The sequence below is a fragment of the Saccostrea echinata genome, unplaced genomic scaffold (assembly GCF_033153115.1).
Source record: "Saccostrea echinata isolate AGI-Se365-2 ecotype Australia unplaced genomic scaffold, CSIRO_AGI_Sech_v1 ptg000009l, whole genome shotgun sequence".
NCBI lineage: Eukaryota > Metazoa > Mollusca > Bivalvia > Ostreida > Ostreidae > Saccostrea > Saccostrea echinata.
The window spans coordinates 20,522,442-20,594,530 of record NW_026889758.1 but is presented as its reverse complement, the minus strand read 5'-3'; the positions used below and the strand labels follow the sequence as shown (position 1 = coordinate 20,594,530).

General features: G+C 34.6%; 1 protein-coding gene across 1 annotated transcript; it reads left to right on the top strand.

The window, feature by feature from the left end:
- The first annotated feature begins 26,122 nt into the window (after positions 1 to 26,122).
- LOC133183430 (QRFP-like peptide receptor) lies at positions 26,123 to 50,938 on the top strand. The gene is made up of 3 exons (XM_061318390.1): positions 26,123 to 26,788; positions 41,770 to 42,166; positions 49,689 to 50,938. The coding sequence occupies exons 1-3, from the start codon at positions 26,292 to 26,294 to the stop codon at positions 50,388 to 50,390; spliced, it is 1,596 nt and encodes a 531-aa protein (XP_061174374.1). The 5' UTR covers positions 26,123 to 26,291; the 3' UTR covers positions 50,391 to 50,938.
- Positions 50,939 to 72,089: the final 21,151 nt, after the last annotated feature.

Sequence of the window (72,089 nt, the reverse complement as noted above, 5' to 3'; positions counted from 1 at the left end):
ATATGAGTGAAAAATTCTCGAATGGGACGTAAAACAATATACAATCAATCAATCAATCTTCGGATCATTTTGCAAAGCAGCATACATTGAACAATGATCTTCTTCTTTGAACTGAAAAAAAATCGGTAAGTGTATTATTTTCTAGGTTCTCCACCATTATCGTAATCACCGTTAGCACGTCCAGTGCTGAAATACTCTCCATCTTTCTGTTTTTATATTTTTTTCTTCAGATATTGTAACCACAAATGTTTGCAGTTCACAAAAATCTTTTTCATTCGTTTCACAATCAAGGATTTCATAGATTGGCAAAGTATAATCTACCAATAGTTCCCCGGTTTCTTCGACTGTATTTGAGTCATATAAAATGTTGTCATTTTCAATTTTTTCATTTGGAGAAGTGCAGAGACCATCAGTCCTATTGCTTTGAGGATCAACATTTTTAAGACCTTGCAGTATCCTGGACAAGTGCAATGAAGGCACAATTGGTCGATCGACTTCCAACAATAATTGGTCCTTTAATTATCCCCACGTTGTCCTGCATAAGGTCTATATTCATCATCACTGAAAGCTCTGATAAATTGCTACAGGGATTGAATGTATTCAGACAGAAAATTCGATTCAAAATGTCAGATTTTGATTCATTCTATGATTTTTTGAAAACATCTTTTTAAAGTTGAAGAACTGGTTTTTCCTCCTTTGATCTCATACATATGTTGTACCATTGTCCATCAAAATAGATGACTGGAACATAAAGTCCTTTGTTGTTGCATTCGAGCAATACTGAGTCCAGCATTTTCCTCATTACATCTGTTTTCATGCTGTATCCCTTTAACGCAGACGCTACCGGTATCGAGTGCTGTATTTCCTTTTTAGCAGCAATCCTATCCAAGTCACTCAGCAAGAAAACTAACACTTCACTCGCTTTCTGTCTCTGAAGCTGATATACTCTTTCCATAACTGTTTTACTTTTCTTTAAGGTGTCCAATATATCATCAAGTGTAAGACATTTGAAAAAGCCATCAGATCTTTGATGAAACATGTAGCCATCTGCAATTTCATAATTTTTCTCATGTGTGCATTTCACAGCTTCAGCAACAAAACGTACACCATTTTGTATGTAATCTTTCATTCTCTGACGCAGGTTGTTTAACCGAGGGTGCAATTTTGTGGGTATTTTACGATTTTCACCGAAAGTATCTCGTAGATCATCTCCCATAATAATAAGATGTGCTTTCATTGGAAAAGGTAAGAAAAATTAATTTATCTGTTTTCAGGGAAGCCATTTCACACATGATTTGGGGAACACAAGGGAAAGGAATGCTGTAATTTTTCAGGGGTGGTGAAAACCATTCCAGGTAATGGGCATTTGTATAGGACGATTGGATTCATCTCCTAAACTTCCATCTGGCGAAACTACTACCGATGATGTACCAACATTCATCTGGTAACATCCTTCCTCTACGTAGAGCAAGTTTTCCTAAAAAAAAATAGGAAGAACCTTACCAACAAGAGTTTCGATACAGTTTATTTCATTTTTTGTGCCATATTCTATTTTGTCTTGAACATCTTTAGATAGAACTGCTGTTTCAGTATCCTTTTCTATAATTCTTCAGAAGTGAGCTTGTTGCTGTTTTAAATTATCTAGTCCTATGGCTGAAAATCAAGTACTACCAGTGACATGAGCCTTGTCTCGAATTGATGTCCATGCATGTGTCATTTGTTTAACCTTTGATGTATCTACTATTCATTTCTTTACATATGGAATAATTTTGCACGCAAATTAACGTAGTTCTCTTGATGGTCAAGGTAAGCAAAGGATCCATCTAAGTATAAATGTGACACATCGTTTATATCTGCAACTACTCTTCCAAGATTGTCTACACATGCAAGTGCGTCGTGAATGCAGGAAGCTATTTCAAACATGCTTGTTTTCACTGAACTTATGGCATATGCAAACTTCGAAATTCTCCAATCACCACTCACTTGTTTCAGAAATTTTTCATGCGCAAGTTGTTTTCGTACTTTCAATATTCTTAACTCCTTTATTCTATTACTAATTAATTGAGTAATGTTCAAACAGTTGACCTTAATTTCTTCGCTGAATTCGATAGGGATACATAGTTTATTTTGATTTTGGTCTATCTTGTTAACAAAGTCACTCGCTTTCTGTATTTGTGAAATCTCATCATTAAAACGACATTGCTTTGCGGCAAGTGTTGGATAATCTTCGTTTCCCCAAAGATCTATATCACCACAATTAGAAGATGAAGAGTTGATTCTTTTCCCATTCACACATAACTTGAATGAATGAATTTTTTCTGGATCTTTATCAGCTATCGTGTCTATCATTGTAGGTGATATTCCTGATTTCAAAACCTCTTCAGATGTATGATGTTCCACTGAGTCCAAAATAGCACATGATTGTACGACAAAATTAATTTCTGATTGTTGTGGATTACATTGTCCCTTTTCAGAATGTCCATTGTGTATATTACCATTATTTTTTAATCCTGACATGAAACGAAGAAATTTGCCTTTGAATAATTTCAAACCTGTTCTCCAAAAACGTTTAACTACAAAGGAAGAATTTTCTATGGAATACCACTGGACCACATCTCCAAATACTGTGACCTCCAAGCTATATTATCTTGGGGAAATGCCCCTGTTGATACCAAATTGATAAATTTCAGGAAAGTGTCGAGCTGATTAGCGGCTCTCAAATTCGAAAGAACTACAGGGAGGATGGAAATAATTTTTTCAATATCATGATCACAATCTACAGTATCCAAGAATGTCGCTGTACATTGTTGAAAGCCATATGGACTGTAATTTCTACAATCACAGGTTACAGAGGTGTCGTCAGATTGGAGGGGATGTGTGCAAACTTTTTTGGTGAACTTGGTCCGCTGGTTAGATCATCAGATTGTAAACTTTGAATTGATTTTTTTTTTTCAAGACATGATTTGGAATAAAAAAAATTGCCTTGGCGTTTTATTTCATTTGGAATAATTTTGAATTTCTGTGTTCTTGTTGTTTGTGTTTTGTCTTTTATTTCTTGTTCTTTGTATCTAAGATATTCATTTGGGTGTCTTATGATGTTGTGATCAATGATTTCGTTGAAATTTCTTGTTTGAAAGTGGCAGCAGTAACACACAAAAAGAATGTATGGAAGCATTGTTTCATTTCTGGATTACTGAAAGAAATAACAAAATTTATTCTAGAACTTTTCAATCAAGAACGCACCTAATTTACCAACGACTCATACAATGTAAATATATACCGTCCCACACAACGACACGTACAGTAAATATTGAACGACGGATACAGTCGTATTTTGACTGAAGCAGTAAAATTTAGGATAATCTAATCATAAGTAGTAATAAATTTCGTTTAAATACTAAAGTACTTATATTTCTAATTGTTTGGTACAATTATTACCGAATATGGGATGAACTTCAACGCCATAATATATCTTCTCAATACTTTGTTCAACAATACTGCACTGCGTTTTGCAACATGTTAGAAAGCAAAGCTGCATGTTGACAGAATTTTGTTTCCTGGGAATTCTCTGATCATATATCTACTCGTTATACTACTCAAAGCAGTTAAATACTTACATGTTTTTGAATAATTGCCGACTTTTTTTCATAACCTCATGACTGCATCATGTTGTCAATTAAGAAACACAACAACTTCCGCTATTTTAAGTATGTGGGTTAGATACTTTGAATTTGGCGACTTATAGAGACATTTTAGGCGCCAATAAAAAAAAAGACAACTAATAAGTAGCCAGTTGGAGCCCTTAATACCCCCGTCCGTCTACAGAGATATCGGTTGATTCTTTCTCCATGTCCTCTCCAGTTGGTATGGCGATTTCATAGAGCACAAGTGGCCAAAACAACTATTAAATTAGTCTGGGTAGGGTCCATGCTAGAAGATTCATGCCTTGAATTTCCCAGACAATCCTGTATTGATGTTAATCAGTTTCTCTGATGTTTCCTGGTCTAGCTGTCTGCTGTTGTTGACTCCTTCAGTGTTCCGTCGTACCATTTGTCTACGCATTTAATGGGAAGGGGATTGATCTTCTCGTTCTGGATGTGATAAATGGTATCTTATGGCCCTGGATTTACAACCTGAATCGTTGAGTGATATGTCTAGCCTTTATAACCAGATACCTCGATTTGGCAGGCTTGAACATCGGTGGTAACCATGGCTGTCAACAGCAACTCGCCTGTATGTGTGTTGTCGTGGTGATGGTCAAATAGTCTATGTAGTCTCTGCTCGGTGACTGCCTGACGTTTGCCTTGGTCTTTGGCCCCTTGATCTCTCTTGTTCCCGCCTCTATCAAAAGATTCATTGCCACGACGAAAAGGATATCAGATATAGTACATTCTGTAACTATGTTTTGCTTGAACCGCTGCCACTATGTTGTATAGTTTCCTACTCTAAATTTTGAAATAGATACTTGCTAGGTAAACCTTTAACATTAAGCGATATTGTCTGGTACATGGTACTGCTCAAGTGCTGTTTCGATAAACTATGTGAAAATTGTACCATAGATGTTCGCTAGGTCCAACCAGAAAACTGTGAGGTCCCCTTAAGTCTCTTTTCCTCATTGATCAATTGTGAGATGCCACTGGTGTGCTATAAGCATCAGGGAACCTTGTATGCTCCTTTATGCACTCATGTATCCACATTTCAGTACTCCACTTCTAGGACGTGATCCTTCTCGCAAGTACTGCGAAAATAAATTGCCTTCCATGTACATGTACTAGTATTAGAGTTCTAAATTACTTGATCTCTACTGAGCTCTCTTCTCTTCTGGTACATCTGCTTCTTGCCAGTTCTATGGTGGTATGTAGCCCTTCCTCCAGATGACTTTTCATTATTCCCCATAACCTGTTGAGATGTTTGGGACACTTCTTGTAGACGGTGTCATGCCGTTTAATGGTCTCCTGGCGCTAATCAGGCCGTTGCATTCCCTACAATTTCTCTGATTTCTTTAAGTGCTGGTTCTTTGATGTCTAGAGGTTTTTTTGGGAGGAAGTACAGCCTCTATTTCATTAGTCTTTCAGAGTGGTTCATCTCTGGTCTCTTTACTCATTTCCAAAGCAAGGATATTTTTGATGAACAATAGGAAAACGTCTTCTTTCCTCTTCCTCTCTTAATTACTTTATTATTTTACGCTGCGTTTTTCTACTTTTTGACTTTTTATTTTTATTTTTTAAGGAACTTCTATACACTAATGAATCAAAGTACATGAAGAACAGAGAGACCGTTCAATTACCTACCAATTGATATTTTGATACCAATTCTTAGGTAATTTTTTTTCTAATTAATTTGCCTACGGATTCCTCCTTCTACCTGAATAAATACATAGGGCTCACGGCGGGTTTGACCGGCAACAGGAGATGCTTATCCTAGGCACCTGATCCCACCTCTGGAATTTCCAAGGGGCCGTGTTTTATGTCCTATTCACAAATTTGTATCATTGTTTTTAAGAATTTTGAGATCGATCACTATTCATTATCTTCACCTTTCATGAAGGAACATGTTTGTGACAGACTTCCGACACGGTAGCGGACAAGCACGGTATCCCATGGTTATAACGTACAATGCAACGGTTTCACCACGAATGACCATGTTATGGCTACGACCAATTAAGGCAATCCTGCAATTTCTCACGACGCGAATAAGAAAATGCCACGAATGACGAAGTGTTTCAAAGACCTCACAACGCTTGAAATTAGGAAGTCACGCAATCGTAATGTTCTCTGTATGACAGTACCAACACATTTCAAAAATGTTGGTATAAAGAGGAATCAATAAGAAATCAGATATAGCTCTTTCATATATTTTTTTAAATGCCATATACAAGTGGACTCATTTCTTTTTTGAAATAACTATTCTACTCTGTAAGAAATATACGTTTCTATAGATTCGTTCAGAAACTATAGAAAGGACTGTATTCTGTAATGACCGATTTATCCCCCCAATCAAACTTTGATGGAGAAATCTATATTTATGTTCTAAACCAGGGGGGATATCTGCAGACTTGAAAACATCACCTATTTTCATCAGCCATGACATCATATGTTAGATATGACGTCAAGAAGATGACGTAAATTTAAAAATTCAATGGTTTTGAGAGAAAAATACGTCAATATTTTGAAAAAGTCATCAAGTGCAAGTCTTCCCCAGCTCGATCTTTCAATATAATGGGTAGAATGATAATATCAATGATTCTTGGACAAGCTTGCACTCAGTAAATTCTGTACTCAAAATTGAACGAATTTTGTTCTCTCTGGAAAAAATAGTTTCTGATGTCACAGAAACAAGAATTGCCGATTATAAACTTCTAATTTTTTTTATATTAAGATTTTCATACAATTTATGTTCTAATTCGTTTCACTCAAACGAACATAAATTATTTACAATAATAACAAGGTCCGTCGGATGGGATGTAAAACTGTGCCCCGTGTCAAGGATTACACCCCCCTTGGCACGCTAAAGATCGTTTCTTTGGTTTTCGAAAAAGAGTAGGCTCATCGGGGGCCGCTAAAGAAACTCAAAAACTTTCAAAACCGTTTATATACAGTATTTAAATTCATACCGCCGAAATATGGCTGAAATATTGCCGACTCGGCGTAAAACAACAATAATCAATCAATAAACAACAATAACAGAACACTTGTCTAGTGAAAGAAGCGCTTGCTTGCCAGCATTTTGAAGATAAAGAAAGAGGAATTTGGTTATTTGACATGCTTAACATTTTAAAATCCAATGATTCTATAAACAAGGAATTTTCGGTAAATATTTCTGTGCATGTCGATCTCTTCACCTCACGTGTCTTTAACAATTCTGTATGGAACTTTGTTATTAGGGACTTAAGTAACTCTTCCCTAGTCGGAGACTTGCAGTCTAAACTTATTCTTGACTAAATACAAATACTGTAAAGCATTAGAATATTTTTCTGATTCTTACGTAAGACACGTTTAAGTTTATACAAGTTTGTCTTTAAAAAATGATTTGAAAATATATGTTCTAAAGAAAAAGGAACATCCAACTTACATCCATAGCTCCCTTTCTAAGGAAGAAATTCCTCAAAACCATATGTCATGATCAGTTTGAAATATTTTTAATATTCCCAACAGTCAAAATGAATTTGATTTACCATACCTTTACTGGATTCCTAAACTTCACAAAAATCCTTACAAACAAAGATACATAACGGGTTCCAGTAAATGTTCTATCAAGCCTCTTTCTTTACTCCTCAATAAAATATTAACAGCAGTGAAGGAGAAACTTCAGGAGTACTGTGCAACAATATATTCGAGAAGTGGTGTAAGTCAGATGTGGATACTTAAAAATTCCATGGAACTTTTGGAAAATTTGAATTCACAAAATTTACCAAAATCATAGCATAAAAACTTACGACTATGTATACAATCATTCCCCATGATAAATTAAAGTCCAGGCTTTTTGACAGCTGCTTTTTCAATAAAAATGGAACTCGTAAATAAACTTACCTTGTCATTGGTCATTTGCAAAACTATTTTGTTAAAAAGCATTCTAATTGTACAAACAAATACTCTGAAGTTGATACGAAAAAGATGTTTTTGATTGACAATATCTATGTAGTTTATGGAGACCAGATCTTCCAACAATCTGTTGGAATGCCCATGGGTACCAATTGCGCCCCGTTATTAGCAGACCTATTTTTGTATTCATATGAAGCTGAATTTATTCAACAACTTCTACATGAGAAGAAGAAAACACTTGCTTTGACTTTCAACTCGACATTTCGATATATCGACGACGTATTATCAATTAACAATAGTTACTTCCATTCATATGTCGATATATCCCCGTGAGCTTGAAATAAAAGATACCACAGTGTCTGACACATCTGTCTCATATTTAGATATTTTACTAGAAAAAGACATTAATGGTAACCTAACAACAAAATTTTATCATAAACATGATTTCAACTTTTCAATCGTCAACATCCGATACTTATGTAGCAACATATCCTTATCACCTGCATATGGGGTTTATGCCTCTCAGTTGATTCGATACGCAAGAGCATGCTCTACGTATGAACAATTTCTTAAACGAGGCAAGCTATTGACAAACAAGTTAATAAAAGAAGGATATCAGCTCTCGTTTGAAGTCATCATTTTGCAAGTTTTATGGTCGATACAATGCCCTTGTCAGCACATACAACCTGTCATTGAGTCAAACGCTGACTAAAGTTTTTCCTACTAATTGTTAGGCCATTATTTATACACTGATACCAACTTCTAAATTTCGAGGTCCGTGTTTGCTCTGCTCCAAATTTGTATCGTTTCATTGGACTTTCGAGATTGAATACTGTTCGTTATCTTCATATTTCATTTTACGTAAAATTCTTTGCAGTACAGTAACCAGTTTTGGCGTTGATACTGGAAATGAAAAACTGTGTCATACCCTCTTTGTTTACGTCCGTTTTGGTTTTTTTTTCTATAAATGATAAAGAATAAAATATCATAAATCGACATTAAGTCTCTTCAAATTATCAGTCCCCCCCCCCCCAAAAAAAAAAAAATCACAAACATCCAGCATAAGCTATTATCCTTATATACAATGATACAGATCGTCCTTGTCTTATTCTTTTATTCTTGGATACTGATTTGGATTTCACAATTTGCCAGATAGATCTAAAATTGAACGCATACATGTATTTCTTCTACACTTTTATCAGACTTTAATTTTAATCAATATCTTTGCATTTTGCAGAACATACAGATGTTTATCAGATGCAAATCCTCAGAATTTGCGCTATTTATCATTTTCCTTGAATACGCCTGCAGAACGTAAATAAGTTCAGTAAATTAATTGAAATTAGCGACAAACTTTCGAATAAATAAGAGTGTATCAATATTCTTGAATATATATAACCAAGATCATCTTGATAATTCCACTGGATGCGACATGATATGCACCAGGAAACATATTACCTTCACTGGCTGCAACATGCTATGCATCAGGGACAAAAGAACTTACGACTAAGACCAAAAATTTAGTTGTTTGTAAAATTTTGCAAAATTAATGATTCTGTTTACAATTGCAAGGGTAAAAGTATCTTTCTACATATCTTTTAAAAAGATTAAAACCATTTTCTATTTAATGTAAATTAGAAAGATATTAGCAGAATTAAATTTTGGACTTCCTTCGCCGCAACATGCTACACATCAGGACTTTCACTGGCTGCAACATGCTATGCACCAGGAACATATTATTAAATCCACTGGTTGCAGATGCTTCGCAACAGGACTTCTTTTTAAAATTTATTTTTGCACCATACTCGGCACTAAAATATCTCTGTCTGTACATTGCTGTGCACCATATCTACCTTATGTAATGATCGAATCTCGATGTCTAATAATACCATTTCTTCATAACTGCAAAATGTTATACGCAAAAGATTTGCTATTTCATAAACTGTTATTGCAAACTTCATTTCGGATCTGTCTTTGCCGTACTATTTAATGTTTTATTTTTTTATTTCACTTTTTTTTTACAAGTGTAACATATTTGTTACCAACTTGAGCTTTGTTCATTTCATCTCCTGCAACATTTTTGCATGTATGGAGATAATAATTATTACATTTCAAATTTCTTTAGCCTTTAGAACGGCATTTACATCCAATTTTCATAATGTGTACCAAAACGGTACTATAAATATGCAGATATAGTATATAGATATAGTATCATAATCATTCAGTATTCAATGTAGATACCAACACAGGGATGCAAAACGACCCTCATTCAAAATTATTCAATTATTTCTTCAAAAGAAATTAATTTATATATTATTACCAAGATCTGGTATTTATAAATTCTAAATTTTATGCTTAATGCTCTAGAAAACTAACTAGTTAAGACAGCTACACACTGAAAAGCTCCTAACACCAAAAGGCTTCAGCCGCCTCATTGTTTGTATTCAAATATACCATAATGTCTTTTGAAACAAATTGCAAATTAGATTTTATTTGCATCAAAATGTCTCATAACGGAAATTAACCTTGTTTAAGTCATAATCTCTCAATGTCCAAATTACTACCAAGACCCGATTGCCGTATTGCATTATCATTTTCTTTCTTTCTTTTTTTTAAACATACATTTTCCCTGTTAGTTATGCAAGATTTTTCGCGTGTGATATGGCTGATTTTAAATTTCAATGCATTTACAGTTGTTTCTAGAATCGACAGTGAAAGGTTACTTACAATCGTATTCCATATAAAACTAACCCAACCATTCCACAAATAAACAGAATTTTCAATCATTTTTTAATTTTTGTCGAAATGTAACCAAATTCAACAATGCTTTCTCATAAATATGTTGTATACACAGATTCTAGGCATTTGACCGAGACAGAAAGTCAGAAAGACAGAAAGGCTCTTAGTCTGCGCCATATTTGAAACTTTACCATGATAACAGTTTTAAATGAACTGTTTCTCTATTTACTCTGGTAAACTGAACGTTTGAAGAGAATAACTGTCTCTGTCGATTGCAATTCCATATTAACTTTGGTAGACTAGGAGTTATCATCAACCCTTTCAAAACTAGGAATATCTCCTACCAAATTTTTGTCATTAGGCATTATACGTCTGAATGAGAAGAAAAGCCATCAAGTCGGTGAAAAGCGTGTTTGAATTGCATACCCCTGTCCCACAGGTATCGACCTTTAAATACTGACCAATAGCTACCGTCGCTTTTATGAACACATCATAAACAATAACACGTGTTCCTAGTACATATGATGAATTAATATATACAGTTGTGTACATTTCTAGAGATTTTCAAAATTTGGTTTTTATGGAGGCAAAATTATACTGTTACCATTTATAGTTCTTTATTCAACCTTATTTATACATACTAGTACTCGCTTACTCGAAGCAATTATCACACATAAATAATTTCTGATGAAATTTATTCGAACCATATAGCGTGTTACGTTGCCACGGCATAGCTCCTGCATCCCAGTTGTAGAAGTCCTTGAATTACTCTAGGCTTTACCGGCCAGCATAAGCCAGTTACCACCAATATTATCATTTGCCTTTACCAAAACTTAAGGATCCAGAAATGATGTTGTGGTTTTGATCTTCCTGATCAAGGACAACATTCTATGCTCTAGGATACTAAAGTCTCTTTAGACAGTGCAAGCAGATACAGGCCAGCAAAATAGCAATAGTTTATTGTTGCATTGTAGTCAGGCGACACTTGACCTGTTTATCATTATTCCAAACATGATCCCTGGAAAAATGGCAGTTGTAAATTCTCTCTTCATCTGTCATCCGAACTTGGAAAATTCTTTCATAAGCCATGTCTTTAAAGCAACAGGGTCATCTGAAACCATGAATTGGGGTGTTTTTCTTCAGTTGTAGTATCGTTTTCAATGGCCTCTTTCAAATCGTTATTTTAATCCAGGACATCTCCCGATGAACTATATGATCCAATGTTCATCCAAGCTAGCTTATAGATCGGATCCTCAATTGATAGTTAGGCATCAAAATAAAGACCTTTACAGTTGTATCACAGAGAACCCCATTATGGGGACACTTAGACTTAAAGAGGTTCGATCCTGAGCTTTTAAGCAGATTTTTGTCTGGACCTTTATTTGTAGAATTCTATATCGTATTTTAGTTCTTACATAATATTTGAAAGCTACAATACAAGTTAAGCTGTATTCAATCGAGAACCCACAATTAAATTCCATAGAAAAACATTAAGTTAGGACATATATTTTGTGGTGGAAGTTTTTTTTAGAAGAAAATGATCAATTTTTCTCTTTCTAAGCATTTACGGTACTTTTCAGTTTGGATTCCTATTTTTCCATGCAGGCTGCACACAGTTATTTTGTGCGGTGAAATGTTTTATGCTGGTACTGAAATATATATTAAATTAACTTTTATAAATTTCATCATGATATTGTGACAAATGTAGCAATTATATTTTGAAATTCAAGAAAAAAATAGGGCCATTTCTAGCTTAAAGATAACACTTCTTCAGTCATATCTAAAAATTTACATCACAGATCCCACTTCTAATTTTCTTTTCTGAATATATACGGTATGTTAACTTTGATCATTTTGCTAAAATTCAGAAAAAATTTAACGCTATAAAATAATGTTCTTGCTTGTTCAATTTTTAATGCCAGAAAATAACATTTTGTGAGTGCAAAAAGTTCAAAAAATTGATTATGCGAAGTAATTTAAACACAGTGATTATCCATCAGAAACCTTACGGCTGCCTTATTTACATTATAAGAAATACCGGTACACTAATATTATTCGTGAGTTCCCGTATTATTTCCTTAATGTTCTCACTACAACCAAGACAATACATGCTGGGTTTACGGTTTAGTACGGATCATCCTCTATATCTGTACGTTTACCCTCATTCTCCTCGAATAAGCATAAACCTAGGTGCCAAGGATGACCCTGAAACACCGTAAAAGTTTATACGGCGGTTACACGGAGATGTTAGGATTACAGTATGGGGTGGTGACGAAGTAGCATCCTAGTATTCAACTGCTGTTTTGAAAATTTCAGTCAGAAGCCCCAGTCACACATACCCGGTTAAAGCCAAGATCATTCACGATTTTGTACCGCTAATAAATCGATAAACTTCACGGAAAAGATTGGGCGTGGCAAACTATTCTTACGATGACACTTTAATCATTTTCGACACGGATGCGGTTTGAGGAAATAGTGTTAATAAATATCAGGTATCGTCACGTTTCACATCGACTTCCATACGGATTTATACGTTAACATAACGTTTATCCATGGATAATGTACAATCACTCAAGGGTCAAAGCAATTACATTACGGACTATTGCTATCTTTCTTTGTTTTTTTTTCACAAGTGTACTGCGTAAAGCCCCAGTCACATACTCCCAATTCAAGTAAATATCATCCACGATTTTGTCCCGTCTGATATTGTGAAATCACTAATTTCGTGTGGTTTAATTTCGTTGTTTTTGAGGCATGAAGCGAAGCGAAATCGGGACATTGTTACTTGGGCCTAAAGTTTAATCACGAATTGACGATGACAAAGAAATCGGTTAACCGATCCCTTTGCTCTCCCTCCAACCGATTACGGTAGCCTAGTGGTAAGGCGTTCGCTTCGTGATCGGGAGGCCCGGTTTCGATTCTCGTTCACCGCGCCGTGTCAAACCTAAGACGTAAACATAGATAGTGACTGTTCCTTCGCCAAGCACCCGGCAATAGAAGTGAAAGTCACGGGTCTTTCGGATGAGATGAAAAAAACCGAGGTCCCGTGTCACGGTAGGAGTTGGCACGATAAAGAACCCTCACTGCTCGATGGCCTTGAGCGCCGAGTATAGGTCAAAATTTGAAGCCCTTCACCGGCATACGGTGACGGCTCTATATGAGTAAAAATTCTCAAATGGGACGTTAAATAACATACAATCAATCATTCAATCGCTCTCCATCCGAGTTCGCCATGTGCTTTAACAAGATTGTAGGCATTAATAGTCATGCCACCGTAAAGGTCTCACCGAGAAGCATTATCCTGGGCCCAAGCAGTGAAAGGAATGTTCTCTTCTGATGCCGAATATATTGATTTTTAGTTGTCAATTACAATAAAGATTGTCACTTAGTTCCGCCAACATCATTTTCTTTTTTTTTGGGGGGGGGGGGGTTCATGTTTTAGAGATTGCCCCTTTATGGTATATAAAAATACTAAAGGTAAGAAGCAATACCTTGTAAACACACAGGGTGGCCAGCTTCGAGGGAGATTTTCAACGTTAATACAGCATTACCAATGAAATTTATGCAAGAGGCATATCAGGGAGATGTGTTTTTACAAGCCTCTAACGTTTGCACTCGGTTAAATAATTTATTTGTCCTAAGATCGCGTTTATTTACCCAATTTCCTTTTACTGGCAGCCAAACAGGAGGTCATCACGTACTACTTTGTTTAGCATAATGAAAAAATCCAGAGATAGCTAATTGGAACTCCTTGGATGTTTTGCACAACCGACAATCAATGCCTACTGTTTAATTGCCAGTGAAAGGAAACAATGAAGAAAATAAAGGGGCAATCTCCAAAACATTACAAAAACGGAAAAAATTATATCAAATATCGGTATTGGTATGATAGTCTAGAATTCGTGTATGTTTGCTAAGTTATCGTGTCTAAAAATTCTCAGAAGGAGGGGGTGTTACATCAGCCATTCGTCAAGTACTTGTGGTTGGGTCTGGAGCTTGAAATTAACTGCCTCTTTCACTCTCTTCAAAATGATTTGATTACGAATCTTGCCTGGTTTTGCCTAGGAGCATAATTTGTTACAATCCCTGATGTATACTCTAATCCATCCTTATACTGGTAGATTCATAACGATATCATCTTTCTATTCACTCGAGAACTGTTCCTCTCCCTAGATCTTGCTAAAGAGGCTGTGTTACATGTCATCTGCTGTTCCTGTGATAACTCCAGGGACTTTATTATTCAAAACCTCCTTGAAAAATGTCCTACCCTTCTTTGTATCTGTTCCTCTGTTGTGAGTGGGTTTTCAACTTTATCTTTTACAGGGTTGTCAGTCTGACGAATCTTGCCTGTCAACCTCTTTGTAGAGATAGATATCTCTGAGGCTTCCCTAACCTGCTGCATTTTCTGCTGTTTTGGTAAGCTGTAAATGTGGTCCCTTTTATCTTTCTTGATGCTGACTTACACTTCTCTGTCAGATCAGGTATATTCCACCTTCGCTTTTGCTTTCTCTGCTATTCTTCAGTTTATGTCAAGTTTGACTTGAGTTTGCGTTCCTCGCCTCCAGCTTATGCAGGATATCAGCGGAGATCTACTCCTTAGAATGTGCTTTTCATCTGTTCCGAATTTCCTCACAGGTGTCAAGCAAATCCTGGTTTGTCGCGTCTGTGTTTCAATATCAGTTTCCTCTTCGGCAGCTCTTTAATGGCTTGGAAGTATTGGACAGACTGGCTTGGAAAGAAGTCTGAATATCCTTCTTCCTACACATGCCTACATTAACCCATGTGCAAGAGTGGTGATGACTATTTCTTCAATCTCAGTCTGGCTACAGTGTGGATTGCCACGTCAGTACCTCGTATCACACGTACATCAAGATATTATCTCATGAACTGATGCAGACATTATCAATCTGGTTCTCTGTGACATAACCTGGGGATAGTATGGGCCTTGTGCGTCTTTTTATGGGGGAAGATAATGCCTCCTATTGCTAGCTGGTTTGAGGCACACAAGTTTGTACCATTTTCATTTATCCCTTGCAGTCGCGCGGCACCACAATCTCCTTATGGTGTTGCCCTATCATATCTCTAATTAAGACTTTGATGTCCTTGCACTCGTTTGTTCAATACTACCTGTATTTAGCTGTAAAAACCATATTTTTGTCTTTGTCTGCTTCGTTCGAGGAAGCATCATGGTTTTAATCAAGCATGATCCAGCATCTCTGGATGACATTTAACATGATCTTCTTGTTCTTGATAGCAAACCTCGCTGTTATGATACGAACTCTGACAGGTTCCCGGTCGATGAGGGCACAATGTGCCTCTGGGTAAAGCATAAGGGCCGTGCACTGTGGTGGACACCACACAGAATACAGCTCCTTCCTCCTGTTAATACGGCTGGCTTGCCTTGCGCCATCTTGTCTTGCTTAGCTCAACTTCTTTCTTTCTTAGGCGCCTTCTCTCCCCGTTTGGTGCATTGCTCTGATGTTCCATGCAGCTACCCGCGTGGTTTTCCTTGGTGTCAAAAACGGTATCGATTTGAAAGTTTCCTTTCGGCTTTCACGGCATGTATTCATTTGCCTCCTGTAGGTCCATTCAGAGGGTAGGTTGATTTTGCTTTGTGGACGTGATTCAGTAGTATTTTTTTTTTACAGAATGGTAGCGTCGACCTTACGCAAACACTACTCTTTTATGCGGGCAGTAGAGGTAGTACACTCAGAGGTTTATATATGTAAAAACTTCATTAAAAGAACAGGTAAGTGTACCGGCAGAGGTTTTTACTTAAACGACTAGTTTTTTTTTCAAATTTCACAATGTCGTGAATTGACATCTACATTTATTTAATTAAAGTTCCAAACATTATTCTTCTTCATTACTAATTTTTCCATAAAAGATCTGCCAATTTACTAGCCAAAGAGACTCATTCCCAATTGGTGTAAAATATTTTTTTCCTAAAACTCTGTATGATGCATCCCAAGGCCCAAGTAGATTCCCATTCATGACACAGTTGTAACTATCTACGTATATGCTCAAATATAGCATATAATTTTAAGCAAAAATTTCTTCAGCCAGCAAAAAAAAAATCTTCAATTCCTGATTCAGATTCCATGGCATGTCCATAATTCATGTACACAAAAACAACATAATTAATTTTGTATTGCTTTACCATATCCAACTGGAGATGTCAAAAGAAACCTGAGTCATTCCCTTTGCACACTTTTGATGTGTCCGAGGGTTTTCGACCAAAAACATTTTGGCAGAAGTTGCGCTTTGAGCAGTGAGTGTATGGATAAGCAATACCTTTTTCTGGTAGCATGTACCTTTCATTAACAACCCTTGCTTTCGCATGTGTTTAGGTTGGGTATTCGTGGATTTTGGTCTTACATGTACTTATAACAAGATGAACAAAAGAAAACACCATGGTTCACAAATTTTAGTAAGCTACTGCGTAGTACATAAAAATCTCGCCAAACCCTTACGTGGATAGAAAGTTTCCTTAAGCTTTGAACCTAAAAAAGAAATACATGTTTAATTTTAAGACATAAAGTCTGTCTACAAGATTCACCTCCTGGAGATATTCTCTGGCTTTAAAACGAGTTAAAAGAACCGGAATATCCAAGGTTTGTGGGTGCTATATGCAGAGAATTAAAGGAAATCTTGGGAAAACGCATGAAGTGTTTATGAAAAGAGATATCGTAGAAAAAACAATGTCACTCCAAGCAAGAAAGTCAATATACTAGCGTTTTATGATATTTCCAATTCTTTTTATTGTTGTTTAAGATTTGATGTATATGAACAATCAAAGTCTTGACAGTTGTAAACACTACTTTTCTCATGTAAGCAATTAGAAATCGATTTTTTACAGGTCGTTAATGTGAGGCATTTCAAAAGTGATTACAAGTTATAACTCAGTAATCCAACATGCGATAAAATAAGCCTAGAAAGGAGAGGAACATGAAATTGTTTTTCATATTCATTTTATGCATTCATTCATTTCCTGTTTTGTCGACGAAATTTTCCCCTGTCATTTTTAAGGCGCGGGTCTCAATTGATCAACAAATTATCCCAGGGAAGCACGGCACATGCTTTCACCATAATCTTTTATATTTTCCTGTAATAAGAGTAATTCTTATTACTAAAGCGAGAATAAAAAACAATAACCATGAGAAAAAGAAATCCGGTACCCGTCATTACAACTTCTTGAACTTTAATAAATATGTTGAGGATCTTTAGTACATTGAATTACGTGCAATAATTTGTTTTAAAAATCGTTAAAACAAACTTGTCAAAATGTCCTCGAGCTGACCATAAAAACTTAGTGTTTGTGACGTTTGATCACCCTAGAAACCAAAGATGTCTTGTTTAACATCCATTTTCCTCTTAACAAAATTGTTAACATGTAATTTCATCTGAAAGAATAAACGAGCGCGCGTGTCCCGCGGTCATCCAGGAATACAAAAGCGGCTGCTTTGTCCGGAAATAAGGTTTTATCGTTTGGTGATCAAACTACTTTGGTTTGATCCGTAAATTACTTTCTAAATAACACAGATCGAGAGTTTAATGTACACCAGGTTACCATTAGGAGGATTAGCAAAGTTATGAATGGCATGATCTCGACAAGCCCCCTGAACGCAAACCATCTTTGGTAATCGGTCGTTAGACTTTTCGGTACAGACTGCAAAGTACTTCCTATTATAAGGCCATCATTCCGTTTTAAAGAATGTAACCAGGTAGAACCTTGGAATCTGTGGTCTGACATTTGTCGTATGGGTGCCAGTGTCTGGCCTTTAGTGGATTAAAAAACCATTAATATAATTAGAATGCCAGGTATTAGGAAGTCTTCGATGACTTTTTTGTCTTTAAAATCAACCTCTATAAATTATTTCAAAAATCGACACAATTAATGATGGACAAGATTGGATTTATTAAAGAAACAGTTACAAAGTACTTTTTGTTTGAACAAACCAACACAGCCTTTCCTTTTAATGTTAGTATAATATCAGAGTCAAAGTGTTGAGAGATCATTAAAGCAACCATCAGAACCATGGGAATTAGTTTACAAGAACTTTTCAGTCGCGTTTTTTCCCACAGATTACGATTTTCGTATTAATTTTCTTAAATCACCGGATATTACTTTAATAAACTTTAAACAGAACCTTTGCACCAAACAAAGAATCCATCTAACATTCATGATGTGTTTAGCGTTATGAAGCAATTATTTATGAGATTTATATTTCAGACTTGATTTTCCCCGTGGTAATAATAGAAAACGTGAACTGGAATTAACAATTGTACAAATTAATATGTACAAAATGTCACATGTAAAATTCAATTTCCTTGAATTTTATCGCGTTGCACTCTATCATTCAAAAGCTAGACCTCATTCATTTACATAAACTGGCTAGATTCAATCAAGAATTCATCAAAAAATACATTCTCTTGGCAGATGTCTCCCTTTTCTTATACTAGTACACGGCTGTACCGTTATGGATCTTACCATTCTTGCAATTCCTAGATTCCACACATTTGGAGAACTTACGTAAAGATTAAAGTTATAAAGGTGAAACGATAAACATGTAGACACGAAATGGTGGATAGCAGGGGATAGTAATATTAAAAAACTGGATACCAGATGATAGTTTTTAAAATTCTGCAATTAATTGATCCATAGAACACACTTCAGGTATTTTTGTGAAAATATATTGTTCTTCCCAGAAAGACGGACGAATGGAAAGATGTCGGAAAATATAATTCCTATAATCTGTTCGCTGTAATCTGGAACGAAAAAATAAGGAACCCCAGGTTTCTTGATAAACAGTGTAATAATTCATGCGTGCATTTGAAAGGTATTGGTGCACTTTTAAATTTTTACTGATGACTTTGTAGGTCAATTTCAATGTACACTCTAATGTGGTAAGAAATACATGGACCTACAACACTACAGCCAAAAACCATATTTTAGGGATCAGATTCGGAGATTCAAGGAAGACAGTATACAGAGTTGAAGTCTTTGCAGTCTTGGGACTATTCTGTTCCTTTCTTTTGTGATTAGTAAAAAATGCATGATGAGAAAAAAAAACTTCATAAATGCTATTCAAGGTAAGACCTAAGGGAGGTAATTTTCTGGTTTATCTAATTTTCGTACGACTTAACAATTTTTCAAGATTTTCAATCTAGAAAAATCGAAAAAGCGAGCAAAAGAAAACTGCAATAAATGAAACTGACATTTGATTTTGACAGTAACTATTAAACATGTTTCTGTATTTTTGTGGTACACAAAAATATTCATTTTTGTATGCACATATGACATGTCAAACGTTGCTATATTCCATCTTTTCCATTTTTATTGTATAGTTTTCCATTTGCATTGTATAATTTTCCATTTGTATTGTATAATTGTTCAATTATATTGTATACCTTTTGTTTGTATTCTATAATTTTCCATTTGAATTGTATAATTTTCCATTTGTATTGCATAATTTTCCATTTGCATTGTATAGTTTTTCATTTCCATACAAGTAATTTTCCATCTGTATTGTATAATTTTCAATTTGTATTGTATAATTTTTCATTTGTATTGTATGAAATATGGAGATAACGAACAGTATTCATGCAAGCTCAAAGTCCATTTAGACAATACAAATCGGGAGCAGAGCAAATACGGACTTCCAAAAACATCAGAGGTGGGATCAGGTATCATGGAGGAGTGAGCATCCCCTGCCGACCGGTCACACTCGCCGTTTGCTCCTTGTTATGATCGGGAAAACAGGAAAATCCGTCGAAAATTTAGTGTGTAAATAATGGCCTAACAACTAATATGAAAAACGTCAGTCAGCATTTGACTCAATGATAAATTGTATTTGCTGACAAGGTCATTGTATCGACCATAAAACTTGCGAAATGATGACTTCAAACGAGACTGTTTATATCCTTGTTTCATCAACTTGTTTGTCAATAGCTTGCCTCTTTTTTACAAATTGTTCATACGTAGAGCATGCTCTTGCGTATCGAATCAACTCGGAGACAAAAACCCCATATACAGGTGATAAGGGTACATGTATGTTGCTACATAAGTATCGGAAGTTGACGATTGAAAAATTGAAGTCATCACGTTTCTCATAGAGCTTTGTTGTTAACATTTTTTAAAGTAAAATATCCAAATATGAAACAGATGTGTCAGACTCTGTGGTATTTTTTTTTTCACTTTTTTTTCAAGATCACTGAGATATATCGAGTCGACATATGAATGGAAGTAACAATTGTTAATTGATAATAGGTCGTGGATATATCTAAATGTCGAGTTGAAGGTTCCAGCAAGTGTTTTCTTCTTCTCATGTAGAAGTTTTTGAATAAATTCTGCTTCATATGAATACAAAAATAGGTCTGCTAACAAGGGGGCGCAATTGGTACCCATTTGAATACCAACAGATTGTTGAAAGACCTGATTTCGAAAAACTACAGAGATGTTGTCAATCAGAAAGTCTTTTTAATATCAACTTCAGAGTACTTGTAAGTACAATCAGAATGTTTTTAACAAAATAATTTTGCAAATGACCAATGATAATGTAAGTAAATTTACGAGTCCCATTTTTATTGAAAAAGCAACTGTCTATGAGATATATATATATATATATATATATATATATATATATATATATATATATATATATATATATATATATATTACAAAATAAGTAGTCTCAATATTCAGTTACAAATCTTAAAGTAGATGTATTTACTTGCTTGCACTTTTGTACTTGCCCCCATTTGTCGCTATCACTGCAAACTAGACAAAATATAATGCTTTTAGCACAATTATTGAACCATTTCATTTCTTGTTAGATTGGCTTTGAAGAACATTTAATGCACACGAAGATAAGGCATTTTTGTCCCATATTTATTTTTCTATTATTTAAGAGTATACGTGACCATTAAAGCAATGAAAGTACGAGTCTCTTGGTTTATATATTTACATTTATGAAAATACTCATAGAATTCTCTTATTCAATTGACCGTTCAATGACATTATTTACAGTTATTTATTATTATAGTTGAATATCAAAGGGAAATAACTTCTCTCAGAAAAAAAATATATATATTGAAATTGCCCTGCCTAGCACTAGAATACTTGACCAAGTGGTCAGGAATTGGTAAAATTTGGTAAAAATACCCTTGCTTTTAACAACTTTGATCTCTGTTTGCCCAGGAGCAGAGCAGAAGATTTTCAAAAAATAATGCATTTTCACAATAAATCCAATACAGCCCCATCCTAACCAGCTGGAAGTACTGTCAGTTAGCTCACAAAATTATGCCCTGCTGCATTTTTTAAAGAGCCCAATCAAATTTTGTAAATGTGATTTTCAACTTGCCAAAAAGACTTTCAACTTGTCAAAAAGGCTTACTAAAAATAACATTCTCTGTTCATAAGTAATCTTTCAGTTCTAATGTTTCTCCATTACAAAATTATACACCATATGTATGATATTGCAACAATGCAGGTAAGACGATAGAAAATTTTAAAAATATTTTCAGTAAAAACCTCTCGATCTGGAATTTCAGTAAAATTTGTTTACCAATTCAGCTACATTCTGCTCAAATTTGAAAAGTGAAATTTTATCATTTCAATTTTGTGCTTCAGGACAGTTTTTTGTATGTTGAAGAATGAGCCTTTAATAATCAAACCTTGAAAAGATGATATTTGAATAAAAAATAGTTTAGACAAATAAAAAATTAGTTGAGACTCTGTTACAGGTAGAACTGCTATGAATTTCACACTTTCAAAACCAGTGACCTAAAACGTGCCAGAATGACCTTGAGTCAAGGTCACACCCCAAGATATAAACAATCTTTGTACCAAGCATGAACTTCCAAAGATTTTCCATTACAAAGATATAGTATGGACAAGAATTTTATTTTTTCTGTCAGTGACCTTGAACTTCCTAGAACGAAGGCCAGTCTTTGTACCAAGTAGGAACTTCCAAGAATTCTTCATTACAGTTATAGCCAAGACAAGAATTATCTACCTAACTTGCCTGAATAATCTTTGTTTAAGGTCTTGGCAAACCCTCAGATGATAAACAATTTTTGTACCAAGTATGAGCTTCCAATGATTCTCCTTTATATAGTTATAGCCCCCGCAAGAATTTTATACTTTTTCTGACAGGGACCCTGAACGCGGAGAAAGACCTTGGGTTAAGGTCAGGACAAATCTTCTAGTCAAAGTATGAACTTCCAATCTTTCTTCATTACAAAGTTATAGCCCCAACAATAATTTTATGCTTTTTCTGTTAGTGACCTTAACGTTGCCTAAATGATTTTGTGTTCAAGGTCACGACACACTCTCAGGTCATAAACAATTTTTGTACCAAGTAATAGCTTCCAATGGTTCTCCATTACAAAATCATAGCCCCAACAAGAATTCTATACTTTTTTCTGTCAGTGACCTTGAACTTGCCAGAATGACCTTGATTGAAGGCCATGGCAAATTTTTTTGTCATAACAATCTCTGTACCAAGCATGAGCTTATAATGCTTCTCTTTTACAAAGTCATACCCCGAACAAGAATTTTATTATTTTTTGTCGGTGACAATGACCTTGCCCAAATGACTTTGGGTCCTGAAGACACACCCTCTGTGATAAGCGATCTTTGTATCAAGTATAAGATTCTGATGATTCTCCATTACAAAGTGTTAGTACTGACAAGATTGCACTGACAGACGGAATGGTGGACAGTTGGACAAGGTGATTTCTATATGCTCCCCCTAAATTTCGTTTGCGGGGGGTATAAAAATCTCTGACCCAGGGGCAGTGAGTATATAAAATTTGTTTATTTTTCATAGAAAAAACATTACAATATTTTACTGATGTAAATTTAGAAACAGATTTTAACCAATCAAAATCCAAGAACATATTCCGCCAGGGATTAGTATATACCACTTCATAGTGCGAATCGAATTTTCCAGTCGGCGAACAGAGTTCTGATGCTGTTTACGGAGATAACAAAAAATATAAATAAAGACAAGCATGTCATATATGGTTGTGTAGATAAAATATCGTAGAAGAGAATGGTGATAAACAATTTACCAGTGCATTTTCTCTGAAAGTGTGAATGACTGCGTTTTGGGAAAGGGGGTACTCCATGTAATTCGGAGTAAGATACCTCTGAGTTCAGACTCGGTGAAAAATTTAATTTTAACATGCATAACATATACCTACACTCAATTTCGTATCAATCTTTTAAGCTTTCAAGCTCAGGTACGCCCTATATACCTATACTGATGGGACATAAACTACTAGTAAATTCTTGTAATGGTAATTCTTAGATATATTGATTTTGGCTTCCACGATTATCCATCTTAATGAAAACTCTACTCTGGATTATTATATGTAGCTTAATAGAAGTTCAAAGATATACATTCGAGGTATATCAAATGCATAGAGATTAGGGAAAACTCATTAACTTTAGATGAATATAGGTATTTATTTTACATGAAATTCGTGTTCGAAATATATCAGAGACTATACGAATTTCAAATAAAGCGTACAACACAGACAATTTTATCCACCAACATGTTTTCTTTCATATTTAATGCATCTGGAATAGCACCCACTTGTTTCAAATGCATCACAATTTAATATAGATTTGTAACTCTCCCTCTTTATATATTAAAGAGAGCCTCCTTCAGTAAATGCGGATCGATGCGGTAAATGTCACAGCACACGTAGTTAGTACTAGTTTATTGAAGTAAAGAAGAAATGACACCAGTGTAATATAGCGTACTTCTTCGTTTTATTGGGCACCAACGAGGAAAAATAATTGAAACGAGAAAAAATGATTCTGAGTTTCTAGTATATCGTTGGAATTAATCGACATAGCAATTTCCTGAAACAATTTGGTTGAGATTCTATTCTAATGATTATGATGAAAATGCACGAGCTACATCAGTCACTTTGCAAGAAAGTAGTATTTGGAATTTCATATATATATTTCACTACTCGGTCTGCGTAATTCCAGGGGAGGTCATGACCTCTCATCCAGAAGTTTGAAAGTATGGCTTAGACTCAACTGAGGTTATACAAATCATAAAAAAATGATTATAATTGTGGGGATTAAATTGATGAATGAGTTATTTAAATTTTTTCTAAAATGGATATACTTTTTTAATATTTAAAATTCCTTATATTTTAAATAAGGTAAAATGCATTTTATTCTTAAGTAAGACCAAGTTCACAACTCAATCTATTACATATAGTATATGGTTTGCAAAAGATGGACATATGAGCCAATTAAAACTCATCAACTTCAGATGACAGGCACAAATACAAAAAATATACTTTTTTATCTTTTCAAGCCTGGAATAATTTGCTTTAAAAATTGTCTTATACGATAAGATAAAACAGGGTAATTGTGAAAAGTTTCAAGTCCTCTCTTTTAGCGCTAAAGAAATGTGTCAGACAAGAATTTTCACATCAGCAGGTAAAAATATCCTCAACCTTTAACATACAGCCCTCAGTCAAAGTAAAAAAGAAAAAAAACATACAATCTTAACAAGAACAATTGTTCTGAGTATGTGTATGGTTTGTTCTGAGTAAGAGGTATGGGGCGGACACGTTTTAGTTCAATGGCTGCGATGACCTTGATATCACCAAATATACAGTAAGTTAAAATAAAAAATTGTTATAATATTTTATGTTTGTACACTTGAGACGCATCATTGTTGACGTCCGCCATTTTGAAAAAATCACAAATACTTTTGTTATAGTGCTGTATGTACTGGTCTTGCTACGGTTGTCCGTTATCAATTCTGTCTGTACCACTGCGCTATAACATTATAGTCCATGACTAGAATAATAGTTATCCATCACACAAAATTTTCCATGATCTTCACTCAAGGTATCTTCTTAAAGTTCACTGAAAATTTTAAAATAAGTCTATAGCTCATTACTGAAATGAATTTAGACTTGAATACATAGCCGCGTACTATTCAGGCCCGTAGGAAGCAATTTCGGTTTGGGGGGGGGGGGGGCACAACCAAAAAATTCCTTGACAAGCAAAAAAAAAAAAAAAAGGTCATCAGACGTTTTTATTGAGGGGGCACAAGAATATAGTAGCTCTGTTTTTTATTGTAATCGATATATCGGCAAAATTATTGGGGGGGGACACGCCCCCCCCCTGTGCTCCCCCCCCCCCCGGTTCCTACGGCCATGCTATTCACAGGTGCGTCGTGATCTGACTCAAGGACATGTATCAAAGGTGAAGGTCACTGGGTAATGAGATGTTGAAATCTTTATTTTTTTTTAATTAGGAAGCTAGTTTTTTTTCTTTTCTTTTTTTTTCTTTTTTTTTAGCGGTTTATAGTAAAAATATGTCTAATATCTTAGATGCCGTCAACATTTAAAAATAGTTAAGTAATTTTTTTAATTCCAGATTCATCAAGAAATATTCAATGCATGGTGATGGAAGGGCACACAAGGATCGGGGATACGATAAAGGATTTGTTTCTTCTCTCTGGTTCTTTTCATTATGAATCATAAAAATCTGTTTCCAACCTCTTGGAAATTGAATTTTCTTGGATAGGTGTAGCGTGCCTTTGCAACACACTCTTCTCAAGTCGATTTTTTAAACTATTACAAATAGATACCTCTAACATCAGAGAGCCATAAGGTGTACTCAAGCTAAATTACAATTAATCAGGTCGGATATTTAATAAGAAGAACTCCAATCCGTGATGTGACTGCGCGCACATGTACACTGAACTACCATATAAATGATCAGCGTATAGAGATCTTATTCCAGTTTGCAGGTGAATCGCTAACTATCGACCACCTAATATTCCACTGAGCTAACGTATCGTTCACTTCGAAAAATGCTTAAAAGTGATTTATTAATCCCCTGTTTGCTTTTTGTTCTGTATTATAGAATGCTCTTTGACTGCGCCAAGGAACCTAAGTAGTTTTTAAGTTAGTGAAATTATATTCATTACACTGATATCGTAAAATTATTACAAAAAGACTAAAATGACTCAAGAAGAAAAGTTTTCTATGCAAGTGGCCGAAAAATTGCTATCTTACAAAAACGTGAATTTTTCTTATTTCTTCAATAACTCTGAAGAGAATGTTTCTAGCTCATTGAACCAAAATGAATACGACGAATACGGCTGTCCATTTCCAGACCATTACTATAAGGATTTGACCCAAATCCCTGCAGTTTTGGCAACTATCATCGTCATTTACGTCGTTGTCATTGTCCTAGCAATCTGTGGAAACATGTTAGTGATTTGGACGGTTTGGAAAAATAACCATATGCACACAGTGACCAATTATTACATTGTGAACTTGGCAGTATCTGACTTGCTGGTTTCTGCGATCGTAACTCCACTGAAATTGCTGGAGTTTACGGCCCCGTGTCGCTGGAACATATTCCGGAGTGACGGATTCTGTTCATTTATGTCGTATTTTCAACCTGTTTTTGTCTTTACCAGTGTCCTCACGCTTGTCGCCATCTCCATAGAAAGGTAGGCTATTAAGGCTTTTATTTATGCAGCTCATAAAAAAAATTACACTGATGTTATATTTCTTATACAAGAAATGCACATCTATATAATTTATTTTGGAAGTACTTAAATATGTAGTTTTTAAAATGTATAGTTTTCTTTTTCTTAACCACAGATTGCATTTATATGTCACAAAAGGGTTTCATTCGTTTTATCTGAGATATGACCACTTTTTTGTCCAACCCTTCCGCAATTTGCTCTAAGGAATTATAACCACTTTCTCTATATCAAGTGGCACAGATGCGATAGGATTGAAGTCATAAAGATCAACTGTCATTTAATGTGCGTCGTTTTATTAGTCTATCCGACCTCTCGAAGTTCTCCAGAACACAGGAGACAAATTACAGCGTATTACAAATTACTGCCCTTAAATTTGAATCTGGGCCACTGCATTGCCGTATTTCATTAATTGAAAAAATAAAAAAAAAATACCGATATTTTTAACTGTTAAATCAGTCAAAGTGCTCGTTACATTCACTATATGCTTTTCACGCACTTAAAGTCTTAAAAGAATCTTTCGTAAGTCATGTGCAGATAGATGTCTGGCAATAATAAAATGTGTCGATAGCATTTCTTTTTAAGTTCGTCTTTTTTCGCAAGCTACTTTGTATTAAGAGAACAGCTGAAAATCCCAAAGATTCCAAGATTTTGCGATCCTGACCTTGTTGATGGCTATAGGTATTTGTTAAGAAATAAAACAGAAATAATCTTTATGGGTGGTCACAGTAGGCAAGTACTTCTCGAATTTATATTGGATGTAAATTTAATATGCGAAAAGTGTTTGCAGTATACCTAGCTCACTTCAAAATGTTATCTTGAGGTACTTATCTGGTTTATGACGCATGATAATCTTTTTTTGATAAAATTCCAATAATTCATTCTCATTTTATTCAAAAGTAGAGGTCTTAGTTGATGCATCTGCGAAACAACAATTTGAAGGAACCCAAAATAAAGAGGCAAAAATTTCAATTTTCCAACAAGAAAGAAGCGCTTGTTCTTGATTAATATTTCGGTTGAAAAGTCTAAATTATAATTTTTATTCAGTTTATTGTCATCATCTTTTATTGTTATTTCGACATCTTATAAATCATATTATTTATATTTTATATTATATTTATAGACTTGCGAATACATCACTTTTGAATGAATGAATTTTGCGAGAAATATTTGATTTGCATAGTCATAAATATAAAACATTCTTTTACCCATCCTAGAAACATGCAAAGCGCACTCAATATCAAGTTTTTAAAATTATTGGAGAAGAGCCGAATTAATAAGGTGGTGTTTTTTCCTTGCAATATATGAGTATTCATTATACCGAAGGAAATGCTAATTTTGAAGAAAAATTTACACATTCATGAATCAAAAACTTCACCAACAAAAGATGCTTTGGTGATTGATGGGAAGAAGTTGTAATTCTATACAATTATTCTAATATGAGAATCAGTGTCTCTAAACGCAAGGTTTCATGTCTCCGTCCATATTACTCTGAGTCGATGAATCTTTGAATGAGTCTACAAGTACTAGTATACGGATCTAATTTATGCATTAAACCCAAGGCAAGCTTGTTTAAGAATTAGTGTAGCCACGAGTGATTGTTACAGATTTAACCATCCTCATCATATACAACCTTTTATTGTAAAATACCTTTGAAGTGGTAATGAGTTTTTTGTTTAATGCAGAGTAATGCCTTCAGGTAGAGTTACCCGACTAATACCGACAATCAAAGTCAAAGACAATCTGGTGGATCAAAATGTTCATGGGGCGTAATTCAGAAACACGCGAACAGTTCTTCATAGCCGACAGCCATATTCTGTTGTTGCTGCAAAGTCCCGGAAATTATCAATTGGAGTTAAAAGTGTTATATGCAGCTTCCAAAGGCCTTCATTGGATGATCGTGTCATCTCCCGCCGTCTATGATTGTTACATTTAATGAGGCATTCATTAAGAACAGTCATTAATCGAGTTAAAGGTGTATTAAAAATGTAGAATTCCGAGAAATACATCGAACTGTCGGAACCATGAACAATTTTAAATGATAAAAAAAGAACGAGCAGATGATATGAATACTTGTATGTATCAATGGTCAGGGATGCATTTATAGGTAGCATTTGTCCAGTGTAATAGAATAATGTGGGTTATCAAAAAATGACGACTTTACTAAATATTTCCGTTCGACTAAAACTGTTCCTTCTGTCCGAAAAAAATGAATGCGTCATCACCACTCAAGTTTTCATTAATCTATAAATAATGCATGGGGATAAATCTTCGTGTCCTGCTACTGGTAAAACAATATTTTCAGATAATCAAGTTGCTTCACAAGAAAGTTTGTATCATTAGGATATGAATGATGGACTTCTGTAATTTAAGATTTTGGTATGTTCTGCATTTCCATACTAGGTAATCCATTTTGTATTTATGCATATTCATACTACGATGTACAAATTCGTGTACTCGACGTTTGAATGTCAACTAATTATAAAGTAAAATGTCAAAACTGAAAATTCTCTGTCTTTTGTTGGTGATATATAGTCATTTTTTTTTACGGACATTTGGTCGTGAATTTTTTTTTCTTTTGACACTTCACAAGAATAAATGGTTCAAGGAGAAAAACCAAGGGTTTAAGCATATTCTTCCTTTTTCTTTCAATATTTTTGTTACATTATTTTTTTTTTTATAAAATCATTGACTATAACTCTCTGCGTAATTTCAAATTTATGAATCCTGACGCAAGTGGCAGATTTAACCCCCCCCCCCTCCTTCCCCTTCCTACGGGAATCAACCGAATATATATATATATATATATATATATATATATATATATATATATATATATATATATATATATATATATATATATATGAATTAGTACTTGTTTTTTTCTGAATTTTGAAAAATGCATTTTAATAATCTTTATTTGTGGCATGTAGATCGACCACCGACTGCTTAAGTCAAAAAACGATGACACTATGCATGATTGCTAAAATTGTACATCAACATGGGAAAACATAAAATTATTTAACCAACCCAAAATTTGTGCATCAATGAATAACACACGCACACACACACACACACACACCCTCACACACCTTCCGACAGAATTTTCGGACTGTGTGGTGTTCTGTCTGTATATTTGGGTACAATATATTGTATCGATAGTGTACAATTGCAATGCAAAGTCTACGACAGTATACGCCAAATGATATTTATACTATTTGCATTTATCTTATGTCAATATTATCACGATCGTGGTTTAAAAAAATAATGAGAAAAAAAAAACATTAGCTTTCTCTTCTTTTGTAACAAATGAGTTTCTACTGCAGTAGTACGCGCGCAAAGATGGTCACCTGACTTGCATCCACAATGAAGATCAATTAGTGAGCCGTATATTCGATTGGATTACCCACCCACTGAAAGACTACAGTCGTAAGTCGTGCACTTAATGCATCCAGTATTTATTGGACTTTGTTATTTCACACACTCCAACATGGTCAAAAACATTGATAATGATATCTAAGAATGAAATATGGAGATAACGAACAGTAATCAAGCTCAAAAGTCCATTAAAACAATCCAAATTGGGAGCAGAGCAAACACGGACCTCTAAAATCATCGCAGGTGGAATCAGGTACCATGGAGGAGTAAACATCCCCTATCGACCGGTCAGACCTGCCTCGTTTAAAATCCGAAACCCTAGAAATAAAGAAAACGTTTTAAAAAAATGAATAATAAGAAAAAGTATCTTCGAGCATCAGCAGTGTGATCAAAATGATATAGAAAACGAGTTTCATTTTATCTTAAAAATGTTCATTTTGAATTGAGAAATGAATAGATTTAGAATTTTATTATACAAAACATAGTGTCTTAAAAAAAGTTAAGATCCTCACTGTTGAAAATACAAAAGAACTCAATATCGTAGATCTATTTTATTACAAGCTGTAAATAAAGAAGTTTAGTTATGATGCTACTACTGTCTGTATATTTCTGTAATAATTTGCATAACTTAAAGTGTAATTTTGTTTTCTATCCACTCACCCAGTACTTAACAAATATTTATCACTTTTATCTCTTTATCCCGGGGATATCGTTCATTGGATTTTTTTTCATATCCCACACTTTGTATTCTGACGCCTTTTGATATCTTATAGGTGCATTGAATTTTGTATTCATGAGTAAAAATGGAAGATGGAGGTGTAATTCCGAATACTTTTATTAATATAATAACTGAAACAACAGATTTTCTTTTTAAAAGGTGTTTTTCCTTTCTTTTGTTACGCACTATTTTTAGTGGCGTAATATTGTTGACGTTGTAACGCAGCGTAAAACGGCCAACAAGATTGATTGATTGAGAATTTTTTACTACTAGAGACGTCACGATATACCAATGAAGGGCTTCAAATTTAGACCTTTACTCGGCACTTGGGGCCATTGAGCAGTGATGGTTCTTTATCGTGCCAACGCCTACCGTGACATGGGGCCTTGGTTTTTAAAGGTCTCATCCGAAAAACCCGCAACTTTCATTTCAAAGTGCCGAGCGCTTGGTGAAGGAACAGTTGCTACCTATTTTTTATCGACTTGGGTCAGTCTGTGATTCGAACACACGACCTTCTGATCACGGAGCGACGGCCAACAGGAAAGCAGAAACGGATTAAACCCATAAAATTAGGTTAAAAAAGATGATAAAAAAATCTCCTATGGTTTGTGTGTTTTATATCCCCGGGTCTTTAACACACAACTCTGTGGATAAAATTAAAATTATCCAATCACAAACCCTGGGAGTTGTGGATTCCGATGAGCTGTACAACTCAAGGTCAAAAAGAATAGAATTAAATTGTTTGTAGTATCATCTTATTTTTCTGTGGTACTGTTGTAAACTATGGCAAAAGAGTGCAAGCCTCTTTCATTAATTATCAATTTTCCATGTTAGCATTGTCAATTAAATGTTGCTAATTAGATACAGAACTACAGCTAAGACACCACAGACCTTTCAACTTCAAAATAGTAAAAAGGACTTTTGTTCAAAAGAGATTGTATTTTGGAATGCTCATCAAAACCAGAGAGGTTTTATTAACAATGTATATATCCACTAAAGAGGAAGGTTAGTTTATCACCTTAAGGTGTCATTTATTTATAAGACACTGTAAAATCGTTGCAGTCTATTGAGCACTAGCTTTGTGTCTTTTCTATGGTTTTATCAAAAGATTTCCTATTTAATAAGATATCTTTATAAAACATAGTGATTTTGAAGGAGTAAGCAAAGGATTTGCCAAAGAATATAATAATTTAAGAGTTGTCAACGTACTCAGAAAGGAATGCGATATCGATGAACCAGACTCTTTGCTTAATGCTTAAACTGCTATGTATAGAATAGGTACTTCTTTTATTTTCTTTCAAGTACTTTAAGACGAGGTAAACTCTCAGGGGGTTTCTTTCTTTTTGACGTCGAAAGTACCATTATCCCTGTGATTAATTTGACAAAATTATTTAAATTCATAATCCTAGATCTTTTTATTACATATATTGAGATATCTGTGGGGTTTCTCACTGCTATATCATGTACCCAAAGGCTTTTTCCTTTTTATTGTCCATAAGAGATTTCCGGATACAATTCATTCATTTAATTGGATTTAGATCTATTAAAGCACCTGCTACTTTATTTCTATCATCTAACCCCTTTTAAGTCTGGTATTTTCAGTCTTTTTCTGAAACAAGAGGCCCAGATCGCTCCCCTGAGCACTTTGGCTAAGAAAAAGCAGAAATCAGTTCAGTATTGAAAAGTTTAAATATAAAAGTGGTTCGGAGAGGGGGTCTGTGATTTGAACAAACGTGAATTCCTAAGGATGCTTTTGAATAAATATGACACATAATGGCTTTGCTGTTCTTAAGATGAAAAGATGAAAATTTTTATTGATCGATATATCCTTTATATTCTTTTGTATAACTATGATGCCCTGTTATGGCCCCTCTATTTTCCTGGAGGGTAATGATTTGAAGAAATTTAAATCTACATTACCTGAGGATGCTTTAATACTACTAGTATTATGACCAATCATAACTTTGCTGTTCTTTTAAAGATTTTTCCTATGTATTCCTTTGTAAAACTTTGATCACCCATTGTGGCCCCACCCTACCTACGGGAGTAATGATTTGAACAAACTTGAATCTACACTGCCTGAGGATGCTTTCATAAAAATATGACCGATATATATGGGGATAAATATTTACAATATTGAAATTATGAATTAAAAGAAGCTTTAATAAACGTATTTTCATCAGAAAAACAGTGTTATCTTCACCTCAGTGCCCAGTATAACAAATTGAACTTGGCTGAATAATGAAGGGATCTGAGGATGTTTACCTACAATATGGCGGCCAGGGGAGGTAACTCTTGCTTAAATCACCTCGATGGAAAACCATCTATAAGATACGCGGTACTTTTAGATGAAGTACATGACAATTTTCAAAAACACGTGCATTAACATCGTTTTTCTTTTTACATCGGGTTCGATGCCATCTGATGTTCTAGAAATTTCCGTGAAGATATAGATGTATAAAACTAAGATCGGATACTGGCGAAAACGATCTGCACATCTTGCTTTTTAGCCATTAATCATAACTAATTTCTTCTGTATTACGTAAATAAAGTTTTCACTGAATAATTCTTTAATGATATTTTATTAAATAATTAAACGCTTGCTTGTCGTCAGTTTCATTAAAAATTGCCAGTAACTTAGATCCGCCAACCAAAACCACCACCGTATTCCCTCCCCCCCCCCTTTTTTTTTTTTTTTTTTTTTTTTTTTTTTTTTTTTTTGCTATTTCACGACTGTTTATCCAAAATGAAAGTAGACTTTTGATTAAATTTACGGTAATTAGTATATGTGAATGAAATCTGAATATAGCTTACGGACATCATCTCATATCTACTGGAATAATAGAGGATTAAGTATGAACTCTGGTGCAGGCGTTTCGGAGTTTATTTGCAAAATTAATTAAATTTATAAGTATATATAAACGAAAGTATATCAACTGTCTCAGAAAACTATTAAAGAACTTTTTATTTTCTTAATTAAAAATGTCTGGATTATGATGCTGGTTTTTATCGAAAGCAGATCCAAGAGTTTGGAACAATATAACCCTGGACTGCATGTATTTTAAGTTTTTACCAGGAGTTTTATATTTTATTTTTTCATATTTGTTCTGAGATCCTCTTGAAGTATACCCATCTGGGGGTGCTTTTCTTAGCACTGTTTATATAATAGGAAGAAATGTATGTCAGATGAGATATGGTTGTAAAATGTATCGTTTAGTCTTGGAGAAACCTTTAATCCGAGGTAACCAGCGTTTGAATACAGCTGCTCACAATTGAATTACGTTTAAAGGAGTAATCATGTTAAAAAGCTGTAAACGTCGATCTTATTTGAATGCTTACAATTGGTGCTTGTCTACGTTTACATAAGATGTCTTTAATCGATGATAGTAAAATCCTTTGTATTATTTTTAAGTTAAAAAACTGTTTTGGTTAATTCAGCCGATTGATTCCATGACATAGATACTAATTATATAATTTTGCTAACTGGAGAAAATAGTTTTAAAAAAAATGTGGAGAATATGATTCTGCCATTTAAAATTCTTTCAGAATCAAGTCCGAGATTGATAAGACAAAATTCTGATAAAGTGTATGGAGGGATTTGGGGGTTTTCCATTGCTTTCCTTTGGATATAAATTTATTTACGAGTATAATTTTTTTTTCTGGATAAGATTTCTTGCTTGCTCGGGAATACAAATTGAGTATAGTAAGAATATTTATGTTCTCGATATTCCAAAAGAGGCTTAAAATCCAAGGGAAGAAATTATTCACAAAATTTTAATAAAGGATATTTAGTATAAACAAAGAACAGGAAGTGTCCCTGGCTGTCCCCTTAATTAGACTAAATTATAGATTTTCGTAATGGAACATCAGGGTTTTTTTCCCCAGATACTAGTACACAGCACTTGTAGATGTCTCACAGAATTTCGGCTTTGGTTTACACGTTATTTTTTACTTTAAAAATATTTTCTTACAGCAGATAATTTTCTAATAATCAGGGTATTCATCACCATATTTTGTCCATATTCACACATACGTATGTTGATCCAGTTGTAATGTCACGACTGCTAAAAGATCTTTAATAATCGAATGCTACGAAAAAAATTAATTCAGTACCCCTATCTGTTTTAATTTTTGCCTTAGAATTTCATTCAGTTTGTCTATCGCCGCAAAGCAAGAATGTTAGCGACGACGTTATGACGTTACTTTTCGGCACTCATTTTCAGTTTATTTGCAAATCTTTTTAACCTCTTGCATGCTTCTTTTGAACGATCTTTACTGCCATTTTGCAGTATTATTCTCTAAATTAATTGAACTTTGTCAAAATTGTATTTCTGAATTCAATCCTTTTGCATAGATCTTATACCGATGTAAATGGTAGTCAAAAAATGAAATTCATATAAACTTTCATACAGAAGAGCACATGTGTCTACTGGTAGACTGATTAGTATGTTTCTAAATTTACGAGAATTACAGTATTTTAGCATTCGAATTTTATCCTTAAAATTCTATTTATCAAAATTCCGTCATCCATTCGACGACAATATATATTTTTTATTTTATGATTTTCATAGACTCTCTCTCTGATGTGTGTGTGTGTGTGTGTGTGTATATATGTGCATGTGTGTGATTGATAGATTTATAGTTCTTTTCTTATAATTTATTTTTCGGAATACTTGTATCAACCGCCAAAAGTTTTTGAAGCGAAGATACCATGCTTGGAAGGCACGGCAGAAAATCGGGAAAAGGTATTACGTAAGAACCGGCACTGATTAGATGCACAATCTGGAAATTTGTCAGCAACAACACCCAAGCAATTACATTGTCTCTCAGAAGACATTTTCTTTATCCTAGAAACCAAAAAACTTAAATTGAAAGAGTGACATTCATATAGAAATATAACTTTATCACACGAACCTCTGAGGAACTTCACTACAGTATTAATGTCCGGCCGTCGACATAGAAATAGATCTGACGTATTGCATAATTCCACCTCGTCACCTTATACTTGCACCCAAGGACAGCAAGAAATTGTAATTAATAGCTTAACTTGGAATCTGTTCATAGGGTTATACAATACATCTACGCCACAGGCACTTGATTCGGTAATAGATTTTTTAACCTACAGTGTTATTATTATTATACTATGGGTTAAAAACATTATTACCGAATCAAGTGCCTGTGATTTAAACAATATCAGATGTCGTCTTCAAATTTCTGTTTACATTCTGTTTTTTCGTCCGAGCCTATTAATGCTATCTTTTCTGACATATTTTACTTCTAAAATGAAATCTGCAACCCGATTCCCCCGAAACAATATTTACTGTTAGATGTCTCGTTTATCAGTCAATATTTACTTTAAGATTTCTATCAGTAAAATTGAACTTTAAAAATTATTCTCGTGACTTTGTTTAATTTCGAAGCAAAGTATGAAAATCAATACACGATATACATGTATGTTTACGGAGTATGTCGTACCTTGTGAAGTTAAACAGAGACCATAGTCACATTTTCCTTTAGTTGATCATATTATATCAACTTCTATGTTCTTACAACAACTACAGAAAGCCCCTCAGAAATTGTATAAAGGAACTGGAACACTGGAAAATAGTTATCTTATTTGAAGTTATTTGTATCTTTTGGTTCCGTATTTTATTGTAACCGTCTTCCTTGGAAGACAATATATATAGAGTTAAAGTATTTTACAGTCTTCGGACTGTGCTTTTCCTCTCTTCTGTGATCGGTAGAAAATGCATGATGTGAAAATTTTCAATTATTTCATTGGTGGAAATGCTGTACAAGGCAAGGAAGATAATAATTTTCGTACGACTTGACAATTTTTCAAGATTTTTTTCAGATAATCTTTAAAAAATCGGCAAAACAACCAAAAGAAATTTGCAATAAATATAAACTGACGCTTTAACTTTTTATAGCAATTATTATTAGGTTTTTCTATATTTTTGTGGTTTAAGGATTTTTTTTTTTTTGCATGAATGCAAACATTGAAATAGGTGTTTATTCTTTTTGTCCCTTTGTTTATATGGTAGGGCTAATGTCTCAGTGTAAAAAGCTGAAGCTGTACAGAGCCAAAGAACTACAGTACTCAATAGTAATACGGCCCGTTAGGTGTATATCGCTTTTTCTATTTAAGGTTGTGATTGAATTTTTGAAAAAGCTGTAACTTGTTATGGTAAAATGGCTGGAACTATGAAACATTGGGCAATATTAATTGGTGATTATTACAAGCATCCTATGAGTATCTTAAATTGCACATAATAAATTTGGTTTGGTTAACAGTTAAAGACTTGAAGAACTGCAATTCTTTGTACACCCTAACCATTCTTTTTTGGTTAAGGTTTGGTCGGGGGATGCTGTTTTTAATATGCAGCATTAATTTCATGCAACTTTTTAAAACTACAGTACTACCATTTTCAATCTGAATACATACATATACATGATGATGCGTAAACCTACTTTGATTAGTTGTGTATAGTGTTTCTTGAACAGAGCTTTATTCTCTGATTAATTAAAAAAAAACATTTTTGTGCAGAGTCTTAAATATGCAGTTGTTTTGCTTTGCTGGAAATGACGAAAACGAGAATAATTCCTAGGCGTATTGTTTAATGTGTAATACAAATAATAGATTACACGTATTAGACATAGTCACGGAAACCTTATTTACCTTAATTTTACAAAGGCAGTTTTATCAATTTTTATTGAGTAATTTTTCCAAGAAAAATCATACGCTTCAGATATTCATGATTGCAGTACGTCTACTCCTGCTGCACGGAACTTTTTTTAAATGTAGTGATATTATGTACCTCCGATACTACAGTGAGCACTAAGAGTATAAGTGTAACGATGTACTTTAAGGTTAAAACAGAATGGCGTTGATTTATATGTTAGTGATTATCTAATCATAGCTTCCAAGACATTTGTGATCAAAGACTGGTTTACACATTTAATAAATACCGTTCTTAACGGGCATTAAACTGTTTCTCATTGGTTTACTCTAAAGCAAACCAATGAGAAACAGTTTAATGCCCGTTAAGATGCTATTCATTAATCTTTGCAACTATTTCATAATTTGGCACTTGTTTAAACAGAGCACCGGATTACCTGATTGCACTGCTGATGTGTTTTTACATACTTTGTACAGTATATAAATGTACATCTTTATCCAAACTATAAAAATATCCCAATTTAAAACTAAAATGCACTTTAAGAATTCTTATTTTGTTCCAGCAAATACTTGTTGTTTAATAACCAGAACTTGACAAATACATTTATTATTCACTTCATTCAAATTAGCAGTTACTTTTAATCACTACTTAAACCCTTCTAAATGATCATATTTTAACAAAAATAATTAGACCTGTTTTAATAAAATCTTATAGTCTTTGTAAATGTTATCATTACAATAAATCTTTTTAAAAATATAATATAAACTATATCTGTCTATACATATCTATATCTATATAATATATTTATAAACTTCGATGAATTTGACATTAAATCTATTAAATTGAGAAATTGGGTTCTATCTGATGTCATCCACTCCTACCCTCATTTTCCCCCTAAAAGTGGGGTCCTTGTATGAATGAAATATTCTCGAAGGGACGTAATGTAAATGTTCATCAGAGAAAGTAATGATTGTAAAATACATGTTTATCTATTATCCATCCCATATCTATTGAATATTAATGAATCCTTTTAAAATTCACGGTTACAGTCACTGGTACAATAGAAAAAAATCATTATGGTCCAAAGGTGTGTGTTTTCTGCTTAATAATGATGATAATAATAGTAATGATGTATAATAATGTGTTTAGATATTTAGCAACAATATGGTCCTGCATATAGCAGACAGACACACACTGACTGAGATTTCGCATAGAGTGGTGATTATTGCTAGCGCTCTCGTGTGCTGGAATAGGAATGCTATATTTCACGGAAGGGCACTCCGTTTCTTATCTCAGTTTCGTGTTTTATCGTCTTACTGTACGAATCACAGGCCTTTAAATCGCTTTAATTCGACCGACAATTTGACAAAACGGCGGGAAAAATTAAGGTTTGAAACTCCTCAGATAGGATACCCACTTTAACCAATGACTAATAAATCAAATGATTTAAAATTATATTTTCTACTCATATCTCTTCACATATAAAAATCTACATTACTATCAAAGTTCATTCCAAAATTCAGTATACTTCCCGAGATATGCTGAAATTAATTCCAGAATTCACCTTTTTTTCTTTACTAGTTGGATGGTTTGGCCTTTGATCATTAACTATTGTGTAATTGTAAAGAGGAAACGAACGGGGCGAATTTTTCCTGGAATTTATTGTATACTCTCTAAAAATTTGCTTATTATTATTCTTACGAAGTCCCTGCAAAACTTTATCAGATTTGATCATGTGGTCTAATCAAGTTACCAAAAACGCTTTCAGTGGTTTAATTCTTAAAACTCTGAAAATTATGTGCATATATGTAATACATTCCGGGAAAATTTGTTCAATAGTAGCTCTTGTTACATTAGTAAACCCTCTCTGAGGAGTCCACATCTTATTTTTTATACCCCCAGTTTTGTCAGTGGTATTAAAGCAATCTAACGTCCTGTGGCACAAATAAGTGAAACTTATGCCATATTATGTCAAGATTGCAGCCTCTCAGAAATCAGTGATTTTCTAAGTATTGATATAAAACCCCTAGTTTTTCTTAACTACAAAATAGTACTACACTAAAATGATCATTGGTTACACCGCTCTCTTGATATCATTGTATTTTACTTCTCTTTTTTAGGAATTAGGGCTGGGACGATATATCGAGATATCGATAATATCGATTCAGTGTGGTGATGATACGCATATCGATACGTATGGGGAAATATCGAATTATCGTCAAAAAAATTCTGATTTATGTTTTTCTTTGTTTACTTAACATTTTGGGTAAAATATATAAAATAAATATGCTAAATATAAATATGAAATACATAATAACTAATAACACTTATGTAAAATGATTTTGATTTACATCAGATATACAACTTCTTTAAATAAATTTATCTTATTTGTGAAGAAATGTTTCGTTCATTTCAATACAAAAAAATTTTTTTATAACCAATTCAACATATCGTGATACATATCGTATCGTGGCTCAAATATCGTGATACGTATCGATACAGAAAAAGTTGTATCGTCCCAGCCCTATTAGAAATAACAGTGAATGTCACAATTCTTACGCGCTTTCCTGATTACATTGAATGTATTCATAGTGATGCCATTGCAGACTTGAAGGCGAATTGAGACCTCCCCCATCCCCCAATCCCACCCACCCATGCAACACTGCCTTTTTAAATATAATTAAACGATTCACCAAATTAAAATTAGTTCATAAACCTACTTCTCTGTATGACAATGGCGACTATAGCGCTAGTTTATCTATGTTTTTCATATGATATTTGTGAATATTCATTAGCCCCACCAACTTTGCCTAATTTATCAACTCAAAATGTGCAATTGCATTCTTTCTTTCAACAATTAAAACACACCAGGTTGAAAAAAATAATTGTAAGACCTATAACATGCCGGGTGCTTTGCGAAGGAACAGCCATTACCTACGTTCTTAGACTCGATGTGGCGCCGGGATCGAGAGTCGATCAGTCTCCCGGTCGCAATGCGAACACCCTAACCACTGGGCTACGGTGGTCAATACAAAGTCAGAACACGAGAAAGTAAAAACTATTACTTTATGTAAGAAAATCCAAGCACACTGAACTGACTTTTTTCTCCTCAGGATCCACAATAAATGATACAATCCCACAAGAAATTAATCTTGTAAAATCAGAACGTTTTCATATAATTTCTGTATAAAAATTCAGTCCATGTCGTGTGTTGATATGCCGTACCAGAGGGGATGTTTAGGAATTATATCTCTTGCTCAAGTCATTTCTGACGAAATTGATCATGATACCTACAGTTGACGCAGGTGGTTGAACGACATTAAAGATGCCTTTGTCGGGACGCAATCTTACAGACACAGTTCTTTGCGCTCAGTATTAGAGAAAACGAGAGAAAAGAAAGGAATTGAAATTGTGAGGGGAAAAAATTGGAAATATTTTTAACGCCATCGATTTGATTAAGGAGAGTCGACTTTGGCGGAAGACTACATGGGGAGTACTTCTTGTCGTAAACTGGTTCCCTGTTTGGCTTTAGTTCCGCACTGCTTCCGACGCCAAATCACACTGTAACCAGCTCTATCCCTATGCTATCTCCGTATTTTATGCCCGTATGCACTGCATGGAGTGTCAATACCTGTTTTATAAAATGAAAGACTTTTAGAACGTTTAATGCACGACAAAATCTTTCAATAATTCTGGCTTCCAGTTTTGATATTTCATACGCCAATCATTTTTAAAATACTTACTAATATCCCTTGCTGCATTTTAAAACAAGTTACAAAATTCAAGTTATTGTTCAGTGGATGTTAAAAAAGTGAATGATTTCTTACTTTTCCTACAAAAAATAATTGATACTGAGTCTGTGAAATAAACCTGACACTACCTGTCTTGTTGTCCCCTAGCACTTACTAACAACTCGATCTTACCTCTCCCGTAACTAATAGATGCATCCCATATACCCTGTTGTACATACCTAAAGATTCATAATGTGGTGAATTCAAATAAGTCAACCTTTTAAAAGTAAAAATGTTTTCCCCTAAATAATATAATGAAAATGAATAAATATTTCAAAAGTGTTTATTATTTTCACCAGAATCTTTAAAAAAAATTCAGTGTACATAATATTCCTCTGAACATCACATTTATATTATACTTCATTAATTTTTCTTCAGGTACTATGCCATCGTCCATCCCTTATCCGCTATGAAAGTAAACAGCAAGTCACGGACCAAAAGAATAATTGCAGCTACTTGGATCATTCCAGCCATTTTGGCCACACCCTACTGTTTCAGTCGGTCAGACCCTTTCACAATAATCAGCGAGCTGGGATCTATTTCTAGAGAAACCTGCACTGATCGCTTTGACGAACTGGACGGACAAACAGGGAACTTCCGAAGAATCTTTTTCGTCATTTTGTTCATCGTTATGTATTTTAACCCACTGACTATTATTGTTGTCACATGCACCAAAATTGCTATATGTCTGACCAGGCCGTTTGTCGTGGGAAACTCAGCACCCTGTAAACAGGACCCCGCCGCTAGACGGCGCCACGAAGTAAATAAAAGAAAGGTAAGGCTTTGCTTGTTACGTATTTTCTGCCTACATAAAAATAAAAAAAAAAACTGTAGCATTCAAGATTTCAAATTAATTGGAGAAACTGGAATTGCATAAGGAAGAATTTTAATTTTAAGGAGATGATTCTGTCATCCTTTCTCTGTATACAAATGCAAGATGATGAACATTGGGAAAAAGTCATAAATTGCTCCTTTACATATGTGCTTATTATTTTATTCGTCATTTGCCCCTTAAATGATAATTGCATTGGGATTGCATTGATTCTTCCTATGATTTTTTTTAGATTCTTCCTTAAATTCTTCCTGCTTTCAAGGAACATAAAAGCTACTTAAGAGATTTACAACGTAATACTGACTATGTGTATTGGTATTTTTTCCTTATGACAATTAAAGTTGTGTTAATTCACAAATGATAGAAAAATGTATTGTGCATATTTTAATAATATGTATGATAAATTCTGCTTAATGCAGAGTTGTGTTAAAAATCCTACGATCATATCTTTATATACAAAACATACATGTATTCCCTACAAAGCAAACAAATGATACCAAAAGTCGCATCATATCTGACCAGACCATAATTCAGATAACTGAAATCGTTATTTTTAATTCCACAGCTGGGATTGAAGAAAAAAGGAATTAATAAGTGTGAAACTTTTACAATGTAACAGGCAATGTAACTTTTCAGTTCAACCCCAGAAGGTTTCAAAATCAATAATCCTCGTGTGTTCTTTTCTGAAAATCTTATCCCATCACAATAGCCAATGATCATAAAAATGCTCCAATGTAACGCAGAAGAATACATGGAAACATCTCTTAAAGAGTTGTTACGCTTTGTCAATTAACATTTTTGATGAATAGTGGAGTAGAATTAAGCTTAATTGTGCACAATGAATTACGGTAAGCTTGAATACGATATCAGCAATCAAGGTCTAAAATTTAACAGAAAATATGATTTTAAGCTCTTACGTGGAGTCATTCTAATATAGTGAAGATTCCAGTTTACACACAAGCCCGTAGTACAGGGGTGGGGGATGAAGAGACAGCCCCACCCCTATTTTTTTTAAATTTAGAATAGTCTTTTGCTGTAGTTTTGATATGAAAATTTTCATCTAAAGGCTGCTTTGCCCCCCCCCCCCTTTTGTTGAAGTGAGGTCTAACCGAATTCTGGTCAATACTTACAATGAAAAAAAATTATGCTAAAGAGTTAGATAATGATCCAACTACCCCCCCCCCCCTCACGCACACACACACACACACACACATACACACACACACACACACGAAAAAGGATTTTCGAAGTTGGTCAGTTTACTTTTTTTTTAAAAAAAAATACGTTAATTAAAAACTTCATTGTACGACGGGGCCTCAATAAAGAGGTTCAAAATATAACATGTTCATTAGACTATTAGGAATTCTTCAAAATCAATTCATTCCAAAGATAAGGTTTGAAGTAGTAAAACTGTTCCAATTATGCATTTTTTTAGGTATGTTTACATCATGGCCTTCTGTGTAGTATTGGTATGGAACAATAATAAAGAAATGAAAGCCAGTTTAAAATATTGATGTCTTAATGTCTTGGTAATGTCTTTGTAAGAGAAGGCAGACTAGATGACTGATGTAGTCCTCGGAATTCTTTTCACAAGAAATCAACAAATGATTGATTTTCCAATCAGCGTTACCTCTTGTACTGTTTACGACAGAGTTTTTTCTCTCTTTTTTGTCACTTGTCAATCAGTAAATTGACTTACGTGACAGCTTTACTGGGACTTCAAGTTCATTTTCTGATCAGCAGCTGATAACATGCTATTTCCAATTTTTAAAAAAAGAAATAAATCCTACAATGAACATCTTTCGAACACGGTGTAATATGGCAAAGGTTTACGACATTGTTTTTGCCACAGACCTTTAGATCGCTTTAATCCGAATGACAAAATTGGGGGATAAAAAATGCCTTTTTTTATACCCCCAGCTTTGTCAGACAAATTAAAGCAATCTAAAGGCGTTTGGTTTTGCATAGAAAACTACGAAGACACTAAGCTGGTTAATCTGCAATTACTTTTATATTATTAGCATTCAATATTACAATACAATATTACAAGCAATATATTTTGGCCACATCGCTTCAAAAATTTTGTGTAGCTGTTGAGTTTTGCCCTGTTGTGTAATCTGTTTTAGTAAAACATAAAAGGATGTAGGATTTAATCACATGTATCAACATAAGTGATACAAACTTGAAGTAAAAATGTAGGCTTTAATCACATGTATCAACATTAGTGACACAAAAATATAGTTGAGGAGAGAGGATTTAATCACGTGCTATAACATTAATGACACAGACATGTGATTAACGGAAGACAGGGTTCAATTACGTGTAATTACAATGTACATTATCGACAGAAACAATTAGTAAAGGAAAGAAGGATTAATCAATGTAATTTCATTAGTGACACAGACATGTAGTTAACAGAAGACAGGATTCAATCACGTGTAATTATATTAGTGACACAGACATGTAGTTAACAGAAGACAGGGTTCAATCACATGTTATTTCATAAGTGACACAGACATGTAGTTAACGGAAGACAGGATTCAATCACATGTAATAACATTAGTGACACAGACATGTAGTTAACGGAAGACAGGGTTCAATCACATGTTATAACATTAATGACACAGACATGTAGTTAACGGAAGACAGGATTCAATCACGTGTAATTACATTAGTGACACAGACATGTAGTTAATGGAAGACAGGTTTCAATCACATGTTATTTCATAAGTGACACAGACATGTAGTTAACGGAAGACAGGGTTCAATCACATGTAATACTATTAGTGACAGAGACATGTAGTTAACGGAAGACAGGATTCAATTCGATCACGTGTAATAACATTAATGACACAGACATGTAGTTAACGGAAGACAGGGTTCAATCACGTGTAATTACATTAGTGACACAGACATGTAGTTAACGGAAGACAGGGTTCAATCACGTGTAATTACATTAGTGACACAGACATGTAGTTAACGGAAGACAGGAATCAATCACGTGTAATAACATTAATGACACAGACATGTAGTTAACGGAAGACAGAATTCAATCACGTGTTATAACATTAATGACACAGACATGTAGTTAACGGAAGACAGGGTTCAATCACGTGTAATTACATTAGTGACACAGACATGTAGTTAACGGAAGACAGGAATCAATCACGTGTAATAACATTATGGACACAGACATGTAGTTAACGGAAGACAGGATTCAATCGCGTGTAATAACATTAGTGACACAGACATGTAGTTAACGGAAGACAGGGTTCAATCACATGTTATAACATTAATGACACAGACATGTAGTTAACGGAAGACAGGGTTCAATCACGTGTAATTATATTAGTGACACAGACATGTAGTTAACAGAAGACAGGGTTCAATCACATGTTATTTCATAAGTGACACAGACATGTAGTTAACGGAAGACAGGATTCAATCACATGTAATAACATTAGTGACACAGACATGTAGTTAACGGAAGACAGGATTCAATCACGTGTAATTACATTAGTGACACAGACATGTAGTTAATGGAAGACAGGTTTCAATCACATGTTATTTCATAAGTGACACAGACATGTAGTTAACGGAAGACAGGATTCAATCACGTGTAATAACATTAGTGACACAGACATGTAGTTAACGGAAGACAGGGTTCAATCACATGTAATACTATTAGTGACAGAGACATGTAGTTAACGGAAGACAGGATTCAATTCAATCACGTGTAATAACATTAATGACACAGACATGTAGTTAACGGAAGACAGGGTTCAATCACGTGTAATAACATTAATGACACAGGCATGTAGTTAACGGAAGACAGGAATCAATCACGTGTAATACCATTAGTGACACAGACATGTAGTTAACGGAAGACAGGATTCAATCACGTGTAATACCATTAGTGACACAGACATGTAGTTAACGGAAGACAGGATTCAATCACGTGTAATACCATTAGTGACACAGGCATGTAGTAAACGGAAGACAGGATTCAATTACGTGTAATAACATTAGTGACACAGACATGTAGTTAACGGAAGACAGGATTCAATTACGTGTAATAACATTAGTGACACAGACATGTAGTTAACGGAAGACAGGATTCAATCACGTGTAATACCATTAGTGACACAGACATGTAGTTAACGGAAGACAGGATTCAATCACGTCTAATAACATTATGGACACAGACATGTAGTTAACGAAAGACAGGATTCAATCACGTGTAATAACATTATGGACACAGACATGTAGTTAACGAAAGACGGGATTCAATTACGTGTAATACCATTAGTGACACAGACATGGTGTTAACGGAAGACAGGTTTCAATTACGTGTAATACCATTAGTGACACAGACATGTAGTTAACGGAAGACAGGATTCAATCACGTGTTATACCATTAGTGACACAGACATGTAGTTAACGGAAGACAGGAATCAATCACGTGTAATACCATTAGTGACACAGACATGTAGTTAACGGAAGACAGGTTTCAATCACGTGTAATAACATTAATGACACAGGCATGTAGTTAACGGAAGACAGGAATCAATCACGTGTAATAACATTAGTGACACAGACATGTAGTTAACGAAAGACAGGATTCAATTACGTGTAATAACATTAGTGACACAGACATGTAGTTAACGGAAGACAGGAATCAATCACGTGTAATAACATTAGTGACACAGACATGTAGTTAACGGAAGACAGGTTTCAATCACGTGTAATAACATTAGAGACACAGACATGTAGTAAACGGAGGACAGGAATCAATCACGTGTAATAACATTTAGTGACACAGACATGTAGTTAACGAAAGACAGGATTCAATCACGTGAAATTATATTTGTGACACAGACATGTAGTTAACGGAAGACAGGAATCAATCACGTGTAAAAACATTATGGACACAGACATGTAGTTAACGGAAGACAGGGTTCAATCACATGTTATTTCATAAGTGACACAGACATGTAGTTAACGGAAGACAGGATTCAATCACATGTAATAACATTAGTGACACAGACATGTAGTTAACGGAAGACAGGGTTCAATCACATGTTATAACATTAATGACACAGACATGTAGTTAACGGAAGACAGGATTCAATCACGTGTAATTACATTAGTGACACAGACATGTAGTTAATGGAAGACAGGTTTCAATCACATGTTATTTCATAAGTGACACAGACATGTAGTTAACGGAAGACAGGGTTCAATCACATGTAATACTATTAGTGACAGAGACATGTAGTTAACGGAAGACAGGATTCAATTCGATCACGTGTAATAACATTAATGACACAGACATGTAGTTAACGGAAGACAGGGTTCAATCACGTGTAATTACATTAGTGACACAGACATGTAGTTAACGGAAGACAGGGTTCAATCACGTGTAATTACATTAGTGACACAGACATGTAGTTAACGGAAGACAGGAATCAATCACGTGTAATAACATTAATGACACAGACATGTAGTTAACGGAAGACAGAATTCAATCACGTGTTATAACATTAATGACACAGACATGTAGTTAACGGAAGACAGGGTTCAATCACGTGTAATTACATTAGTGACACAGACATGTAGTTAACGGAAGACAGGAATCAATCACGTGTAATAACATTATGGACACAGACATGTAGTTAACGGAAGACAGGATTCAATCGCGTGTAATAACATTAGTGACACAGACATGTAGTTAACGGAAGACAGGGTTCAATCACATGTTATAACATTAATGACACAGACATGTAGTTAACGGAAGACAGGGTTCAATCACGTGTAATTATATTAGTGACACAGACATGTAGTTAACAGAAGACAGGGTTCAATCACATGTTATTTCATAAGTGACACAGACATGTAGTTAACGGAAGACAGGATTCAATCACATGTAATAACATTAGTGACACAGACATGTAGTTAACGGAAGACAGGATTCAATCACGTGTAATTACATTAGTGACACAGACATGTAGTTAATGGAAGACAGGTTTCAATCACATGTTATTTCATAAGTGACACAGACATGTAGTTAACGGAAGACAGGATTCAATCACGTGTAATAACATTAGTGACACAGACATGTAGTTAACGGAAGACAGGGTTCAATCACATGTAATACTATTAGTGACAGAGACATGTAGTTAACGGAAGACAGGATTCAATTCAATCACGTGTAATAACATTAATGACACAGACATGTAGTTAACGGAAGACAGGGTTCAATCACGTGTAATAACATTAATGACACAGGCATGTAGTTAACGGAAGACAGGAATCAATCACGTGTAATACCATTAGTGACACAGACATGTAGTTAACGGAAGACAGGATTCAATCACGTGTAATACCATTAGTGACACAGACATGTAGTTAACGGAAGACAGGATTCAATCACGTGTAATACCATTAGTGACACAGGCATGTAGTAAACGGAAGACAGGATTCAATTACGTGTAATAACATTAGTGACACAGACATGTAGTTAACGGAAGACAGGATTCAATTACGTGTAATAACATTAGTGACACAGACATGTAGTTAACGGAAGACAGGATTCAATCACGTGTAATACCATTAGTGACACAGACATGTAGTTAACGGAAGACAGGATTCAATCACGTCTAATAACATTATGGACACAGACATGTAGTTAACGAAAGACAGGATTCAATCACGTGTAATAACATTATGGACACAGACATGTAGTTAACGAAAGACGGGATTCAATTACGTGTAATACCATTAGTGACACAGACATGGTGTTAACGGAAGACAGGTTTCAATTACGTGTAATACCATTAGTGACACAGACATGTAGTTAACGGAAGACAGGATTCAATCACGTGTTATACCATTAGTGACACAGACATGTAGTTAACGGAAGACAGGAATCAATCACGTGTAATACCATTAGTGACACAGACATGTAGTTAACGGAAGACAGGTTTCAATCACGTGTAATAACATTAATGACACAGGCATGTAGTTAACGGAAGACAGGAATCAATCACGTGTAATAACATTAGTGACACAGACATGTAGTTAACGAAAGACAGGATTCAATTACGTGTAATAACATTAGTGACACAGACATGTAGTTAACGGAAGACAGGAATCAATCACGTGTAATAACATTAGTGACACAGACATGTAGTTAACGGAAGACAGGTTTCAATCACGTGTAATAACATTAGAGACACAGACATGTAGTAAACGGAGGACAGGAATCAATCACGTGTAATAACATTTAGTGACACAGACATGTAGTTAACGAAAGACAGGATTCAATCACGTGAAATTATATTTGTGACACAGACATGTAGTTATCACCAATCCACCATAGTCTAGAGCGATTTTTATTTGTACAAATTGTATTGTTAAGTTACTGTTTACTTGAACTCTATCCCTTTTATTTCTTTTTTTCCAGGTTGCCCGGATGGTTATAGTTGTGGCGATCGCTTTCTTCGTTGCTTGGTCCCCGATGTATATAGTCAGCGTTGTCTCTGTCCTCCAGCCGGAAAATTTCCTCCAAAAATCTAATTTCGTTTTCACCATGCTGAGTGCACATTTATTTGGATTCATAAACAGTTGTGTCAACCCCTTCATTTACACAGTCATGAGCGAAAAATTCCGACAGAGTTTCAAACGTACATTGTGTCGTATTTTTTGTAATTTTATATACTGCCGTCAGAAGATTATGAAATACAGAAATGGGAGCATCATTCAGCGAAGATCAACAAATGTGACTTCTGCGACAAGGAGTTTCAATGAAGCAGAAGATGAACCTCTTCACAATAGTAGTTCCGATAATAGCCGAGGGACTACGAATACAAGGTTTAAAGAAGGCCAAAGTAGCAATAGTGAAAACGAAGATGCGGGGAAGGTGAATAAAATAAGGACCCCTAACAAGGAGTCGAGAGTTAAGTTCTCAAGGAATACTGATTGTATATGTATATCGAATGGACGTATGGAAGAAAGTTCTAAGACTGAACCTGATATCATATTGGGTACAGGAGTCTTTGAGATTCGATCTGATTCCAGCAATGTAAAGGATGTATTCAATAATGATACATTTAAGAATGATACAGAGCACGGTTCTTCGTTAAAACGGCTCACGTTGTTGGATTAGTACTATGAAAACATGCGTACACACGGCATATCGTAAATTGAATATTTCTATTTATTTTTAAAAATATAGGGAGCGTGATATAAAATTTATCCTTTCAAACTCATCTCAACCAGATAATTAAATGGGCTTTTCTGATCAAACCGTGTCTTTATGTTATGTCTACATTAGGTGTAAATTAATATTTTTAACTTCCTGACTACAAAGGTTAGTATAGCTGGCCTAGTCACGAAATGGCACAGTTCCTTAATGTAGCTGCCAATATTTGTACGGAGCTCTCAGGATATCAGCTAATCCAGTCTGACTTAGAAAATGAAACTTTGATGGTTTTGAATGTTCAGTCAATTTATCCAGATACACGAGTAACCCCTAATCAAGCAGAGATTCATTTAAGAATATAGAACAAATTGTTTATTATGCAGTCATCACAACCATGCTGATGATACTTGTGACTCAAATGAGCATTGTGGCACAGAAGCACTGTTTTCTGATTTTATTTATTTATTTGAAAGCTTTGTTGTGACAAATAAATATTGAAACCAAACGCTGAACAGTTTTCATGACTTTTTTTTCTGAGTCTATGTAGCAATTATTGCAGTTATTAAGGCATTGTAATGTTTTTACAACTAAAAAGAAAGTCAAAGTGGAAGTAGAGATAAGTTTCGTAAGAGTACACTTAAATCAAACTAAAAAGATGTCCTGTTATTGAACATGTAAAAAAAAAATATAAAGGATCAACGTTGATCATAGGGAAAAAAATTATATCTGCAATTTTTAACAAGACAAATGTCTTGACTAAAAGAAATGAAAACTGGAGGGTTTTTTTTCTCTTCTCTTGCTGCTTGCTTCAAAAGTCGAAAATTGATTAAAACGCATAACAAAAATTTTGTGTCTTATTTAAAACAAACTTTTGATTGATAAAACGCATTACAAGAAATTCTGTCTACTCTTATTTAAAACAAACTTTACTCAGTACAAAGTGCCGTATGAGTAAAAATTTTAGCCAGACGCAAATTTAGCGATTTATCCCAAAAAATGGTATATACTGTTAGCGAGAACTAATTCTAGCGATTTTATAATGTCTAGAGATATAACAATAACAACCGATACGGAATGAAATGTTAGCGATATTTAATTTTAGCGATCTCAGAATCCTCGCTTATAATGCCAAAATTAAATCCTCGCTAAATTTTCTGAATATAAGGTATGTAATTCAAAACCCCACGTTTATTCTTGAAATTAGATGAAATTTTATGCTCGCTATCTTCAATAGGTTGATTTTGGACATTCGTTTTGCCCCATCATAGGCAATAAGCGTTTGTTTTGCAACGGCTCACTACCTTAACAACTCACGAGTAAAGCGTCACATTAAAAAAATTGTTTCATTGTCCATTTCCGTCTGGAAAATATATTTGAGTATAACCAATTTGAGGTAAAAAGTAAAACAATATAGTAAATAGTATTCAAGAGTAGTTAATTTCTAAATTACAAAATTTCCTTTCTCTATGCCTTCTCTTAAAGAATTTAAAACTAACTATAACAATCTAGATTGTTATAGCTAGTTTTAAATTCTCTGAATTCTGAAACTTTAATTTAACACATGTATTTCTAATCCGGGTAGGAAATCTCCTTTTTCAATTAAACAGTTGCAAGGCACCGAGTCACAAGGGGATAAAATCTGTAAGTTCTGCCTACATCTTAAAAAATCATTATTTCACGGTCATTAATTGATGACATTGTGCAACAAATTTAACTCTTTAAGATTAATTTTATTCTCTTTCTGTTTTGGAGGAATTTTACACAGATATCAACTTGGGAATAAAATGATTCTTGAAAATGGATATTTATCTTCTTTATTTACTAAAAGAACAGCAAGTTTTAGCTTCAAGGGTGTCGCATTTCTAATTGGTGTTGCATTTCTAATTAGTATCGCATTTCTAATTCTGTTTCTTTTCAAATACTGTCTGAAATAAATCTATAATGATTTTTTCTCGACCTTTTAAAAGAGTATACATTTCTGTTAATCGTATAATCTATAACAGAATTCCTCGTGGGGTATTTCAAAAGAAAACTAATTAACTTTTGACAACTTTCACAATTTCAAAGGATTTCGTGTTTTTTCTATCGAAATGAAATAAAGAGGAAAGCAAAGAAAATATAAGCTACTGGAGAACAGTATCAAATGTATTTCAGTGTAATTTGTAGATTTTGTAGATCTGTATGTGTAAAATGTATAAGTTCCTCCTATTGCTATGATACAATTAATTGGCAGAAACATAAATTACGAAATTCCCCCTTTTCTTCAACGAGAAATTCTTATGTTTCTTTGTTATTGAAAAATTCTAGTTATTTTGGTTTATGAAAGCCCATTAACATTGGAACATACAATAAATGCATGAAACACTAATTGCTAATTGCTGAGTGAGTATCCATATGTTCTTTAAAATATCTCCAAGAACCCAATAAACCAGAACTTTTATGTTTAATTTAATTGAAATGTTCTTAGAGACAACATTTCAAAAGAAACTGAAATTGTTTACAAGTTTCTCAACCGGAAGAAGACGGACGGGAACGGAAAGCAACGTAACATTCGACATCAAGCGTTACACGTTTACATTTTAGCTCGCCTGAGCCAAAGGAAAACTTGGAAAAAAACCTAAACTGACCACAAAGGGGGGGGGGGGCAACTTCTAAAAATAATCTGACAAGCAAAAAAAAACAAACAAAAAAAACAGCATTTAAACTATACCAAAATACTATACCCAGAAAAAGTGGGGTCGCCCCCCTGCCATCTCACCCCCCTCCGTTCTAAGGGCCTGTCAATGGTATTAATAAAAATACTGACATTTGTGAAAAGGTAATGGTGCTGACATAAACCAATTTGGCTTTGTTGAAATTATTCACAATTACTAGAAAAATCGAGTTGTGGTCATTTTTCACCTGAATTCTGGAAAAAAATTCTTACGAAAAATATTTTCACCATATATATTAAAGGTCATTGGTTAACGTTAAAACAAGGAGGACCGATCTAAATTTTAGCCTGCTTGAGATAACAGTTCTCAAGAAAGAACTTTCCTGAATTAATGAGATAAAAAAAAATGCACGGACACAAAATCTTGTCTTCAAAGGGCTTGAAAAGGTGTTTTTACCTGTCAAAGAGATCAAAAATCCAACTAGAATTTTGCTAATTGCAAGCGAAAGTGCATGTCACCCCAACAGACCCCGACGATACAATACCCGAGGTGAAATCGGAATAAAAAAAAATACTATTTTTAAAAGTTTGCAAAATTTATTTATCCAGTGTTGTTTCCATGGCGTCGGAAGTCAGTTTAAAAAGTCAAGAAATTTCGGGAAACATTTACACATCAATATAATGAATATTACTTGTATGCAGTTTGAATACCTTTAGATTAGAAAAATAAGATTTTGAAAATCCCACTTTTTTTGTTATGGCAATAGTGACAAAGTTTATTACTTACTTACTTAATCCTCTTCGTGCTTTGAGCACATAAGCCTGCACCGAGGACCTCCATCTCTGTCTGTCCGCTGACATCTGCTGTACCTTGCCCCAAGTCCATCCCTGTTCCATTTCCTTTAAGACTTGAGCGAGTTTTCCTGTCTGGTAGAGGGTGCTGACATTCCAGCAACCAACTCTACATACTTCTTTAGGGTGGAGAATGTTGACTATCTGGGTGTCAGTTTCCTGCTGGGTTTGACTGCTATCCTTCATGTGTTCAGTTTCCTGAATAGTTTCCATCCCTCCCTTGGTACAATTATCCTCGGCTTTGGTTTCTGTAGCTGTTGATTTTTTACATGTCAAGGTTGCTGACCCTGAGCAAAACCACCTGGACTCGGAGGACCAGTGGTTTTCTGTCAGGGTTTTCCTTCCCTTAGGTCACATGTTCTGGTTATTTGAAGGCGCCAGAGACTCGCCTTTCGCCATTGTCACTCAGCTGCTAAAGCATTTCCAGGGTCACCAAAACTGGGAAGTGTGACATGTGACTTGCTGGCAGAACCTATTTGAGACGGTGGGCATTAACTCGAAGTTTTATTGGTGATTCTCCGTGACCAAAGAAACACCCCTCGAGACCCTTACCAGCAATTGACGCCAACAAAGTTTATTAGAGCAATTAAAAAAAAAAAATAAAAATGGCTGCGCGGTTCTTGAGAAAAGGAAATTTAAAATCTTTATATTCCCTCTGTTTCCATTGCCATGGCCGTAGGAACCGGGGGGCGGGGGGGGGGGCACGGGGCCGTGCCCCCAAATAATTTTGCCGACATATACATTACTGTAGAAAACATTGCTACTTTATGCTTGTGCCCCCTCAATGAAAACGTCTGATTACCTTTTTCTTTCTTTTTTCTTTTTTTTTTTTGCTTGTCAAGGAATTTTTGGTTGATAGTGCCCCCTCAACTGAAAATATATGGCTGTGCCCCCCAAACTGAAATTGCTTCCTACGGGCCTGATTGCAATGGTCGCCAATTCAAAAATTCTACATTTCAACTTACCTGAAAAAAACTTAACAAGCAAAAAACAAACAAAAAAAAAACAAAAAAAAAAAAAACAAAAAACAAATAAACAAAAAAAAAAAAAAAAACAAAAACAAAAAAAAAAAAACGGGGAGGTGTGACATGTGACTTGCTGGCAGAACCTATTTGAGACGGTGGGCATTAACTCGAAGTTTTATTGGTGATTCTCCGTGACCAAAGAAACACTCTTCGAGACCCTTAACAGCAATTGACCCCGACAAAGTTTATTAGAGCAATTAAAGAAAAATAAAAATGGCTGCGCAGTTCTTGAGAAAAGGAAATTTAAAATCTTTATATTCCCTCTGTTTCCATTGCCATGGCCGGGGGGGGGGGGCACGGGGCCGTGCCCCCCCCCCCCAATAATTCTATTTCGTCATAATTACTTCCGGAATTATGTGAGATAGTAGTACGCATGTGCAACCTCAGTGTGGTACGAGTTATGAGTAGGGAAGGACGTGGTCTTTCCTTTAGCAACTTCAGTTCGTGTCTGGGTTAACGTGGTTAACTCATATTTTGTAATTACTTGGTATTGTTACTGGAAATTTTTAGACACGTTTATTAGTTTACAAAACTCGAGGAGTTTTGTTTTTACGACTACCATAAAGCGGTGTTACGATTTCTTTATGATAAAGTAGTAAAAATGGCGGAACAAATGATTCAAAAGAAACAATTACGTAGCACTACTAGCTTTGAGGAAGAAATAGATACAGAAAAGACAACAGACGAAACATTCAAGGGTAACGAGGTTACCAAAAAGAATAAAACTGAGGTTCAGAGAACAAAAACTAAGAAACACGGAAGTTCTGTTGGTACTACGGTAAGTGCTACAAGTACAAGGTCCAGCGGAACGAAAAAATCTATGAAAGTTGTGGCCGATGTCCATAACAAAGCCGATAGTGATAATACACAAAACGATAGTCAAATTATGGGTATATTGACTACAATACTTGAAAACCAGAAAAAAACATGATGAAATTATTGGCACGTTGAATAACAAAGTCAATAGAATAGAAAACGAATTTCAAGACTGTGATGATTACGAATGTTACGATGATGATCAAGCATATGACGAGAGTTGTAGTAATATTCAGCGTACTGATGATAATGTTGAAAATCCAGATAATACTTCTGGGAAAAGGAAGAGTGATCAGTTGGACACAGAAGCTGTTCAAGAAAATACAAGTCGTTTTATGAACATGAGCAAAAGATTTAAGAGCAGAGAAGTGTGTGATGTGAAAATAGATGAGACTTTGGCTACAAACATAACAGATTTGTTTAGAAATGGAATGAATGAAGATCAATATTCAGATCTGATTAAAGATGAAAACAATGCAAGACCAGAAAACTGTGAAGGCCTAAAAGTTGTGAAGACAAACCAACTTGTTTGGGATATTATATCTCAAGAAGCAAAAACTATTGATAGAAAAATGCAAAACATCGAAACCTCTGTTGTTAAAGGTTCCATTATCTTGGCCAAAGTTGTAAACAAATTAGCAGACTTGGAGAATGAATTGGATGATTCACATAAAACGAAATTGGGAAAGATAATAGATGAATGCAATGATAGTTTAGCACTCTTTGGACATGCAAATAGACAAGTGAACATGACAAGACGAGAGCTTATCAAGCCTGAATTGAGATATGAATACTTGCATTTGTGTGCACAAACTGTACCTTATACGTCATGGTTATTTGGTGACGATATTTAAAAAACGGCAAAAGAAATTGAAGATTGCAGTAAGATTGGTCATAAGCTGCAGTACAATAACAGAGGAGGATCATTCAGAGGTCGAATGAGAGGAAGATTTAGAGGTCGCAGACCAAGAGGACGTGGAAATTATAGCAATTCTGCATATAATCCAAATTACGGATATTCGAACAGAAACAGTGGTGGAGTTAGTGGACAATTTTATCCAAAAAACTCCAAGAAGAGCAACACTCAACAGAAAAGCAAGACTCAATAAATGATGAGGTTAGTGAGAAAAGTGTTGAATTTTATGCAGGTAGATTGAAATATTTTTCCAAAGAATGGGAAAAAATTACATCAGATAAAAATGTATTAGAGATAGTTGAAAACTGTAAAATAGAATTTGTAGATGATGTAGCTCCAACAAAATGTAATTTGTTTGAACCTAAATTTAATTCAGTAGAATCTGAAGTGATAGATCAAGAAATTGAGAGTTTATTAAAAATGGGAGCTATTGTTGAGGCAATTCCTGGACCAGATCAATTTCTGTCATCTATATTTGTTAGACCAAAGAAAAATGGGGAATACAGAGTTATTCTTAATTTAAAAATCTAAATGAATATGTAGTATACCATCATTTCAAGATGGATACTTTTGAATCTGCAGTAAATCTGGTCAAGGAAAATTGTTTTATGGCATCAATTGACATAAGACATGCCTATCATACAATTCCAATAGCAATGGAGCATCAAAAATATTTGAGATTTAGATGGAAAGGGAAAATATTTCAATATACCTGCTTACCATTTGGTTTGTCATCAGCACCTAGAATATTCACAAAGGTTCTCAAACCAATCTTTGCAAAGCTTAGAACATTAGGTTATCTTAGCATGACTTACATTGATGATGTTTTACTGTTTGGAGATACTATTGATGAGTGTAGAATGAATGTGAACATCACAAGAGAATATCTTGAAAAATTTGGTTTTGTGATTCATGGAAAGAAAAGTCAATTTGAACCCAAGAAGTGTATCACATTTTTGGGAAATGTAATAAATTCTGAAAGAATGACTATTGAATTGACTGAGGAGAAGAAAGAGATTATTTATGAAGAATGCAAGTGTTTAATGAATAAAGATCGCGCTAAAATAAGAACTGTAGCTCGAGTCATTGGACTGATTATTTCGAGTTTCTCAGCTACAGAATTAGGAAAATTACATTACAGATTGCTAGAAACAGAGAAAATAAAGCATTTAAAAGAAGCTAAAGGGAATTTTGATTCCTTAATGCCAATCACTATAAAAATGAAAGAAGAACTAAGTTGGTGGTGTTCCAATATTCATTCTCAGATAAGACTTATCTCTAGAGGTAACCCAGAGATTACTATTCAAACTGATGCATCTTTGTTAGGTTGGGGAGCAATATGCACACAAGATAATATCAGAACTGGTGGAAGATGGAAAGAAGAAGAAAAAATGAATCACATAAATTACTTAGAAATGCTTGCAATTTACTTTGCTTTGAGATCATTTGTGAATATTGTGAAAAACAAATATGTAAGAATATTATCAGATAATACTACTGCCATTAGTTATATTAATAATATGGGTGGCATAAAATCTCAAATTTGCAATAAACTTGCAGTGGAAATATGGGAATGGTGTACTAAGAGAAACATTTGGTTGAAGTGTTCTCATATTCCAGGGAAAAATAACATAGAAGCACACAAATTATCCAGAGAATTCAATGATCAAGTGGAATGGCAATTAGACCATGATATATTCTTACAAATTTGTTCAAAGCTAGGTTGTCCAGATATAGATTTGTTTGCATCAAGACTCAATGCACAAGTTGAAGTGTTTTGCTCATGGAAACAAGATCCAGAATGTAGTTATGTTGATGCATTTCCATTAAATTGGAGAACTTTTGATTATGTTTATATTTTTCCACCTTTTAGTTTGATGGGCTTGTGCATCAAGAAGATTCGGGAAGACCGGGCAAGAGGGATTATCATTGCCCCATTATGGCCTACTCAGACTTGGTTCACAGGATTAATGAAAAGTATAGTCAAGAATCCATTATTACTTCCGAGAAGGAAGGATCTACTTCTAAACCCTCACAAAAAGGAGACTCATCCTCTGTGGGAAAAAATGACCTTGATTGCATGCCAAGTGTCCGGCGAGCTTACAGAAATTTTGGATTTTCAAAAACAACTACCTCCATTATTATGGCATCATGGAGAACCGGTACTAAAAAACAATATCAAACGTTCATCAAAAGATGGTTTCAGTACTGCTCTGAATGGAAAATTAATCCAGTTTCACCATCTATAAATAATATTTTGGAATTCTTCACTTTTTGAAAATGGATTGAGTTACAGTTCACTCAATACAGCTCGGGGGGCTTTGTCAGCGTTGGGCATAAAATTAGATGGAACCAGTGTTGGATCCCATGCTCTTGTTATTAGATATATGAAAGGTGTTTATAACATTAGACCAACTAAACCCAAATATTCTGGAACATGGGATGTATCTTTAGTTCTACGACAGTTGAAGAAATGGTCTCCTGTAAAGACTTTAAGTTTGAAACAATTAACATTGAAACTGGTAATGTTAATTGCTTTGACAAATGCTGCACGAGCTCAGTCAATTCATCTTATTTCTGTAAATAATATGAAAAAGTGCTTTAATGAATACATATTTGAATACTCCGGACTGCTAACGCAATGTAGACCGGGTTATAAAATGCCTGTTGTACATATGAAAGCACACCCTCCAGATAGGAGACTTTGTATATACGTTGTGGTGAAGGAATATTTGTTAAAGACAGCACCTATTAGAAATGGAGAACAATCACTTTTATTAAGTTATGTTAAACCTCATAAGGCAGTTACGAGAGACACAGTGTCCAGATGGATCAAAATGGTGATGAAACTTTCTGGGGTTAATACAGATGTATTTGGATCGCACAGTGTAAGATCTGCTTCAGTGTCAAAAGCAAAATCGGCAGCTGTGCCAGTAGATGAAATTTTAAGGAAGGCTGGATGGACTAATGCTACAACATTCTCCAAATTCTATGAAAAAGACAATATTGTTGAAAAAGAAAGTTTTGCTTCAGGTGTGTTTTGCAAGAAAAATTAGAGTGGGAGACAAGTTCTCAGTAAGTAGAATAGTATTATGATCATGTATTTTTCTTGTGTTTTGAAACATTTGATCATAATGCGCTTTGAAGTCTCACATAATTCCGGAAGTAATAATGACGAAATAGAATTTAAAAATTTGACGAGACTTACCTTGGTTAAGTTGAAGTCAGATTGTAATTCTATGAGTCATTATAATTACTGTAGGGATTATGTGCCTCCCACCACTCCCTGCACAGGGTTTTCAGATATTCATACATATCAGACCAATAATTCAAAAAGTAATAATAATTTAGGTAATTATGTACATTGACAAAATGATTACATTATGACCAAATGATTAAGTTTGAAGACTGAGGTTGCACATGCGTACTACTATCTCACATAATCCCTACAGTAATTATAATGACTCATAGAATTACAATCTGACTTCAACTTAACCAAGGTAAGTCTCGTCATATTTTTAAATTTTGCCGATATATACATTACTGTAGAAAACATTGCTACTATATGCTTGTGCCCCCTCAATGAAAACGTCTGATTACCTTTTTCTTTCTTTTTTCTTTTTTTGCTTGTCAAGGAATTTTTGGTTGATAGTGCCCCCTCAACTGAAAATATATGGCTGTGCCCCCCAAACTGAAATTGCTTCCTACGGGCCTGATTGCAATGGTCGCCAATTCAAAAATTCTACATTTCAACTTACCTGAAAAAAAACTTAACAAGCAAAAAAAAAAAAAAAAAAAAAAAAAAAAAAAAAAAAAAAAAAAAAAACAGACAAATAAACAAACACAAAAAAAAAACAAAAAAAAAACAAGAAACGAAATAAAACAAAATAGGTAAGATTGTCCAAACTCAAGAATCCTATTTCGTGTGTGTGTGTGTGGGGGGGGGGGGGCTCCAACTTTTTTCAGTAACAAATTTTATTTCTACTATATTACCCTTATTTGACTACACTGCAACAAAAAGTGGGGGGACCAACCGGCCTTTCAATAAACATTTTCAATAGTAAAAGTTGTTTTTGGAAAAAAAGTGGGGGTTAGGCAGGCCCCCCTGCAACCCCTCCCCCCCCCCCCCACCTTGATGCTACGTGCCTGCCTTAGTAAGTATTATTCTAAGTGTTACTTTAATGCTCTTGAACATTTTTATCGTATGTAATGCTTTTTTCGTATTTTTTTTTTAAAGTGTTCCGTTTTCCGTCAGCAGTAAACCGACAGCCATATCACAAATGTTAGGCAGAGGCGGGAGAAGCATACCGAGTTCCGTCGTACAGCCGATGTTTGACTGATTGATTGATTGTATGTTGTTTTACGTCCCGTTCGATAATTTTTCACTCATATAGAGGCGTCACCATATACCGATGAAGGGCTTCAAATTTAGACCTTTACTCGGCACTCAGGGCTATTGAGCAGCGAGGGTTTTTTTCGTGCCAACGCCTACCGTGACACGGGGCCTCGGTTTTTAAGGTCTCATCCGAAGGACCTGCACCTTCACTTCAAAGTGCCGAGCGCTTGGCGAAGAAACAGTTGCTACCTATTTTTTATCGACTTAGGTCAGTCACGGCCGTGATTCGAACACACGACCTTCGGATCACGGAGCGAGCTCTCTACCGACTGAGCTACCGTGACGGCCAGTCGATGTTTGATGAAGGTGACGGAATCATCCGAGGTTTGGCGAATATGGGGCTTTATTTGACGTATTCGTCTTTTTCATCAGAAGAAAAAAAAATAATAATGGCAGCTTAGCACGCTAGAAGTTCTTTACTATAAGGCACATCTATCGGATATTTGATATGTATGTCATGTTGCTAATTTTGAGTTACTGGGTTGCAGTAAATACAAAATTTACAACATGACAACTAGTTCAAAATTCAAAATTTACAACATGACATGTATTTAAAAGTTAAAATGATTTATTATATGTTTGAATAATTCCTTTCTTTCTGATTGGCTGAAGTGATCTAACAATGTAGAAAAATACTACGTTATATTCACCTGCACGTGACCTTCCAGGTGAATACAAGGATTTATTTTTCTCCATATTAGACTAAAAATAGATTGGGGATTCCAAATCAAATTGATACAAATAGTTTCTGAAAGAGATTTCACTTGCACCTGACTTCCACTCATATGAACATAACATTAAGGCACATAGATTCTTGGGTGAGGGGTGGGGTTGCAGGAGACCTTTCCCTCTCCACAACTTTTGAGAAAGTGAAGTTTTAATTTAAATTTTAAGGATAAAAATTTTCAACGAAAGCCCCCTCCTCTCATGTGTGGACCTTAACATCCCACCAAATAAAACTTTAAGTTGGGAGAATTCGTTTCTTTTGGGGTGGGGGTGGGGGGGTGAGGGGCTGTTTTCAGATAAGCTGTCAATTTTATTCCTTATAATGCCCCCTTTTCAAAATCAATCCTATATATGTGCCTGGCATTAATTTTTTCAACATTGCACTTGAATCAGAATTAAAAATTCCAATATGATATATTAACCCTGTTTCTCTCATTATTTTTTGCTGGTACTTCAATAAATGTTAGCAAGATGGCATGCATTGCTTAATGAGTGTGTGTCACTTAATCATTGAATCATATAATGAAACAATTATTACAGTTTTTTTCGGTCAATACGATGACTTAGCCACCTTCGATCGAAGTACAATATTCGGGCTCGGTGAATATTGTACGCCTCAGGTGTCAGGTAAAATAGTATTGACCACAAAAACCAGCATTAATATTTTCACGTTAGAGTACCAAATTAAGAATTACATAGCAGAAGTCCTTAACAATTCCAAAAATACAGACATATGCAAACAATTGAATATTTTACAGGAGGATAAAAAAACTGCCGAACAATGGACGTCCTGAAATAACCCTAAGTCAAAATTATCTGATCAGACTCCTACTTACAATTCTGTGGTAACACCTCGTATAATTATGCGTTTATTTAATTGTCTTTTCACTTCTTGTAAGGATGTATCAAGTTATTGTCTGACGCCCTGGCGTCCGACAGTACTAGATTTAGTTTAGACGTCAACGCTTGTTTAACATTTTAACAATCGTTCAATACCATTCATGTGGTAATTCGATCTTGGAAACTTCATACTATCTTAACAATTGTAGAGCATGGGGATTAATGGAAATGTGCTTGACACCCAACCAAGAACGTTAAAACAAAATTAATCTTGATATCATTATTATCACATTATACATTATAGGTTACATAACATTTAGCAAATCTCGAATTAACCATTCATCATTCATGTCCAGCAAAATAGCGGGGATCAAGCTGATCAGTTAACACTCATCGAATATCCTTATTAGATTAAATAATTGATGTTTATTATCAATACATACTCCTCCACTCGCGGACATGCATATGTTTAATTCATAGTAAAAGAAATATAGAAGTGATTTGAAATGTAGATTAACATTATTTTGGTGCAAAGATGTTAACTCATTTCAGTCGTTTAAATTGTAACGTTTATTTTTAAACAATTTATAATGATTAACACTTTTAAATATAAAGAATAAATTTTAGTTCGACTTTAATTTTTTGTTGATGACACTGGATTCTTAGCTTAATAACTAATGCTCACGTCATACAAACTTCATAGGAAAGTTAAATTAAATGCTTAATACACGAGGTTCTCTTCTTGTTCCTTTTTAATAGATATTATGCAGTATTTTACCCCCTCTCAGCGAAGATCAAAAGCGAAGACAGAACCAAGAAGATAATAGCGGCTGCTTGGATCACAGCATTAGTTCTCTGTATCCCCTTCCTCTATTCAACTTCATATCCCTTTACCATTACTAGTGATTTTGGAAGTGTATCCTTGATAACATGTACTGATAATTTCGACGCATTGGATGGAGGTACGGGTAATGTGAGGAGAGTGTTCTTCATCCTGCTGTTTCTGATCATGTACTTCATCCCTATGATGGTTATTATTGTAACGTGTAGTAAATTGGCCATCAGAATCGTTCAGCCATTTAATATGGATTTTCCTAACCTGACGAGGAGTATAAGAAGACGGCGGGAAAATAACAAACGAAAGGTTAATACATGTATATGTGTACTGTGTATTAGATTCTACAGTATCGATATATATATTAGTTAAATAGTAATATATTCAGTATACATGTAAGTTATTTTTTTCATATCTTGTTAATTTATAAGTAATCTATATAAACAATTCGGGTTTATGTTATATTTCAAGGTGTTGTTACTAAGGGGATCTCAGTGTCTTGATGCATTATCACTTTTTCTTTACAGGTCGCTCAGATGGTAATCGTTATAGCTGTGGCGTTTATCCTTGCCTGGTCTCCTCACTATATTGTGTCGATAGTTAGCGTGCTTCAACAGTCTTTTTATAGGTCGAGCTTTTTTGACAAGGAAAACTATGTGTTTACAATGCTAATGACGTACTTTTTCGGATTTACAAACAGTTGTATGAATCCGCTTATTTACAACGCCATGAGCACTGCCTTCAAAAAGCGGTTTAAGACGACTCTTCAGCGTATATTTTGTCGGCCTTTCTCAAAATTTAAAAGAAAATATCTTATGTAAATAATTTTATCTTGTAAATGTATTCAGGGACTCACTTTAAAAGAAAATTTGCAGACTTGGCATTGGTTTAAACATTTAGGCAAAGAAGATGGCGAACAAGGCGAGGGAAATGCGTATAGTACGACAAATATGAAGGTTGAAGAATTAAATATTTTTTCCTCAGGAAACTTCTGTTTGTCATAATTTCATAAAGGAACTGGGTGAACATGACGTGCGATAAGCCTATAGTGTGACAAACATCAAGATGAAAAATTAAATTTCAATTATATCAAATTTTTTCTTGATATTTCGTCTAACATTAAAATATACTTTATGTAAAATCTCTACAATTTGCAGAAATCCCTCAAAGATTGAAATTATTTGCCTGTGAAATATTAGACACACACTAAAGAGGGCAAAAAGAGTCATTTTCTCATACTATAACACTATTTTTCGATATGAGTGGGTCTTCGCTCCACCTTTTTGAAAGTTAATCCTCAAAGTTTGCATAAAAATATACATTTTTTGGTTACCAAAAATATGGAGCAATGACCCACTATACCTTAAAAATATACTTTTATGATATAACATTCGCATCTTTTCGAGAAATTCTTGAAGTCCATTAAGTCAAGGGTCACATCACAAACATGATTTAAATGCCACTGTTCGTCACGACTTGTGTAGTCTAGTGGTTAGCGTGCTAGTCTCGAAAGAAAATGATACTCAGGATATTTATTGCTAGGGTTCTAACCCCACGAATACCACATTAATTTTTTTTAATAAAAGAATAAATTTTGCCGAGAAAATTTTCCTCAGAAAAGTTTTGTTTATCGCAATTTCATAAACTTCAATAATGAGAACTTTACTCTAAATGCTAAATTCACAAACTGAACATGATTCTTATATATCTGAAGCTATAGGCTTTCTGCACGCTATGTCCGCTCATCTCCTTTCTATAATGAGAACTCGACTCTAAATACCAAATTCACAAATTGAATATGATTATCATTATTATTATTATTTATGAAGCTATAGGCATTCCGCATGCCCTGCTCACCCATCTCCTTTAATACAGTTTAAAGGTATAACAACGTATGCGGCGCATTTTTGATAACCAAGATTAAAAGGATCTTTTTATTTGTTTCATTACTTTTAAAGATAGGATTTTTCTGTAAGTTACGCAACTTTATTCAATGACAATACAAAGATATTAAAAATTTAAAACAATTACCGTTTTTTTATTTACTCCACAAAAATAATGGAGATTTCAATAGCTGCAGATCTGTAGCTAGCTGGTATGAAAAAAGAGATGGACGACCATAGAGCTACAGTGCCACCCATAGAAAGAACTGTATATTTATTGTGCACAAAAAATTGCGCTCGGTCTGGGTTAATTTCTGAATTTTTTTTACCCCAACTACACAAAAGCTCGATTAAAAAAATCCTTAGATCTCTATAAACTTTTTTCCTAGTTGATCTGCAGAAGAGCATTGGACCGAACCTATCGTGCTACCTAAAATCGCAGTATAAATCTAGGTGAAATTTCCGATGATCTCAATTTCAGGCCCAGGAAGACTTTTAATTAACAACGATTATACGGAATGTTTTGTTGTGGAAATAGTAAAAGAATGTGTTAGGACACGTGGTTAGTAATATTTTGAGATGACACTGAGAAATAAATCGAGAAACTGCGCACTTAGTTGTGCGCAATAAATATACACTCTTTTCAGTGGGTGGCACTGTAGTTCTCCGGTCTGTTAATATATTTTTTTTTTCGCAAAGCTACATTTCTGCAACTAGATTGCAATAGCTCCGCCGTAATTTGATCGCATGACATTATATCAGCTGTGACGTTTCCGAGTTCTTTCATGGGATTTGACTGTTCTATCTGAACAATTTAAGAATTAATCAATTTTCTCAATCACAAATTTGAATTAGAAATATGTACACTATCCCTATCGGTTCTCGGGAGCGCATGCGCCTTCCAAGGACTGAAGCGCATTCCCTTCTCACTCCTCCTGGCACCTGATCCCACCTCTGATGTGTCAGAGGTCCGTGTTTGCTCTACTACAAAATTTGTATTGTTTAATGGAATTTTGAGCTTGAATACTGTTCGTTATCTCCATACATTTCAGCCAAAACCCTGTATAACTACAGTATATATAATTATATATACTCTAACAAAGTCCCGAAAGACTATTGCAGGCACGTAAGACTTTATTCAGGTATAACTTAATTACACTACCTTAAACGTTTGGCTCTACTCATCTACGCTTTCTTCTCACATCAGTCGTCAGCAACAGACTACTGATCTACCCGACTGTTTCAGTATATATACCCTTCAGGTCACATGACCTGCTGAAAACCGAAAGGGAACAATGCAAAGAAACCGGAAGTCATCACAATGTAACTACTTAGAAACGAAGGGATGATTTGATCTTGATTACAGTTTCGCTTCACAACAATAGAGGTAGACCAGTGGACACAAGCAATTTGACAGATTCAGAGATAAAAACGAGGAAGAGACTGGCAGCACAGGCACTTGTTTCAGTAATAATTTTTTTTAACCATGATGATAACACAATGTATCCAGCTCCGAATTACATGGAGTACCCCCTCCCCAGAATCGCACTCATTTACACTTTCAGGGGAAATGCACTGGCAAACTGTTTATAACCATTGTCTTCTACGGTAATATATCTACACAACCATATATGGTATGCTTGTCTTTAATTGCTTTTATCTCCGTGGACAGCGTCAAAACTCTGTTCGCCGAGTGGAAAAGTCGAATCACACCATGAAATAGTATGTGCTAATCCCGGGCAGAGAGCCAAATTTAAATAAAAATGAGTTTGTTTAGAAATTCAATTCCAGTGTTTAAATTTTGCAGTGAATAACTACAATTTGTTTACGTCTCATTTTCCATAATAACACTACGATATTTTTCCGATGTAATTTTAGAAACAGATTTTAAGGACATTGGCAAGTCAGGATTTTCCGGAGAAAAAAGGTTAAATACATGAGTTTTTTCACTTATGAAATAGTGATTGAGAGTGATATCCCGTGAAGAATTCTCTAATCGATGAAAACCAATAAAGCGTATGTTACAGAGGTAAACAAAAGCACATGTACTTCCTTCAACGGGTAGAATCATCTATACAGCAAGAACAAAAAGCAGTAATGGCTTTGTTGTACATTGTATTCAGGGGACAAAGAGCCAACAAGTCGTCATTTACCATGGAACTTATGCTTAGTATGCTGGGAAAGGCAAAGATATGATATATGCTGAAAGGTAGACCGACTGAGATCAGTTTTTAGGTTGTATGAAGGAAGCAGCATTTAGTAACCGCGAATAAAAATGAAAATAAATCCATTCCAATATTTTTATGACAATGTGATTCAATCAATTCAGTCAACAATCAACCAGTCTGACTCTCTTGACCATTATGAATAATATGTAATTATAGCTGTTAAGGGAAGTAACTCAAAAATAAAGATCGATGCCGGTATGTCCTTGTCTTGTTTCTATATATAAATTTTCAGCCAAAATATCTAGAAGTATTAGGAAATGAAGATACAATAATGTATATATTACAAAAACTATGTGAAATAAGTGAGTTTTGGAGAAATATTATGGTGAAAAATTATGTAGGTCCCTTTTATCAACATTTTACATAGGAAATGTATCGAGAATTGCAAAAACACCGATTTGACAAAATCTAAAAAAGGAGGTTGGCTTGGTAGGTTAAACAGTCCAGAATATAGCCTGTTTAGTACAAATAAACCTAATCAAGAGTTCTTGAAAAATTCTATACGATAACCAGGAACCTTGCCAATGTCCTTAAGCCAATCAAAATCTAAAAATGAGGGGGTACTCCATGTAATTCGGATCTGGATACTTTGTTATTATTATACTATGGGTTAAAAAAATTATTATCGAATCAAGTGCCTGTGACAGGAGGATATGGAGAGAAGCAATCAGAAAATTATGCTGTATTAATAATACTGTGTAGACTACCTCTTCTTTCATCATGGCTTTAATGCTGTATTTTCCCGCAGTCATGCGCGTGGCGGATCTTATTAATATTAAACACAATTACAGCAAAATTTTATTAAGAAATAAACAACAATGTTAAAATGAACTTGGTTGGTCACGTGATCAAATCCTGTGACGCTCGAAGGGCCTCTCAGTAGATTACTTATATTTACATTTGAGACGAATATTTGAATAGAAATATTACACAAACGGCCCGCCGTATCACTATGTTGTGACGCACATTTGAATGTTTATATTGATGTTTCGCGATCAAGTTCAGGAAATCGCTGTCAATAGTGATAAAACAATGATCGATGAAATATGAAGATAACGAACAGTATTCAATCTCGAAAGTCCAATGAAACGATACAAATTTGGAGCAGAGCAAACATGGACTTCAAAATTTAGAGGTGGGATCAGGTGCCATGGAGGAGTGAGCATCCCCTGCCGACCGGTCATGCCCGCCATGTGCTCCTTGTCATAATCGGGAAAAAAACCCGAAAAAATCTGTAGACATTTCAGTGTATAAATAATGTCCTAACAATTAGTATGAAAAACATCAGTCCGCATTTGACTCAATGATAGGTTGTATGTACCGACAAGGATATTGTATCGACCGTAAAACTTGCAAAATGATGACTTCAAACGAGACTGTTTATATCCTTGTTTCATCAACTTGTTTGTCAATAGCTTGCCTCGTTTTAGAAATTGTTCATATGTAGAGCATGCTCTTGCGTATCGAATCAACTGAGAGACATAAACCCCATATGCAGGTGATGTGTATATTGCTACATAAGTAAGGGAAGTTGACGATTGAAAAGTTGAAGTCATCACGTTTATCATAAAGCTCTGTTGTTAGATTACCATTAACGTCTTTTTCTAGTAAAATATCTAAATATGAAACAGATGTGTCAGAATCTGTGGTATCTTTTATTTCAAGCTCACTGGGATATATCGAGTCAAATGAATGAAAGTAATTATTGTTAAATGATAATACGTCGTCGACATATCGAAATGTCGAGTTGAAGGCCACAGCAAGTGTTTTCTTCTTCTCATGTAGAAGTTTTGAATAAATTCTGCTTCATATGAATACAAATATAGGACTGCTAATAAGGGGGCGCAATTGGTACCCATGGAAATTCAAATAGATTGTTGGAAGATCTGATCTCCAAAAACTACATAGATATTGTCAATCAGAAAGCATCTTTTTAATATCAACTTCAGAGTACTTGTGTGTACAATCAGAATGCTTTTTAATAAAATAATTTTGCAAATGACCAATGACAAGGAAAGTATATTTACGAGTTCCATTTTATTGAAAAAGCAGCTGTCTATGATGTCAAAAAGCCTGGACTTTAATTTATCGTGGGGAATGGTTGTATAAAGTGTTGAAAAGTTGTACATTTTGGCGTTACTGATTTTTTAAGTATCCACATCTGATTTACACCACTTCTCAAATATATTGATGTTTAGTACTCCTGAAGTTTCTCCTTCATTACAGTAAATATTGTAGTGAGGAGTAAAGAAAGAGGCTTGGTAGAACATTTACTAGAACCCGCTATGTATCTTTGTAAGGATTTTTATGAAGTTTAGAAATCTAGTAAAGGTGTGGTGATTCAATTTCATTTTGATTGTTGGGAATATTAAAAATATCTTAAACGGGATTATGATTTTGAAGAATTTCCTCCTTAGAAAGGGTACTATGGGTGTAAGTTAGATTCCCACCTGCAGAATTAAATCCTAGTTCCTCTAAATTACAAGATTATGTTGTTACCAGCTTTGTCAGCTGGAACCAGTACATACTGATCGTGTAATCTATCTAATTCCTTTTTCACTTCTGAATTATTAAAGACAAAGGGATAAATAGTTTTCATGCGACCCCTCAATTGCTTAATGCGAGATTTCAACATCCATCTGATGCTCTTAATCCATTCTGACAAAGTGTCAAGGTTTTTTTCGTATTTGGCCCATGGCCTGACGTAGTCTCCCACAGAATTCATAATATTTATAAAATTATGACGCCAGTTGAAAGAACGGAGTTCCCTAAATTTTGGCTCTTTTAAAATAAGGGATTTAAGATCCTCATTATTAACTATGTTTACATCACCAATTATGACGTGCCCAGCAGAATTATAGTTGTAGGGTGAAGAAGAACATGAACACAAAGGAGGATTATGTATCGGATGTTCGATATCAAGGCATTGTAGAGTTTTTTTGTAATTAAAACTTTTGGAAGCAATAGTCGATGTATATTTGTAAGAAATACAAGGTGTGGACTTCAACTTGAAATGTGGTGGAATACAAGACTGGACCCTTTTGTGATTAAGAATATTACTAATATTAACTGCGTCGATTCCTTTGTTTTGCAAATTGAAGTTTAAGGAACTAACTGTTTGTTTGAGCTGTATTATCTTCTGTAAAAGGTGGCGGTTTGCAATATCCATTATCACAGATCCAAGCCTGTATTCTGGTGTCGAAGATATGGACTTTCCTTGACCTTTTCAAATAGACCATATAGAACTTTCAACGGGACAGAGTAAAGTTTGGTGCGAATGTGATGGAGACCTAACTATTTATTTACATAAAGTAGTAGTGAATCAAAAGAAACATCGTGTATAATAGGTTTATTGTATGACCGATTTCCATGACTACGCTTACGTCTCCGAGTATTGTTAAAAAGTCCCATCACATTCACATTGCTACACTGTGGACTTGAAAGATCCCCAATACTATCGACATTGTCATTGCTTCCATGTGGAAAGCCTGTGCCTAGTTTCCTAATCCAGTATTCTTCTGGTTGTCTATGGAAAGGTGTACTCGATGATGGACTATTAGTATGATGGTAAATCTTTTCTAGAATTCTAACTATTGAAAATAATCCTACTGTTTTGTGAGTTCTAAATATAAGTTGTATCAAAAGCGGTGGTATCGTCTGTTTCACTTTCAGTTTAAATACCTTCAAAGGAATTTCGGGTTAAAAAAGTAAGCGCGATTTTAATTTAATTTTCAAACCATTCTTTACACCGAGAAAGATCTAAGGGTTATCTGTTGATTGTGAAAAAAATATTCATATGTTTTAATAATTTTATCTTTGTCATCGCTATCAAGATAGAAGTTCCGAAACCACTGTGATAGAAATATGCAGGCAAGATATCTTGCCGTGTGATTCGGCCACGCTATGACATCTGACCCCCTAATAAATTCATTTAAGAGTAAACAACAATGTTAAAAAGTTCACTGGGAAATGAACTTGGTTGGTCACTTGATCAAATCCTGTGAAGCCCGAAGGGCTTCTCAGTAGATTTGATCACGTACCAACCAAGTTCATTTCCAAGTGAACGTATCGCTATGTTGTGACCCGTAATGACCTAGAAGTTGTTTGGTTTTGAAAGTTTGCCTCGCTCCAACATTTGAATATTTAAATGGATGTTCAGCTGATCTCTGTTTATAATGAAAGAACAATGATCGCCACTAAGAATAATCTTTCTATTTTACGAGTTCTTTATATATGTTCAGTCAAAAGCGGTGGTATCGTCTGTTTCAGTTTACATACCTTCAAAGGAATTTCGGGTTAAAAAGGTAAGCACGATTTTAGGCTAATGATATTATTCAAAACATTCTTCACTCCGAAGGAAGATCTAATGAACATCTGTTGAATGTAAAACATCCATAGACATCCATATGTTTCAATTAATTTATCTTTTTCATCGCTATCGAGTTAGAAGTTCCGAAAGCACTTTCACTGTGACAGAAATATGTAGGCAAGAT

Bases quoted from the DNA above. Each gene is read 5' to 3' on its own strand.
- LOC133183430 (XM_061318390.1), top strand. From the start codon at position 26,292: ATGACTCAAGAAGAAAAGTTTTCTATGCAAGTGGCCGAAAAATTGCTA. The intron at 26,789-41,769 runs GTAGGCTATTAA...ATTTTTCTTCAG, and splicing joins GTCGCCATCTCCATAGAAAG to GTACTATGCCATCGTCCATC. The intron at 42,167-49,688 runs GTAAGGCTTTGC...CTTTTTTTCCAG, and splicing joins ACGAAGTAAATAAAAGAAAG to GTTGCCCGGATGGTTATAGT.